We start from the raw sequence: 72,089 nt of genomic DNA on the forward strand, positions 1-72,089 counted from the left end.
TATATTCAACTAAAATACATCCAAATATTGGATAATGTTACATTGATATAGGGTGATAGACTAGTGACAAATTAAAAAAATAAAATGAAAAAGCAAAACCCTTATTAATTTCAATAGTGGGTTGTCCAAAGAGCATAAATAATTCTAGTACCTCCAAATATTAGAGAGTTTTATATTGCTTTAAGATAATATGATAGTGACAAATTAGCAAAATAAAATGAAGAAAAAAACACTCCAACCAATGTTGGTAAGAGAGGGGTGGGTTGTCCAAAGAGCATAAATAATTCTAGTATCTACAAACATTAGAGAGTTTTAGATTGACCGCCCTAAGATGATAGAATAGTGACAAATTAACAAAAAAAAATGAAAAAAAAAAGAACACTATTATCAATGTTGGTGATGAGTTGTCCAAAGAGTATATATTGTCCTAAAAGCATAAATAATTTATATATAAAATATGAAAATTGATCTTTATAAATAAATATGTAAGAAAGTCACAATCATAATCATTGGAAAAAGAACTTTTATATATATATATATGAAAGTCACAATCATTGGAAAAAGAGATTATATATATAGATACATTAATAAATAAAAAATTATTTATTATTAAATATTTATACTTATTATTATTATTAAAATAGTATTTTATATATATATATATATAATACTATTTTAATAATAATAATAAGTATAAATATTTAATAATAAATATTTTTTTATTTATTAATGTATCTATGAGATTATATAATTAGTAAAAAAAGTGATGACCAATCTATATTTATTTTAAATTTGGATCTACCAATTGATAAGAGGAATGAAGTATAAAATTAAGATGAATTGAAATTGGTGTTCTTATATTCCCTAACAATTTTTTTTAAGTCTTTAAATAGACTTTAGCATAACAAATATCATTACCTATATAATACCATGGGCTTCTAAACCTATCAAATAAATAACTCAAACTTATATATAATTATTATTTTTTAATTTTAATTTTATTTTGAATAATTTGTTCGAATCAACTTAACATTACACTACGTAATACATTACAATTTTTTTTTTATTTTTTTTCAAAAGGTGGAAAAACCTATCAAACTCAGTGGTCAAACCAACAGTGAGGATAGCCATCTCTGGCTGTTATCCGCGAATGTTGGTTGACGCATCGCTGTTATCAAGGAAAATCATGCCACCTGGATAACCCGCTAGTGGTCCGTAAGCGAGCGACTTTCACTCCTGCGAGATGCCTCTAGGTCTTGGGTCGTTAACCTGTTTCCTTACTTTCGAGGAAGATGAGCTCTTAGCCAAGCAAAAACAGTTTTAGGGCATACTCCAGGCCCACATTTCAACTTTTACAACATCACTACCCCATATATATATAATCATTTTAATATAATAAATATAAATATTTAATAATAAATAATTTTTTGTTAATGTATTTATCACATTAATCTATATTTTAAGAAATTACTATTTAGAAATATAAATGCAATTAACATCACCTAATAATTATATTTCTCAATGACAAAATAAAATTATTATTTTGGCGTTGTTTAGCTGTTAAACTTTTTCGGGTTTTTGGTTAGAATCTAACAATTTTTTTTGTCAAATCTTGATTAGTGTAGTTTAAACTGAGTTTTTGATTGCAATATAGATTCAACAAGCTGAAAAACCACTAGAGCACTCAGATTATAAAGAGTTCACAACTCAAACTTATAATTCCAACAAATATTACTAGATTCTAAGCAAATTAGACAACAACAAAAAACTTCCAAAACATCTTACAAATAAACTACAATTTTTTTTTTCTTTCCAATTTTTATAAATTTAAAAAACCTCACAAAATTGTTTAATTACAACATAATAAATATTTCTTCACACCAAAATACTTTATATATATATAACCTAAACAATTAAATAAAAATACTTAATATCAACTTAAAAACAACAATACCAATGAATTAAAAAATACTTAATATGATACAGTTAATATGATAGTCTCATATATATATATATATATATATATATATATATATATGTATTTCACCATTCAAACTTATTCCAAATTGAGATAACATTAGTATCAAAAAATTTCAACGCATCTCACTCGGTCAAACATTTCAACCTTTTCACTATGTCAAAAATTTCAACCTATCTTATTAGCATGACCAAAAGAATTATTTGAGTATCTCTATTGGCTAAAATTTTAATAGCATAGTTGAAGACCCGATCTCACCATCGTAAGTAAGAAACATGTAGATAGACAACTCCAAAGGAAAAGTGGGAAGCAAGCACTTGTATCCTCTTAGAGCAAGAGTGATAGAAACCAAAAGACACTTCATTATGGAATGTGCGGCTGTGAGGACATTGGTAATCAATTTGAAAATGATCTTCAGGTAGAAAGTTTCATTAGGGGAATTTTGAGCTCTAAAATGAGCCTCTTAAGAAAATTATAAAATAATAGTGGAAATAATAAAATAAGGTTAGATTACATCATCAAATTTTAGAGGGAAAAAAACAAAAACTATTTTTTCAACTCGTATTTTCAACTTATCTCCCTATGGGTTTACTCAAATTTCAAGTGGAAACACTAGTTGGATGTAGAATTTGATTTCTTCATCCAATGAGTACCCATCTCACATACTTTCAATGGACCCTCGTACATGAAAAATGAGAAATATATGAAAAAATGTGATTGCGAACCTTGCTACATGAAAAATGAGAAATATATTTCTTATTTTTTAAGGAGCAGGGTTCACAATCACGTGTTTTCATATATTTCTCAAATTACTTTTATTATTTTATTATCTTTTAATCTTTTTACTTTTTTACCCTAAAATAGTAAATCATGCCATGGTTGATATCATGGTAAAAATCAAATTTGGAGAATAACAGTGAAAAATTAGGCCAACTGTCAAACGCGCAACGCCATCTTCAGACCCACTTTTTCCTACCTTTCAGGGGTCCAAATTGAGCCCATGATAGTTCATTGGAAAGCTTAGCCTGTCTACTTTCCAAAACTTGATTTGGTTTTCAAAATTGGATTGATTTGACCCCCCAAAACTCCATTCCCCCAAGACTAGTCAAACGCGTAGTGCCTGGTCCAAAAAGAAGGTAGAAACATGATTTTTTGGTAGTTTTTTGCCTTTTTCACCTACCATTTTTGCATTCCAGGGCTGGAAACATGGTTTTACTAGATGTCTTGGTCCTTCTGAATCCATTGGTGCCTTCCATTCCTCTAAAACGTGTCTCAAAAAAGTGCGCAACACCTAGGGCGCTACGCATTTGACCATGCAACTGATATGAAATTGCCTCAAAAAACACAGAAAAGGCAGTATTACAAAAATGAGCCAAGAGTTTACAAAATTGGTCAAGGAGCTAATTTTTGGTGTGGTTGGGCATGGAGTGAAGCCTCTGCAAGTATATCAAGCTTTTTCTTCTCTTCTTGGTGAGTCAGGGCTTCAATTTTTTCCTTAGCAGCCTTGAGCTTTGCGCTCGCTATTTGGTTTCTTTGGAAATAATACTTTGCCATCCTTCTCTTAATGTTATTATCTCTTTTGGCCTTGTCTAGGAGATTTTCAAGATGATTGTTCACCCTCTCAAGCCAATGCTCTCGATTCTCATTGATCATTTTGGCAAATTGTTCATTTAGGGTGAGCTCATTAGCTAGTTCAGCCTCTTTCTGTTTTTCTAGCTCCAATGCTCTTTTTAGGCTTCTGGTCCTTGGCCTTCTTCTTGGCACTTGTTTCTCTAGCTGATCACCATATTCTCCATATGCTTCATCAAGTAAAGCCTTGGCCTTTTCAGCCTCCCTCTTTGCCTTGATGAGCTGAATCTCCATGACCTCATGTTTGGCCTCAAACTGCTTGTTTTCTTTCTCATAATATTAGATGATGTATTTTTCCCTTTGCAAGTTGATCTAGAGCTCCCTGATGAGTGCATCCTTTTCTTTAGTGAAAATTCTTGTGCTCTCACTATCATCATTCTCACTTAGGTCCACTAAGGCAAAATCTTGCTATGTCTCATGGAGGTCCCCCTCCTCATCTTTAATCTCTTCCTTTGTCATCTTTTCCTTGCCATTTTTTACCTGCTTTGCTAATGAATAAGGCAAGGCACCTTCCACAATATGTGGGGAAAACACCTGCCTATGGCCTCTCTGATAAGTGTGTGTCAAAGTACCCAAATCAACCCCTTTAGGCTTGATGACCTCAACTTGTTCAATGTGCTCTTTCTCCCTGATTTCATCTTTGTTAGGTGAATGAATATGCTCATGAAATGGTGATGATGGAGGTGATGGTGAGGCTGACTGATCAGATGAGGATGAATGATCTATGAGCTGAGATGGAGGAATGGAGGCGGAAGGATGAGATGATGAAGGGATACTTTGAACATTTTGAGTAGATGAATGCGTGAATATGGGATTAGCTATGAAGGTTCTCCATGCAATGTTGAGTTCCTTGAGATCATAAAGGACCATGATTTTAATGAGGGAATGATAAAAGAGAATCTTCATTTAATATTTATAACCCCTTTTTTAGGCAATGTAGGCCATCTTCTCAAGATAGTAGGGTATATTGAGCATTTTTACCCTAGTGAAATGCATTAAAAGTCGGATGTGATAGGAATAGAGCCTAGAAAATCTACCTTCACATGAAAAACATTTCATGATAATCTTCATCATTGGGGCATATCTATCAAGGAGGTGTGAAAAAGGAAAATAACCCCTTCTTTCATTTTGGTACCTTGGTTTCATGTAAGGCTCATAATAATGTCCCTCCAAATCACCTTGTTTAAACCATTTCTCCCCAACATCTGGGACTCCGGTGGTAGTTGATATAATGGCAGTAGATAAAGTAAAAGTGACACCTGCTAGAGTGACTTGGTTGTCTTAGAGTTTAGATACAAAGAGCCTAGTCAACCCAGGATGGTGTTGGACTGCCTGAACTTGCTCACAGAAATCATTACAACCTAGCCATTTGAAGGATGTCATAGCCATAGGAGATGCCAAGAGTTCCTTGAGATCTGTGGGCTCAAATCTATGTATCTTGTCTCCTTTGTGTGTTTTCTTGACGTCTGTCTCTTCTCTATTTGTTTCCTCTTCCTCACTGTGTGGTTTGTATTCGTTATCTGCCATGGTGTTTAATATCAAACCTAGGGAGGTATAAGGTAGTGGGAATGTAGTTTTTTGGGAATAGGAAATGGGGAAGGGTAAATATGAAGGAGATGGGTGAAGGGATATATGTAATGGAGGAGGATATAGGGTACTAGTATGATAGCTTTTGAGATGGGGGAAATTGTTTGCAATGTAGGGGTTTTGGGAGCCTAGGTAGTTGTGCACCTAGGACTTAGGGTTTTGGGACAAAGGTTTAAAGGGTATTTGGGATAAAGGGTTTAGGGAAAGGGAATAAAGGTGTAGGGGAGTGTATAAAAGGAATTGATAGTGCAAGGGTAGTTTTGGGGGATATCTAGGGTTTAGATATAGGATGAACAACAAATCTTCAATTAAACTTTTAAAACACTTTGAAAGTGACTTATGGAGGAAGAAACACGTTATCCTTAGTTGTTACTTACTTTTTTGGAGGTCAAATTCCCTTTGGGGGAGTTGAGGAGGTGACTGTAGCCTTTTCTGGACAAACGCACAACACCAATGGGGAGTGCGCAACGCCTCAAGCAAGCGTGCAACGCCTTCAGGGAACGCGCAATGCCTTAAGGAAACACGCAGTGCCAAGTAAACGCACAGAGCATGAAGAGAACGTGCAGTGCCAAAAGAGAACGCGCAACACTTGCTTTGTTCTGCCAATTTTCACCCAGAATTGTGAAAAGGGTCTCTTGGGGTTTGCTCAATCAATGGTAGGAAGCAAATGAATTTGAGTTTGAAGCTAAGAAGTCATTTATAGCTGAGTGAATTTGATCTTTTAACTTTAAAATCCACTTTCTAATGTTTTATTTCACCTTTTTGACATCTTTGCTAATTTCCTTTCTGACTTTTTCCTTTGCAGGTGGATGATGTTGGAGTTTTGGCAATATTTACTCTTGAATTTTGCTTGGATGAAGTTGGCACATAGAGTTTGAGTGAACAACTTAGGAATAGTAACTTATTACATATAATGGACATAGAATTACATAAATAAATAAAAAATATTACATCTGTCTTTTTGAAATAAAATTACAATCTTGAAACAAAACTCATACTTTGGAATGAAAATTAGAGCTCGGGCAACCCTAGTTACATGTTTGTGAATCCTCTTTGAATGGAAAAGGGATATTATTTCTTTCACTCTCATGCTTTTGCTGGCTTTATGCAGTGAATGGTGTTTTATTGCACCTTGGAGGAATGAAACCTAGTGACTTAATGGGATCTTGAATAACCAGACTTCATGTAGACTTGACTGACCTAAGACATGATGAAATGAGCTTTTATAATGAATGTACATAGGAAGGTGGGCCAACAAATATTGATTTTTTGAGGGAGAGTGGGATTTTGACTTAAGCTACCATCAATGAGTAAATTTTTGCATGAGGACCTAGGTGGAATGATAAAAATTTCAACATGGGACACTAATATGATATGAAAGATGCAAATACTGACTCTAACATGTCCTTTTTTGTATATAGCTGATGTTGATGGTTTTTTTTTGCAATAGCCCGTACAATTTAAGACCTTATATAAATACCTGCTCTCCTTTCATGAAAAGTATTGCTTTGAAGTTGACCATGTAATCTTTTTTTATTAATAGAAAAGGTTGACATTTTCTTTTCTGGAAAAAATCATACTCTTGAAGCCAATAAGATCTCTAATTAATCATGGTTTTGAAGTAGATTAACATCATACCCTTAGTTAAATCTCACAAGGAAGACTTTTAATTAGTTAAAATTATGAAAATAAATTAACTATATTTTGAAGCAATGGTAATACGATACTCTTTATATCATAAAAAATGATTTTTAATATTTTATAGATGGATGTTTTTCAAAATCCATATTTATATGAAAAAATTATTATACATATTTATGTGCAAAAACTATTATATATGTGATGGTGGACATAATGCTGAATTCTTTTTGTATTTTCCAATTATGATATTATCACAACATAATAATTAATTTTATAATATTTTCTAATAATGATATTATCGGAAGATATATAGTTCTTTACATTATGAGATGAAATTTCGATATTATCATATATGTGATATTATCATATATGTGATTCACTGTAATGATTATGAATGGATGATAAAAATGTGAAATCCATATATAACATGGACAAATAATGGATTTTTCAATATAAATGATGGAATTTTAAAAGAAATGATAAGTTTAAAAACATATATTTGCCTAGCTATACTAATCTGAGCAATCTATTATAAATGTGGGAGAAAATTCTCTCACCCTCTATTATATAATAATCATTCCTTCTAAATTCACCCTTTATTACATAATAATCATTCTTTTTAAATGCAACACTTATAGGAGGTAGGGTCTAATATATTCAATTAAAATACATCCAAATATTGGACAATGTTACATTGATATAGGATGATAGACTAGTGACAAATTAAAAAAATAAAATGAAAAAGCAAAACCCTTATTAATTTCAATAGTGGGTTGTCCAAAGAGCATAAATAATTCTAGTACCTCCAAATATTAGAGAGTTTTATATTGCTTTAAGATAATATGATAGTGACAAATTAACAAAATAAAATGAAGAAAAAAACACTCCAATCAACGTTGGTAAGAGAGGGGTAGGTTATCCAAAGAGCATAAATAATTATAGTACCTACAAACATTAGAGAGCTTTACATTGCTGGTCCTAGGATGATGAGAGGGGTGGCTTGTCCAAAGAGCATAAATAATTCTAGTATCTACAAACATTAGAGAGTTTTAGATTGACTTCCCTAGGATGATAGAATAGTGACAAATTAAGAAAATAAAATAAAATAAAAAACACTATTATCAATGTTGGTGATGGGTTGTCCAAAGAGTATAAATTGTCCAAAAGAATAAATTATTTATATAAAAAATATGAAAATTGATCTTTATAAATTAATATGTAAGAAAGCCACAATCAATGGAAAAAGATATATATATATATATATATATATATATATATATATATATATATATATATATATATATATATATATATATATATATATATATATATATATTTATTGATCTTTATAAATAAATATGTAAGAAAGTCACAATCATTGGAAAAGAGATTATATATATATATATATAAAATAAGTATAAATATTTAATAATAAATAATTTTTTATTTATTAAGGTATCTATGAGATTATATAATTAGTAAAAAAAGCGATGACCAATCTATATTTATTTTAAATTTGGATCTATCCAATTGATAAGAGGAATGAAGTCTAAAATTAAGATGAATTGAAATTGATGTTCTTATATTCCCTAACAATTTTTTTTAAGTCTTTAAATAGACTTTATCATAACAAATACCATGACCTATATAATACCATGGGCTTCTAAACCTATCAAATAAATAACTCAAACTTATATATAATTATTATTTTTTAATTTTAATTTTATTTTGAATAATTTGTTCGAATCAACTTAACATTACATTACATAATACATTACATTTTTTTTTTCAAAAGGTGGAAAAACCTATCAAACTCAGTGGTCAAACCAACAGTGAGGATAGCCATCTCTGGCTGTTATCCGCGAATGTTGGTTGACGCATCACTATTATCAAGGAAAACCATGCCACCTGGATAACCCGCTAGTGGTCCGTAAGGGAGCAGGCTTTCACTCCTGCCAGATGCCTCTAGGTCTTGGGCCGTTAACCTGTTTCCTTACTTCCAGGAAGACGAGCTCTTAGCCAAGCAGAAACAGTTTTAGGGCATACTCCAGGCCCACATTACAACTTTTACAACATCACTACCCCATATATATATATATATATCATTTTAATATAATAAATATAAATATTTAATAATAAATAATTTTTTGTTAATGTATTTATCACATTAATCTATATTTTAAGAAATTACTATTTAGAAATATAAATGCAATTAACATCACCTAATAATTAAATTTCTCAATGACAAAATATAATTATTATTTTGGCGTTGTTTAGCTATTAAACTTTTTCGAGTTTTTGGTTAGAATCTAACAATTTTTTTGTCAAATCTTGATTAGTGTTGTTTAAACTGAGTTTTTGATTGCAATATAGATTCAACAAGCTGAAAAACCACTAGAGCACTTAGATTATAAAGAGTTCACAACTCAAACTTATAATTCCAACAAATATTACTAGATTCTAAGCAAATTAGACAACAACAAAAAACTTCCAAAACATCTAACAAATAAACTACAATTTTTTTTTTCTTTCCAGTTTTTATAAATTTAAAAAACCTCACAAAATTGTTTAATTACAACATAATAAATATTTCTTCACACCAAAATACTTTAATTATATATATATATATATATATATATATATATATAACCTAACCAATTAAATAAAAATACATAATATCAACTTAAAAACAACAATACCAATGAATTAAAAAATACTTAATATGATCGAGTTAATATGATAATCTCATATATATATGTATTTCACCATTCAAACTTCTTCCAAATTGAGATAACATTAGTACAAAAAATTTCAACCTATCTTATTAGCATGACCAGAAGAATTATTTGAGTATCTCTATTGGCTAAAATTTTAATAGCATAGTTGAAGACCCGATCTCACCATCGTAAGAAAGAAACAGGTAGATAGACAACTCCCAAGGAAAGGTGGGAAGCAAGCACTTGTATCCTCTTAGAGCAAGAGTGATAGAAACCGAATGACACTTCATTATGGAATGTGCGGCTGTGAGGACATTGGTAATCAATTTGAAAATGATCTTCAGGTAGAAAGTTTCATTAGGGGAATTTTGAGGTCTAAAATGAGCCTCATAAGAAAATTATAAAATAATAGTGGAAATAATAAAATAATGTTAGATTACATCATCAAATTTTAGAGGGAAAAAAACAAAAACTATTTTTTCAACTCGTATTTTCAACTTATCTCCCTATGGGTTTACTCAAATTTCAAGTGGAAACACTAGTTGGATGTAGAATTTGATTTCTTCATCCAATGAGTACCCATCTCACATACTTTCGATGGACCCTAGTACATGAAAAATGAGAAATATATGAAAAAATGTGATTGGGAACCCTGCTACATGAAAAATGAGAAATATATTTCTTATTTTTCATGTAGCAGGGTTCACAATCACGTGTTTTCATATATTTCTCAAATTACTTTTATTATTTTATTATCTTTTAATCTTTTTACTTTTTTAACCTAAAATAGTAATCATGGTAAAAATCAAATTTGGAGAATAATAGTGAAAAATTAGGCCAACTGTCAAACACGCAACGCCATCTTCAGACCCACTTTTTCCTACCTTCCAGGGGTCCAAATTGAGCCCATGATAGTTCATTGGAAAGCTTAACCTGTCTAATTTCCAAAACTTGCTTTGGTTTTCAAAATGGGATTGATTTGACCCCCCAAAACTCCATTCCCCAAGACTAGTCAAACGCGCATTGCCTGGTCCAAAAAGAAGGTAGAAACATGATTTTTTGGTAGTTTTATGCATTTTTCACCTACCATTTTTGCATTCCAGGGCTGGGAACATGGTTTTATTAGATGTCTTGGTCCTTCTGAATCCATTGGTGCCTTCCATTCCTCTAAAAGGTGTCCCAAAAAAGTGTGCAGCGCCTATGGCGCTATGCATTTGACCATGCAACTGATATGAAATTGCCTCAAAAAACACAGAAAAGGCAGTATTACAAAAAAATGAGCCAAGAGTCTACAAAATTGGTCAAGGAGCTGATGTTTGGTGTGGCTAGGCATGGAGTGAAGCCTCTGCAAGTATATCAAGCTTTTTCTTCTCTTCTTGGTGAGTTAGGGCTTCAATTTTGTTCCTTAGCAGCCTTGAGCTTTGCCCTTGCTATTTGGTTTCTTTGGAAATAATACTTTGCCATCCTTCTCTAAATGTTATTATCTCTTTTGGCCTTGTCTAGGAGATTTTCAAGATGATTGTTTACCTTCTCAAGCCAATGCTCTCGATTCTCATTGATCATTTTGGCAAATTGTTCATTTAGGGTGAGCTCATTAGCTAGTTCAGCCTCTTTCTGTTTTTCTAGCTCCAATGCTCTTTTTAGGCTTCTGGTCCTTGGCCTTCTTCTTGGCACTTGTTTCTCTAGCTGATCACCATATTATTCATATGCTTCATCAAGTAAACCCTTGGCCTTTTCAGCCTCCCTCTTTGCCTTGATGAGCTTAATCTCCATGACCTCATGTTTGGCCTCAAACTGCTCGTTTTCTTGCTCATAATATGAGATGATGTATTTATCCCTTTGCAAGTTGATCTGGAGCTCCCTGATGAGTGCATACTTTTCTTTAGTGAAAATTCTTGTGCTCTCACTATCATCATTCTCACTTAGGTCGACTAAGGCAAAATCTTGATATGTCTCATGGAGGTCCTCCTCCTCATGTCTAATCTCTTCCTCTATCATCTTTTCCTTGCCCTTCTGTACCTGCTTTGCTAATGAAGAAGGCAAGGCACCTCCCGCAATATGTGGGGAAAACACCTGCCTATGGCCTCTCTGATAAGTGTGTGTCAAAGTGCCCAAATCAACCCCTTTAGGCTTGATGACCTCAACTTGTTCAATGTGCTCTTTCTCCCTGATTTCATCTTTGTTAGGTGAATGAATATGCTCATGAAATGGTGATGATGGAGGTGATGGTGAGGATGACTGATCAGATGAGGATGAATGATCTATGGGCTGAGATGGAGGAATGGAGGTGGAAGGATGAGATGATGAAGGGATATTTTGAACATTTTGAGTAAATGAATGCGTGAATATGGGATTAGCTATGAAGTTCTCCATGCAATGTTGAGTTCCTTGAGATGATGACGGACCATGATTTTAATGAGGGAATGATGAAAGAGAATCTTCATTTAATATTTATACTCCCTTTTTTGGGCAATGTAGGCCATCTTCTCAACACTTCGGAAACGATAGTAGGGTATATTGAGCATTTTTACCCTAGTGAAATGCATTAAAAGTCGGATGTGATAGGAATAGAGCCTAGAAAATCTACCTTCACATGAAAAACATTTCATGATAATCTTCCATCATTGGGGCATATATATCAAGGAGGTGTGAAAAAGGAAAATAACCCCTTCTTTCACTTTGGTACCTTGGTTTCATGTAAGGCTCATAATAATGTCCCTCCAAATCACCTTGTTTAAACCATTTCTCCCCAACATCTGGGATTCCGGTGGCAGTTGATATAATGGCAATAGATAAAGTAAAAGTGACACCTGCTAGAGTGACTTGGTTGTCTTAGAGTTTAGATACAAAGAGCCTAGTCAACTCAGGATGGTGTTGGACTGCCTGAACTTGCTCACAGAAATCATAACAACCTAGCCATTTGAAGGATGTCATAGCCATAGGAGATGCCAAGAGTTCCTTGAGATCTGTGGGCTCAAATCTATGTATCTTGTCTCCTTTGTGTGTTTTCTTGACGTCTATCTCTTCTCTATTTGTTTCCTCTTCCTCACTGTGTGGTTTGTATTCGTTATCTGCCATGGTGTTTAATATCAAACCTAGGGAGGTATAAGGTAGTGGGAATGTAGTTTTTTTGGAATAGGAAATGGGGAAGGGTAAATATGAAGGAGATGGGTGAAGGGATATATGTAATGGAGGAGGATATAGGGTACTAGTATGATAGCTTTTGAGATGGGGGAAATTGTTTGCAATGTACGGGTTTTGGGAGCCTAGGTAGTTGTGCACCTAGGACTTAGGGTTTTGGGACAAAGGTTTAAAGGGTATTTGGGATAAAAGGTTTAGGGAAAGGGAATAAAGGTGTAGGGCAATGTATAAAAGGAATTGATAGTGCAAGGGTAGTTTTGGGGGAGATCTAGGGTTTAGATATAGGATGAACACCAAATCTTCAATTAAACTTTTAAAACACTTTGAAAGTGACTTATGGAGGAAGAAACATGTTATCCTTAGTTATTACTTACTTGTTTGGAGGTCAAATTCCCTTTGGGGGAGCTGAGGAGGTGACTGTAGCCTTTTCTGGACAAACACACAACGCCAATGGGGAGTGCGCAACGCCTCAAGCAAGTGTGCAACGCCTTCAGGGAATGCGCAATGCCTTAAGGAAACACGCAGTGCCAAGTAAACACACAGAGCATGAAGAGAACGCGCAATGCCAAAAGAGAACGCGTAACACTTGCTTTGTTCTACCAATTTTGCCCTGAATTGTGAAAAGGGTCTCTTGGGGTTTGCTCAATCAATGGTAGGAAGCAAATGAATTTGAGTTTGAAGCTAAGAAGTCCTTTATAGCTGAGTGAATTTGATCTTTTAACTTTAAAATCCACATTCTAATGTTTTATTTCACATTTTTGACATCTTTGCTAATTTCCTTTTTGACTTTTTCCTTTGCAGGTGGATGATGTTGGAGTTTTGGCAATATTTACTCTTGAATTTTGCTTGGATGAAGTTGGCACATAGAGTTTGAGTGAACAACTTAGGAATAGTAACTTATTACATATAATGGACATAGAATTACATAAATAAATAGAAAATATTGCATTTGTATTTTTGAAATAAAATTACAATCATGAAACAAAACTCATACTTTGGAATGAAAATTAGAGCTCGGGCAACCTTAGTTACATGTTTGTGAATCCTCTTTGAATGGAAAAGGGATATTATTTCTTTCACTCTCATGCTTTTGCTGGCTTTATGCAGTGAATGGTGTTTTATTGGACCTTGGAGGAATGAAACCTAGTGACCTAATGGGATCTTGAATAACCAGACTTCATGTAGACTTGACTGACCTAAGACATGATGAAATGAGCTTTTATAATGAATGTACACAGGAAGGTGGGCCAACAAATATTGATTTTTTGAGGGAGAGTGGGATTTTGACTTAAGCTACCATCAATGAGTAAATTTTTGCATGAGGACCTAGGTGGAATGATAAAAATTTCAACATGGGACACTAATATGATATGAAAGATGCAAATACTGACTCTAACATGTCCTTTTTTGTATATCGCTGATGTTGATGGTTTTTTTTTGCAATAGCCCGTACAATTTAAGACCTTATATAAATACCTGCTCTCCTTTCATGAAAGGTATTGCTTTGAAGTTGACCATGTAATCTTTTTTTATTAATAGAAAAGGTTGAAATTTTCTTTTCTAGAAAAAATCATACTCTTGAAGCCAATAAGATCTCTAATTAATCATGGTTTTGAAGTAGATTAACATCATACCCTTAGTTAAATCTCACAAGGAAGAGTTTAATTAGTTAAAATTATGAAAATAAATTAACTATATTTTGAAGCAATGGTAATACGATACTCTTTATATCATAAAAATTTATTTTTAATATTATATAGATGGATGTTTTTCAAAATCCATATTTATATGCACAAATTATTATACATATTTATGTGCAAAAATTATTATATATGTGATGGTGGACATAATGCTGAATTCTTTTTCTATTTTCCAATTATGATATTATCACAACATAATAATTAATTTTATAATATTTTCTAATAATGATATTATTGGAAGATATATAGTTCTTTACATTATGAGATGAAATTTTGATATTATCATATATGTGATATTATCATATATGTGATTCACTGTAATGATTATGAATGGATGATAAAAATGTGAAATCCATATATAACATGGACAAATAATGGATTTTTCAATATAAATGATGAAATTTTAAAAGAAATGATAAGTTTAAAAACATATATTTGCCTAGCTATACTAATATGAGCAATCTATTATAAATGTGGGAGAAAATTCTCACCCTCTATTATATAATAATCATTCCTTCTAAATTCACCCTTTATTACATAATAATCATTCTTTTTAAATGCAACACTTATAGGAGGTAGGGTCTAATATATTCAATTAAAATACATCCAAATATTGGACAATGTTACATTGATATGGGATGATAGACTAGTGACAAATTAAAAAAATAAAATGAAAAAGCAAAACCCTTATTAATTTCAATAGTGGGTTGTCGAAAGAGCATAAATAATTCTAGTACCTCCAAATCTTAAAGAGTTTTATATTGCTTTAAGATAATATGATAGTGACAAATTAGTAAAATAAAATGAAGAAAAAGACACTCCAATCAATGTTGGTAAGAGAGGGGTAGGTTGTCCAAAGAGCATAAATAATTATAGTATCTACAAACATTAGAGAGCTTTACATTGCTGGTCCTAGGATGATGAGAGGGGTGGGTTGTCCAAAGAGCATAAATAATTCTAGTATCTACAAACATTAGAGAGTTTTAGATTGACCGCCCTAGGATGATAGAATAGTGACAAATTAAGAAAAAAAAATGAAAAAAAAACACTATTATCAATGTTGGTGATGGGTTGTCCAAAGAGTATATATTGTCCAAAAAGCATAAATAATTTATATAGAAAATATGAAAATTGATCTTTATAAATAAATATGTAATAAAGTCACAATCATTGGAAAAAGAGATTGTATATATATATATATATATATATATATATATATATTATTTTAAATATTTAATAATATATATATATATATATATAATACTAATTTAATAATAATAATAAGTATAAATATTTAATAATAAATAATTTTTTATTTATTAATGTATCTAAGAGATTATATAAGTAGTTAAAAAAATGATAACCAATCTATATTTATTTTAAATTTGGATCTACCGATTGATAAGAGGAATGAAGTCTAAAATTAAATGAATTGAAATTGGTGTTCTTATATTCCCTAACAATTTTTTTTAAGTCTTTAAATAGACTTTATCATAACAAATACTTATACCATGGGCTTCTAAACCTATCAAATAAATAACTCAAACTTATATATAATTATTATTTTTTAATTTTAATTTTATTTTGAATAATTTGTTCGAATCAACTTAACATTACATTACATAATACATTACAATTTTTTTTTTTTTTTAAAGGTAGAAAAGCCTATCAAACTCAGTGGTCAAACCAACAATGAGGATAGCCATCTCTGGCTGTTATCCGCGAATGTTGGTTGACGCATCACTGTTATCAAGGAAAACCATGCCACTTGGATAACCCGCTAGTGGTCCGTAAGGGAGCAGGCTTTCACTCCTGTCAGATGCCTCTAGGTCTTGGGCCGTTAACCTGTTTCCTTACTTCCGAGGAAGACGAGCTCTTAGCCAAGCAGAAACAGTTTTAGGGCATACAACAGGCCCACATTACAACTTTTAGAACATCACTACCCCATATATATATATATATATATATATATATATATATATATAATCATTTTAATATAATAAATATAAATATTTAATAATAAATAATTTTTTGTTAATGTATTTATCACATTAATCTATATTTTAAGAAATTACTATTTAGAAATATAAATCAATTAACATCACCTAATAATTATATTTCTCAATGACAAAATATAATTATTATTTTGGCGTTGTTTAGCTATTAAACTTTTTCGAGTTTTTGGTTAGAATCTAACAATTTTTTTTGTCGAATCTTGATTAGTGTTGTTTAAACTGAGTTTTTTTATTGCAATATAGATTCAACAAGTTGAAAAACCACTAGAGCACTTAGATTATAAAGAGTTCTTAACTCAAACTTATAATTCCAACAAATATTACTAGATTCTAAGCAAATTAGACAACAACAAGAAACTTCCAAAACATCTAACAAATAAACTACAATTATTTTTTTTTTTTTTCTTTCCGTTTTTATAAATTTAAAAAACCTCACAAAATTGTTTAATTACAACATAATAAATATTTCTTCACACCAAAATACTTTAATTATATATATATATATATATATAACCTAACCAATTAAATAAAAATACTTAATATGATCCAGTTAATATGATAATCTCATATATATACATATGTATTTCACCATTCAAACTTCTTCCAAATTGAGATAACATTAGTATCAAAAAATTTCAACCCATCTCACTCGTTCAAACATTTCAACCTTTTCACTATGTCAAAAATTTGAACCTATCTTATTAGCATGACCAGAAGAATTATTTGAGTATCTCTATTGGCTAAAATTTTAATAGCATAGTTGAAGATCCGATCTCACCATCGTAAGTAAGAAACAAGTAGATAGACAACTCCCAAGGAAAAGTGGGAAGCAAGCACTTGTATCCTCTTAGAGCAAGAGCGATAGAAACCGAATGACACTTCATTGGTAATCAATTTGAAAATGATCTTGAGGTAGAAAGTTTCGTTAGGGGAATTTTGAGCTCTAAAATGAGCCTCTTAAGAAAATTATAAAATAATAGTGAAAATAATAAAATAAGGTTAGATTACATCATCAAATTTTAGAGGGAAAAAAACAAAAACTATTTTTTCAAATGGTATTTTCAACTTATCTCCCTATGGGTTTATTCAAATTTCAAGTGGAAACACTAGTTGGATGTAGAATTTGGTTTCTTTCATCCAAAGAGTACCCATCTCACATACTTTCCATGGACCCTGGTACATGAAAAATGAGAAACATATGAAAAAATGTGATTGCGAACCCTGCTACATGAAAAATGAGAAATATATTTCTTATTTCACAATCACGTGTTTTCATATATTTCTCAAATTACTTTTATTATTTTATTATCTTTTAATCTTTTATTTTTTTACTCTAAAATAATAAATCATACCATAGTTGATATCATCATCTTAAATTCTATTAATTTTTATTAAAAAAAAATTAATTTACCTTTTTTTTTTTAAATTTTTAAATCCATTTTAAACCATTTTTTTTCCTAATAAAACACATTATTTGAGAAAACAAAGATTCATAAAACTACAAATTTCTTAATCAAGATTTATGACAAAAGGCTATTTTAAAAAAACTTTAAATTGTAACATCTTATTTGGTTTGGAATCTAAATCCCTTTGAACACCAGATGTTATAAGTTCATTCATTCAAACATGAAATCATGTGAACTTGTCCCTGCCACCTCGTGGCTGGAATTTATTGGAAGACCTGTTCGGAATATCTCATCAATGTCGTCACAGTCCTTCCGACCGTGATTCTGGCTACATATTAGTCTCTTCCAGCTTTTTGCATTAGAAGAATCCAGGCCATTTTGCTTGTTGGATGCTCTGATCGTCACTGGTCACTGCTTCAAAATTTTCCAAGGTAAGGCTGTATGATTTGAATTCCACCTTCACAATGTTTCAAACACAATTCTTGCTTCTTAAACTGCATATTCATATGTGCAAATTACTGATTTTGATCAGTTTGCAGAAAACCTTTTGCCAGAGTCTGCTAAAATGGGGAGTGTAGGCAGAGTTCTAGAGCTCAACACAGGCACCAAAATACCATTGGTCGGTCTTGGAACATCTGCCATGAATCAAAACCCCGAGGACATTAAGACAGCAGTGGCTACCGCAATAGAGGTAAATTCTGTTTTTATTATTCTCATTTATTACTGTACCGAGAAGTAAGGTGCATTTTACAACCAGTCCAGGAAAATATAAAGATGAGGTGGAGGTGAAGGTCTTCCATTTTGATATTTTTCCCAGATTCATCGAAATACACCTTGTAACCTTTTAATCTAACCCATGGAGTTAACCCATTAAAGTATTTGCAATCTTGCTCTGCATATCAAACTGAATTTGCAATCTTGGTCTGCATATCAAACTCAAGTTTAAAATGGGTTTGTGTTAATTTGATACTATGATCCAATTGCAGCATATTATGCAAAATCCAGCTTTCCAATCGTCCATATTAGTCAAAATGTATATATGGTAACAAAATATTATAACCAAACTTAATCTATATATGTAAAACTCGAGCTTCCTAATGTCCCAGTTTAGAATGATTCATGGCAGCTAAATTTTTAACAAAACTTACTCTGAATATCAGATCAGGCCCTGGTTTGGATGGATGGATCAATGCTAATTGGACATTATAATCAAACTACAGCTATAGATATGCAATTTAACAAGGAGACTGAAATTATTTGTACTGGCAGGTGGGTTACAGGCACTTTGACACAGCTAGCCTATACGGGTCAGAATGTCCCTTGGGAGATGCTCTAAAGGATGCCTTTTTGAAGGGCTTAGTGGTACGGGAGGAGGTTTTTGTGACCACAAAACTGTGGTGTGGAGATTTAGATGATCCTGTATCTGCATTGAGGACGAGCTTAAAGTCTGTGCATCTTGTTCCTTTCTTGAATTTATGTATTTATTTATTTATAAATTGTCCTTTCGGTAAAGAAGTTGGCTTAAGGGTATCTATGTTGGGTATACGATCAAAGTCCCACATTGACTAGAAGTGGGGAGGATCATGGGTATATAAGGATGGACAAATATCTCCATTGGTATGAGGCCTTTTGGGGTAAGTCCAAAAACAAATCCATGAGGGCTTAGGCCCAAAGTGGACAATATCATACCATTGTGGAGATATGTGGTGTCCAGAGTCCTTACAAGTGGTATCAGAGCCATGCCCCGAAGTTAGCCAAGTGGATGAATCCTCGGAATGTCGAACGAAGGTGGTGAGCCCCGGTAATATCACGATGGGATCCGTGGATGAGCTCGGTTAGACAGGCGGTGTGCTCCGGATTCTTCATGGACGTGTCCTGGTCCCAACATGATGAAGAGGAGTTGACCTGGGATAGAGCAAGCTCTCGAGGCAGGTGATGCTCCATGTAAGGCGTGTGCTTCCAACGCATTGGAGCGGAGAATCCTAGTTGGTAGAGAGTGGACGGATGGATAATCGTTTGAGGGGAGGCTCGATGGTCCTTTGTTCGAGGGGAGGATTGTTGGGTATACGACCAAAGTCCCACATTGACTAGAAGTGGGGAGGATCATGGGTATATAAGGATGGACAAATATCTCCATTGGTATGAGGCCTTTTGGGGGTAAGTCCAAAAACAAATCCATGAGGGCTTAGGCCCAAAGTGGACTATATCATTGTGGAGATATGTGGTGTCCAGAGTCCTTACAATCTATTCTGTCAGAATTACCCAAAATGACATTTGTTTTGATATCTTGCTTATCGCAAGATAACAGATAGCACACGATTGATCACATTAACACGACAACATGTTTTTAGGGATTGAACATGATCTCTAGAAAAAAATACCACTAGATTTGTCACGTGATCATAACTCACCTTGCTCCCATTCTTAAATTTATTGTTTTTATATCTTCTGTTTTATTTCTTTTGTTGATCAAGTGACCTGCATGCAGGAATTTGCAGCTGGATTATGTGGATTTGTACCTTATCCACTGGCCCGTAAGGTTGAGAAAGGAAGCCTCCTTACCAGTCTTCAAGGAGGAAGACTTTTTGCCCTTAGATCTCGAGTCTGTATGGCAAGGAATGGAACAATGTGTTCATCTGGGGCTCACAAAAGCCATTGGCGTGAGCAACTTCTCTTCTAAGAAGATTGGGGATCTGTTGAGCCATGCCAAGATTCCACCTGCTGTCAATCAGGTAAATTTCTAGTGTTTTGAGCCCACGGCTGGCAATGTTGGCATGTGATATTTGATTTTGTTTGCTCTCAAAATTGGGTTTTTCATGGGGAGACGACTTTAACAGGTGGAGATGCATCCACAATGGCAACAACAAAAGTTGAGAGATTATTGCAGCAAGGTGAAAATTCACGTGAGTGCATGGTCTCCTCTTGGAGGCCCCCCTAAAGCACAGGGTTCAAATGGTGTTATTGATAACCCTGTTATTAAAGAGATCGCTGAAAAATATGGAAAAACTACTGCTCAGGTACGTATATAGCATGCTTCTTTTTTTTAAACTGGGGAAGCTTAGGGCTCCAACATAACTCCATAACTCCATGCTTATTAAGCTTTTGCTTCATCAGAAAAACATAGCTTGATTGCTTTAAATAATTGAATTTGAAAATATTGGTTTTTCAGACATTTGCTTGCAGAGGGCCACTTCAAACGTGTAGGTTAATCAGGCTGATTCTATTTCCTGGAAATGCATAAATCTGTATTTTATTTCTGGAATCCATTAAGGAGTTCTTTTATGTCAAATACTTGAATTTGAAAATTGCATTTCCAGACAATTGCTTGCAGAGGGCCACTTCAAACATTTAGGTTAATCAAGCTAATTCAATTTCCTGGAAATACATGGACCTGTATTTTAATTCTGGAATCCATTAAGGAGTTCTTTTATGTCAAAATATGTCTTTTTGTGCTGTTCGGGAAAATGGATCTGATATTTCTTTACTAAACAATATAGAAACATGATACATCAAGATGCCTCTGGAGAAGAGGTAGAACCTACCACATCAAGATGCCTTTAGACAAGAGATAGAACCTAACACATGTTAGTAGCATGAGAGACTTGTCTCATGCTACGTGAAAGTACATGACCTCACTCTTATAGTCATCTCTGCGATAGTAGTAAGGGTTATGTACCTTTTACTTGAAAGTACATGACCCCACTCTTATAGTCATCTCTGCGATAGTAGTAAGGGTTATGTACCTTTTACTTGAAAGTACATGACCCCACTCTTCTAGCCTCTGCAATTGCTTTTTATCAGATACTATTTAGGTTGAAACTGTGTTACTATTTAGGTTGAAACTGTGTTAGTTTGAAGTATGATCTAAAACTGCTTAAACTGCTTCAGATTGCATGTTTATTAAGCTTTTGTTTCATACAAAAAGCATAGCTTGATTGGCTTAAATAATTGAATTTGAAACTTGGTTTTCCAGACAATTGCTTGCAGGGTGATGGCAGAGTGCCACAATGGAAGCTACACACAAACCAAATGATACAGCTACAAACAAAACAACTGAAACACATAATATAATATTTAGAACTCACAATTTTACTCATTAAAGAGCTTGGGATCTTTGCCCCTTCTTTCTTGGCCCAACAAATGCATTGTACTCCTATTTATACTTGGAGACTTAGCGACTTAGAGAAGGAGAGATCTAGAATTCTCGAGAGATAATTCCTCTCTTAGACTTGTGGAAGAAGTTGAGATCATTTTTTAAGAATCTATCATAACTTTTTCCTAAATAAAACAGTTTTTTTTTCTTTTTCATTTTTTTTTTCCATATCGTTTCTAGACTTCTTACATAGTTTAGTATTTTTTAAAATCTACCAAATCTAGAATTCTCTAAAACTTCTTAGATTTAAATCCGGCATCGCAGGTCCCTAAGAACATGTAGGTTAATCAGGTTAATCCAATTTCGTGGAAATACATAAACCTGTATTTTTATTCAATTTCTTGGAAATACATAAATCTGTATTTTAATTCTGAAATCCGTTAAGGAATTTTTTATGTCAAAATATGTCTTTTTGTGTTGTTTGGGAAAATTTATGTAATATTTCATTACTGAACAATATAGAAGGAAGCATGAAGCATGATCCATCAAGATGCCTCCCACTGTTATAGTCTCTGCTATAGTAGTAAGGGTTATTTGCTTTTTAGCAGATACTATTTATGTTGAAACTGCTTAAACTGCATCCGATTGCATGCTTATTAAGCTTATTAAGTTTTTTTTCATAAAAAAAGCATAGTTTGATTGCCTTAAATAATTGACTTTGAAAATTGGTTTTTCAGACAATTGCTTGCAGGGCCACTTCGAACATGTAGTTTAATGTTCAATTTTTTTGGAAAACTATAAATCTGTATTTTAATTCTGGAACACGTTAAGGAGTTCTTCTATGTCGAAATATGTCTTTTTGTGTTGTTTGGGAAAATGCATATAATATTGCTTTACTAAATAATATAGAGGCCTAAAGCATGATACACCAAGATGCCTCCTCAGTGTTAGTATCTTGTTTGTATCTTGTTTCTTCCTACTTGAAAGTACATGATCTCACTGTCATAGTCTCTATGATAGTTTTAAGGGTTATTTGCTTTTTTGCGGATACTAGGTTGACCACTAGGTTGACCGTTGAAACTGTATGTTAGGATTGAAGTATGATCTAAAGAACTGCTTAAAACTGTTTCTGATTGGTTAACAGCTTGTCATTCTCAGACATAGAGAAAGAAATAGGTAACATTTTAAAACCCAAAGGGATTTGGCAAGAGTGAAAGTCTGCATCTCAATGGGTTATTTCAGGTTCAGGTGGTCAGGTTTTGTTTGCACACAATTTTCAGGTTTAAGTGGTCAGGTTTTGTTTGCACACAATTTTCAGGTTTAAGTGGTCGGGTTTTGTTTGCACACAATAATTAGTTGCACATTGGGGACTTCAAATTGTATCAACAGAGGCTAAGCCAGTAACTTTGAATTTCAAAACCCAAAGGGATTTGGCAAGAGTGAAAGTCTGTGTCCCAATGGGTTATTTCAGGTTTGGGCTGTCAGGTTTTGTTTGCACACAATTTTCAGGTTCAAGTGATCAGGTTTTGTTTGCACACAATTTTTAAGTTCAAGTGGTCAGGTTTTGTTTGCACACAATTTTCAGGTTCAAGTGGCCAGGTTTTGTTTGCACACAATTTTCAGGTTCAAGTGGTCAGGTTTTGTTTGCACACAATGATGTAGTTGCACGTTGGGGACTTCAAATTGTATCAACGGAGGCTAAGCGGGTAAATTTGAATATTGTAACTTTAAGTATTGTAGACTTTTTCATTTTTTTGGGAAAAAAAAGGTAAGAATAATGAATGGGGTTTTGGTTGGTTGGTAAAGTGAAATGTTACCAATCTTCCACCACGTTCAACTTCCAAATTCCACTAGAGACATGTTTACCTTTTGTGGACTGATATGCCTGGTTAAAAGGACTATTTATTGCACTTGAGACTAGGCGCAAGTCCTGCCTGACGTTGGTGGACTGATATGCCTGGTTAAATGGCGTCCTGCGTGACTTTGGTTGGATAGATTCATGGGTTCTTTACAGAATTAACTCTCTCATCACATAGGCATGTAGGGAAAGCATGCCTATAGTCAATCCTCCTTTTGGCTTCAACCTCGAGAGATTCTACATCATTCATATACATATTCATCTTGACTAAGAGCCATATAATCAACTGTGGTCTGAAAGTTGTTAGTTTTCTCCCACATGGACCTGGTCAGTTGCCTCGTTAAACATTGCTTGACATCATATTTTCCATAAGAAGGAAATGCGTGACAATTTGATCAGGTCTACAACCTCCTTCCAGATCGAACCATATATATTTATCCGTCAAAAGGATTCCCTTTCTAATAAAGGGGAGGAACGAACAAATAATACTATACCCAACAGCAGTCCAGCTCCCAAAAGCTCTAGCAATACTGTAGTTTCACATGACATGCTCATCCATTTCTGCTTTGTGGCAAACGACACAATGTCCATCGGTAATGCCTGTAGTCAATCATTGACCACCACTGTCATGAAAAAGTTACTATTATGTCAAAATATGTTTTACCTAAATTGAATTCAATTTTGCTGAACTGTGAAGATGCTTACAAACTTCTTTAAGAAAATTACTAGGATGACTTGTAGTTTATTTTGACTGAAAAAGCATAATGGAAGTTAATAATTTCCACCTGTGTCAAGCGGTAGCAAGAATAATTTGTTTGAAATTGGGAAGATTTAATGTTTGGTATTAATTTGTATTTAATGTTTGAAATTTGTATTTAATGTTTCATACAGCTTGAGTGGCCCTAGCCTTATTTAATATTTGAAATTTGTTGAGTGGCCTTAGCCTTAATTTAGTGATACAGTGGTTATGAGTATGTGTCAAAGGTAAGAAGTCAAAGGTTCAAATTCAGAAGGTAGAGTATATACACCTAGATTTTGGCAATTAAATTGCGGCAGAGGCAGACTCTTTGTCTCATAAACAAGGAGTTTCACACACCAAGTTGGTGTTTGATTTCACTTTAATTTTAAAATTAGATTATTATTATTATGAGGAAGTGGTTTTCATGGTTGATTTTTATGAGTAGCAGTTTTGTTATTGCTTGATAAAATTACTCTTGGGACAGCGTGACTATTAGAATTTGAATGGGATACTGCTTTGCAGGTTATATTGAGGTGGGGTTTGGAACAGGGAGTAAGTGTGTTGCCAAAAAGCTACAACAAAGGTAGAATAACTCAGAATTTTCAGGTATTTGACTGGTCTTTAACTGCAGAAGATCATTCAAAAATCAGCAGACTGGAACAGAAGAAGGTCACTAGGGCACAGGGAATGGTTAACTCTACCACCAGCCCTTACAAATCTGTTGAAGAATTGTGGGATGGAGAGATCTAACAAGATAATTAGTATATTGAGTGTTATTTGATTCATCTGTACTATGAGGAAGATATTTTTAACCTCAAACTAAAAGATGTTAAATAAGTTAATGCGCATATAGAGGATATTATTCTGTGTGTTCCAAAACCATATGAAGGATAACTAGCATTGAACATCTGGAGATCTCAGTGTATCGCTGTTTATTTGTGTACTATTTATAACTTACGCACTCAATTGCCACTAAAGCAGGTCGTGTTTTCCATTCTTTTCCCATTCTATTACTAAAATATCTAGTGCACTGCATGCCTGATTGAATGGGATTGATGAAGAAGATGAAGAATATTTGCTTAGGTAATTAGCTATTCCCCTTCTCTGCTGATGGATTATATTAAAGCTGCGATATATCCTTTGGGATCTAATCTTGCAAGCAGTTTATCTTTGTACTATTACATGATTTTATGCTTGTCAGTGACAGACTTTATAGGTATATCATAAGTTCCTGAGATATCTCTGTTTTTTTTACTAGTTCAGAACCTATATTGTTATTTTCTCTGTGTTGCATTATATTTACCATTACATTATATAAGCCACAGACAAACTGTGTACATCACATATTTCAAATGCTTATAGTTTCTGTGTACACATATTTCAAATGCTTATAGGAAAACTATGTATCTCATACATTGAGAATCAGAGCTGGCATGGTGTATGAAAATTAATGCTTTTACACATTACTGATAAGTGTTACCCTATCTATATTGTGCTTGTTCTTGTTTGTTAGAGAAAATCTCGAAGAATTTCTTCTTAACCATAGATCCTCACTTTTTCTTCTCCTTTGCATCAGACACTCCTATTTATGATAGGAAAATGTATCCATATCTAGATGTATTATCTATCCAGAATTTCATCCACAATGGCTTTACTATAAATACTGTTGTCACTAACCATTTTGGGCATGGTTATACTCTTAATATTGCTATTTATGGTATGGAAAGATACTTTTAAATTTAAACTAGGAAGGTGTGCAGCTGTAACTTCAAACTTTCCTATTGAGCGAACTAGAAAGTGCTTTAGCATTTAATTATTATTTCTGTTACCTTGTATTTAATTGATCTCTATGATGGAAAAATTATCATTAGACACTGCCTTAGTTCTGATATTATATCACAGAATTTCAGTTCATTTTGATCCTCAACTATCTTCTCTGTGTTGAAATAATACTACTGGTTTCAGTTTGTCTTATCCTTACATGAAATCAAGGATGCCGAATATAGCTATGCAAATTTAATTGTCACAATGCAATTGAATTAGGCCTCACTGATTTTCACGCTTATTTCTAAGCAACATTTTAAGCCAGATGGCTTTCGAAGTGGCATGACATACATCATATATTTTGTTTGAGTCCTTGACAGTGGAAGGATAGGCTTGTATCTAATTAATAAATTATTCCATTCCTTACAGTGAATAGTAGCCCATAGTGTATCCTTCTTTTTCCGAAAGTGCTTCCACTGTAAGATTAAAGAAAGATTAAACAGAAGCATTAGAGTTGTCCTATTAGAGTTGTCTTGTGTCGGTTAAATCGCTGTGGAGGGGTGAACCACTGAACATTGTTGAGCTCTTGAGATCACAAGCCAAGTAGGGGATTGAATGGAACTACACAATCAACCCCCAAAACAAGTGCAATAGAGAGAAACAGAATGCCAAAGATATAATGTCTATAGGCTTAAATCACTTTGCATAAAAGAATGATGCGTATAGGTTAAAAAAAGCCTATATCACTTCGTATAAAAAATGTTGTGTATAGGTTAAGAAATGATTACAATATCATCATATGATTAAACAACATGATATTACAACTGAGATTTGAAAGATAAATGTCTATAGGTTTAAATCACTTTGTATTATAAAACAATAATGCCTATAGATTAAAGCATGATTAGAAGATGATATCGTCAAAACAGAATGATATTACAACTGATGTGTACAAGTTAAAGAATGATTACAAGATCACATGATCACACAGATGATATTACAAATACAAAACTCAAGTTGGACGGGGGTGCTTCAAATATCGTATACAAAACTCAAGTTGGAGGGTTGCTTCAAGTCAGGTTCAATGATATTACAAATACAAAATTCAACTAGGGTGTGCATGTAAAGAGTCGGGTTCAATATGATATTACAAATACAAAACACAATTGGGATGTGCATGTAAAGAGAGGTTATGTTAGATAAGTAGGATGTGCCCCCAAGAGGGACTAGGACGCTCTTAACAAGAAACTCTAAACTCTAAAGAGAGGTTATGAGGTCACATAAGTAGGATGTGCTCCCAAGAGGGACTAGGTCGATCTTAACAAGAATCTCTAAACTCTAAAGAGAGGTTATGAAGTCACATAAGCAGGATGTGTCCCCAAGAGGGACTAGGTCGATCTTAACAAGAAACTCTAAACTCTAAAGAGAGGTTACGAGGTCACATAAGTAGTATGTGCCCTCAAGAGGGTTATCAATCCTACATATCAAAGTTGACTAGGTTGATCTTAACAATAATCTAGGTCACTTGGTTTGAATTCTAGCATGAGGACTTTGGTTCATAAAAAAAATCAATATTGACGAATTTCCATCATAAAATGTGGCATTAAATTTGACACTACAAAATTTAAAATTTTATGTTCGTATATGGTGGACTCAAAGGTTGTTGTGGGAGGAAACTCGTAGGGAAAAGGAGTTTGGAATTGGGTTGGATGCACTTGCAAAGGAATGTATGCACTTTTAGGGAGGAAACTCTTCAGGTAGAGGAAGTTGGAACTAGGTTGAGTTGACTTGTGGAAAAGTATGTAGTTGCAATGTATGCACTTTTAGGGAGGAAACTCTTCAAGTAGAGGAAGTTGGAACTAGGTTGAGTTGACTTGTGGAAAAGTATGTAGTTGCAGGAGGGGTTTTCATGCCAAATCCATGTTGAATCGGTGGTGGCTAAGTTTTGTTTTTTTCTTTGTTGAAATTTAGGGCCAAAAATGAGGAAACCCTCGATTTTTTACCCATTTTATTAATTTGAAGTTCAAATTCGAGCTTGAGTTTGCATTCCAATTGAGATTCATCGAATTTGAGTCAAAATAATTTGAGTTGTCGTCATATTTGGAGACTTTTGAATTTTGAGGGGAAAATTCATTGAATGTGGTGACATTGACATTAATCTAGTATGACAATAAATAATGACCTTAGCTTCATTTCCTAACAAATTACATTAATAACACAATATGAGATGGTTGAGGCCACATGTGAAGATTTCACTATTCTCAACACCACCCTTTAGTTTGAATAGGAGGCTACAAACAGAATTGGTGAATATAGATATGAGTGAGTTTATAGATATCAACTCAATATAGGGTTAGCAAAGGTCGAAATACAGATAAGGGTGGGTTTATAGGTTGGTCATGACAAAATACAAGTTACAAACTTCATTTGGTTTATAGATGCACAACTCAAAATAGAGATTAGGCATATAAATACACAACTCAAAATACGGTTGGCCCTATTCACAACCCCTTCCCACTTAGTTTGGGCAAGATGCTTTGGAGAGAAGGCATTACATTAAAATTTTCCTTCTTAATGTTGAACACACACCATATAACTCCCCCCAAATCTTTGGGGAAAAAACTCCCCCGCAAATGTCACATCTCCAACACCAACTTTGTTCCACAATTTGTTGAAAGTGGCATTTGGTAGAGGTATAGAACAAGGATCCATTGGAGTGTGATGGCAAATTCAAGATATAAAGGGTGGCATAATTTGTATAGGATTACAAAAGATGTTAGAGTGTAGGGCATCTAAAAAGGATAGCCATCATAGTGTGTAAGGAAGAGGTTCAGTGAGATGTGCTCAGAATCATTTGTAAAAATTAGTAGGAAATGTCTTACAAACAAGTGATTGGAGACTATAACAAATGAGGTGAGAAAGTACTTATCTCCCTGACAAGAACAAGCAATGATAGGTCAAAAAATGTCACTTTGAACCAACTTCAATAATTGAGAAGTATCCCTTGCACTGTAACAAAACAATGTATCCATCAGAAATCCACCAACTCTTAAAACATAAAGGCACTATCCAAAGATAGGCCTTGTATCACAATAAAACAATTTATCCATTAGAAATCCACTAACTCCCAAAACATAAAGGTACTCTCCAAATGTGGTGGGGTTAATAATAAAATCATTACATCCTTGAATAGGTAAGGCTATATATGAAAAATGTAGTTTAATCCATTAGAAATCCACCCACTTCTAAAACATAAAGGCACTCTCCAAATGTGGTGGGGTCAATAATAAAATTGCTTTATAGGAAAAATGCACTTTTGAATGTGCACTGTAAAGAGAATCCATCGAGTTTAACAAAATTGTAGAATAAATCTTTGTAGAGGGTACATTAATAAGAGGAGGTAAGGTATGCCCAACTACAATACATGTCTATCCATTATAATAGGAAAAAAAAAACATTTGTACTCAGATAGAGGTAGTGGAAATTATCCTAGCATACCAAACAAACTCCATAAGTATACTGTCTCTATTAGAATAATCATATAGACAATAAACTGGAATCTAGGCCCATGTACTTTATCAAAAAGACTCAAACAAAAAAGGAAGAAGTTATACCTTTTCTCAAGGATTTGGCACAATAAATCGAACCTATATGTAGAGTGCACAACTAGATGTGCATTGTGAAATGTGTTAAAATATCATCTAGAAGATCCCTATCACAAATTGTTACTCTTGCAAGCTCTTCGATACCTTGAACACATGTCAAATGAGATCCAAAGACATAACTCATTATATGACAACTATTGCATATAGGATTTTTCTAAAGAGTTATGCCAAACTATAATATAGAAGTATCCACTATGATAGGAAAAAAATCATCTAGATTTAGATAAAGTTAGTAGAAATTATCCTAGCATACTATAGATAAATACTTCAAGTATAACATCTCTTACTAATATATTCATATAGACGATATATCTTTCTTTAATTCACTATCTGATGGAGCCTGAGTGGTATTTGGTACCTGCTGTGGCGCCTACAATTTTCGCTTGTCTTCCAGTATTACTTTCACCACGGACTCCTCATATGATGTGTTAGTACCTGCAACGTTTTCTGCCTCTGCCTCTTTGGACTCTACTTGTTTACTAATGGAAATATTTTGCAATGTAATTTTCTTCTTTTTATACGAGAGCTTTAGGAATTTTTTTTGCACAATAATATTCACTGTACCAATGGATTCCATCCAAGGGTATCTCAAAATAATATCCACATCAGCGATATCTAAAGCATAAAAATCAAAATGAAAGACATACTTATCTAGGGAAATCTTCAAACCTTTATAAACTTGCACATCTTCATTATCAACCCGTGTGTACTCCATTTGTTTTGTTGGGACTTGCAATATTTTAGTCAAATGAACATTAATAAAATTATGCTTGCAACTATGATTGATAGACATAATGATCTTCTATTTTTGAATAGATCCGTGAACCTGTAATAAGGATATACCAGTAGAAAATAACCCCTTATGTTTCTCATTATCCCGTTTTCTAGCGTTAGACCATTTGTCCAAAAGGATTTTTTCAAATTCTTCATCGGGAAGACTTACCAACTTCTTTTTGTCAAGTGATTCCCACCATATGGCAGTCTCATCTCTAAAATTAGGCCATGATATCTCTTTCCAAACTTTCAGATATATTGACTTTCCATTTTTAGGACTTCTTCAATGGTAGGGCCATCATGTTTTCCTGTAAACTTCCTCTTAGTAGAAGCCATGAAGAAGAATGAGGGTTTTGAAAAAAATTACTTATTTTATGTAGAAAATCTAAGATGGCCACAAATTGGTCACTATGGTGCAAAATCTTTATTATAGCCCGTTTTTAGAAATGGAACAACCATTATGTATCTTCTCATGCTATTGAAATCTTGATCTGGGCACTCCAGAACTTAGATTCGAGCTGCAACTGTCTTGTTGTCACAATTTTTTTTTGAAAAAAAGGTTGATTTTAAATCAACAATATTTCCCTCATCTGGTCTTCGATTCGACCAGTGTTGTTTTTGAAATTAGGTAATTTTTCAAGAGAAGCTCAGATCTGCAATCTCTTTTCTAAAATTTTGCAACACAACTGATTTTAAATCAGTGATATCTCTCTCATCTGGACTCCCATTCGGCGAATTGTTTTTTGAATCTGGATATTTTTCGGCAAGGAATCCAGATATACTATTTGTTTTTGCAAAATTTGCACCAAAAATTTCATATCTGATCTGCAAACTCATCGCCCAAAAAAACCTGCAAAAAATGAAAAACAAAATTGCTTCCCCTCTTCGCCCAAGAAAGCGCTCTGATACCATTTGTAGTAGATTTGACTTGCAAATATATAAAAATACCAAATATGCCCAATACAAGAAAAAAAAAGAATCTTTAGATCTTTATTGATAAAACCCTTGAGGTAGGGAAACACCATATAATCACTCCTTAAGGAAGGATATCACTCCATAGGCCATATGCTTGTCAATACAATAATCCTTGACATCCCTCAATGAAGAGTTTTTAGCCTCTATATAAGTTTGATACATACAATACCATGAGTAATTACCATGAGTCTCTCAATACCATACATATAATACAATGGACTTATCACATTATTCCTAACTACTTGTGGTCCCTTACATTATGCGGGTTAACCACTTTATTTATTAACTATGATTCATTACATTATTACATTATTCCCTTGGGTACCTCCCTTTGTACCCCATAATATCCCTCCTAAGTATACTGCAGGGCTCATGTATTGGATAAAAAATACAAACAAAAAAAGTGACCAAGTTATACCATTGATAAAGGAATTGGCATAATAAGTCAAACCCATATGCAAAATGCACAACTAGATGTGCATTGTAAAACATGTCAACATCACCATCTAGAAGATCCCTGTCACAAATTGTTACTCCTACAAGCTCTTCAATACCCTGAAGACAAATCAAGTGAGACTCAAAGACATAAATATTTGTATAATAACCATTTCAGATATTGTTGTTGTTGTTGTTGTTGTTTTTTTTGTTTTTGTTTTTGTTTTTGTTTTTTTATTTTTTATTTTTATTTTTATGTTAAGCCTACCCAAATATAAGTAGCCTTGTTGAATTGGGAATTTGAGGTCATTACGTTCTCATAAAATCTTCAAGGAATCCTTTATATAAACCACAGAAGCAAATGATACTCATGCTTCTAAGAAACCTACAATGTCTTGTTTTTGCATTTAGGTTGAAAGAAAGCTTATCAAAAAACACAACCTAGAGAAATATTATTGCAAAAGAATGATCCAAGAAAACCCCATGTTTGCACTGTAAGATATGATGCCAATAGCCAATATTTTTTAGATAATATGGTTTAATTGAGTTGTGAAGAAAGATTTGAACCCCGGGAAACCCTAAGAGATGATCATGAAACTTTAGGCTTGGAACATGTTATCACTCAGGTTGTCCCCCAGGTTGGAGTAAAGGGATACGACTGAGGTAACCACAAACCAATCTTTAGACTGCAATTTCTAGCCCACTTGCAGTCATAGAGGGCTCTCTTTTTATGATTTAACTTTGTTGAAGATGATTTTAGGCTAGTTATTGAGTTCAAGGGGTTTTGTTTTGTTTTTGGTGGGAAGATTGATGTTTTCAGGTAAAGAGGCAGGTATAGTGTGAAAGTTTCGAACCATTGGGCATGGAGTCAAGGAGTAGGACTGCTGGTGCGTTTTCTTGGTCTCAAGAGAAATGAGGAGCAAGGTAGCTGCACATGGAACAATTTTTTAGGTTTAAAGGATGGAAAGAATGTCAAGGAAGGAGAGGCAATTAAGAATCTCTCAATCGGCTTAACAGAGAGGCGAATGAGCTCTATCTAGGAGCAGTAAAGAATCCCTAGATAACTGTCAAACACAGGTGAATTAGGGTAAATATGAGCCACAGGGAATTCATACTCATGTCCAATTCAGTTCAAATGAAAAACATAAAGAAACAACAGAAATTGAGCCTAGAGTGCAGTTTAAACAAGTTCTAAGCTAATCTTTCTTTCTGCTATTTAGATGGTGAAACGATGAAAACAGAGGTAAGAGGTACTTATTGAGTCATGTTGCAGCACAAGAATTCCACATTCACTTCCTTAGATCATTAGACACAGAGCAGACAGTCATTTCTCCAATCTTTTCAGCAATATTTGATTAAGTAAAACATATCAGGTATACAGTGCGAGTCTCTAGTGAAAATTATCAACCGACCAACCCTTGAAACAATGCAGAGGGCGATATATATAGGAAAAATTTCCAAAATTGTCTATTATAGTTTGACCTAACAGGTCTGAAAGAAAAATGATTACTTTAACCTAATCTTATCCAGAAATGAATGCAAGAAAATATCTTGAGTTGCTCTGAGGGCAGCCGTATCAAAACTGAGTCTATGTGTTGTCCTCGGTGGCTTGGTGCAGTGCTTCTGTAATAACTGTGCATGGGCTTCTGCTCCATTGTAGTTCGGTGGCTTTAAATGCTTTAACTGTGATTTGAGAGCTGGGATGGGCTCACAACACCTGATTTGACTTTGCTGGAGGCCATTCAATGTTGACCTGCCTTGGGAACTGAAGCTTTCCATTAAAAAATTAAACTGATACTCTTTGCCGCTTCATCTTTCTTCTGGTACTCTTTGACAAATGAATCGGGCCGGTTCTCTCCTTCGCTGTGGGTCAAATCAAAACTTAAGGGCCGCTGTTCGGCCCTCTGTTTCCTTTAGAACTGTCTTTCGCTCCTTTCTGAATGCTTCGCGAAGAAAAACGGGTCATTCTGCACCTTTCGGGCTTGCTGGGGGCTGCGCGATGCGGGGCTTTCCACTTTGGCTCATTTCCCGTAGCCATGCGTGCTAATCGCGCATGAAAAACTGCCTCAGAATTTGAATCCGGGCTTCCTAAGCACGATTTTCTCCTTTCGCGCCAAAAACTGATGACGTCAGCATGATGTCAGCGGGTGGGACCATGGTACAGAGGATGACGTGGTAGGATGACGTCACCAGGGTGACGTCAACATGTACGGTGGATGACGTGGCAGGGACACGGTGGCAGTGACGTGGCAAGGGTGACTCGACAGGAGGTCGACGTGTGCAGATGACGTGGTAGTGTCCTGGTGCAGTCGTCAGGGAAAAGGATAGAAGGCGGTTTGTGGTTTTCATCGCACTGCCTTCTGTACGAGGGCGGTAACTGTCAGAGCGGCTCCGATGCAATCACAGGTGGACACGCGTCCTCCTGTACGACGGAAAAACCGCCAAGCCATCGGGCGCTAAAGGTCGGGCGACGGGATGGCTCCGAAATCGCCAAGAGCCGTCGGATCTAGGAGGGGCGGATCGGAGGGCTGACGGAGCGCGGAGCTGGCGGCGGGTTTAAACGGGGGATCTGCGCGAATATTCAGATCTTCATAAAATGCCGCGGGGAGGGTTAAACTTTGATTTCGTGGGTTTTATGGGTTTATACAAGCGGGGAAGAACAAAACTTAATGTTTATTAAAACTTTTAAACATTATCTTTGTGCAAACGATTGCGAAGGGGTAAAGTTACAAGGTTTTGAGGACAGAGAGATGGGTAAAGATTCTTGGTCTAACAGAGGTTTAGACCAATCCCGGTTTCATGACATGGATGGGTTCACAATAGTCCCAGGTGGACTACTATGTCCCAGGACTGAAAAATACATAGCTATAGTGCTATAAGGTGGGATATGTACATAGGGGATTTATTAACATAGATTTAGTAGGGGAAGGGGAAAACAGATAGGGATTTACATAATAGATTCAGTAGTTAATATGAAGATGATGAGAAAGCGCTAAGGTAAGGAACCTTGGACTATTTTGGGGGGAAAAGTGATTTGTAGAGGAGGAATGAACAATCCTTAAATGAAGCAGATTTTCACCAAGGCAACTGATATGGAGAATGATGAAATTAAGAGGAATCAAACAAATCTTGACCTCTTCGGGGAAATTAGTAAATGATTTGGGGAAAAGGGAGAATGGGGAAGTTAGAGATATCCAGCTTGAGCTCCTCCAAATGGAAAACTGCATCATGACTGTGATCTGAAAATATATCACATTGAAACACAAAATTGATCATAAATCATCTTTCTGCAACCTCAAAACTACCTACCCAGCCTACTTTCCTAACATTTTTTCCTTCTTTTTGGTTTGGGTGCACTTAGACTTGCAGACCCAGCTTTACAATTTTTCTTTTTTATTTCTTTCCTCCTATCTAAGTCTACACTTATTTCTGCCAAGGGCCCAGATTAAGCAGTTGGGCTCCTTTGATTCTCTACCTATCTATAACTCTGCCAAGATTAAGCTGTTTGGACAAATATCATTCTCTATATTCTAAAACAGGAAATTGAAACCTAGGGAGGCCAAGATTAAGCTGTTTGGCCCTCCCTTTTATAGAACATTCTTAAAAAATGGTTAAGTCATCAAAATTGGAATTCAGCAGTGGCACTTGGACTAGCACACTTTCATGACTTCTTCTTTGGCCTCTTTAAGGAAATATGGAACCTTGCAGCATGAAAGATGACATATTTGGCATGTAAAAATGCCAATCATGAAATATGAACACCTGTTGCAATAGGAGGCTAACAATGGCTCCACTTGGGAATGGCTTTTCCTTGTGAAAAGCCAAGAACAGCAGGTCAGAATCCCTGATCTTCTGTTGTTGCTGTAAATTGAAGAAACTTCTTTTATGCTGGCTGTTAGATAATTGAAACTTTGTAATATGAACAACCTTCTCCTCAACTGAAATATTGTGAAATGCATAGCACTGCCTGCTTTCTTCTGCGTGCTTGTTATTATGTAGAATGTTGTTTGAGCATTGTACCTTTGAAACATTCTCAAAACATGGATCAAAACTGATGTGTTTGTTTTACTTTTGCTTTGACCAAGGGTGCTGATATGAAACTAAAACACTCCTCTGTTTTGATATTTTTTACTGAAGACTACAAACAACTTCCCTTCACCATGAATTGCTATGATGCGACTGTGCTACTCTTGCTATTTTGTTGAGATTAGTGTAGAGACAGAGCTTTTTAAAATCAGAATACTTGCATTGGCCGTTGTTATCACTCAGGTTGTCCTTAAGCTCCGGAAAGGATACGGCCGAGGTAACCACAAACTAACTTTGGACTGCAGGTTCTAGCCCACCTGCAGTCAGAGAGGGCTCTCTCTTTGTGATTTATCTTTGTTGATGATGATTTTAGGCTAGCTATTGAGTTCAAGGATTTTTGTTTGTGTTTTGGTGGGAAGGATGATGCTTCAAGTAGAGAGGCAATGCATATTGTGGTAAGTTTCAAACCATTGGGCATGGAGTCATGGAGTAAGACTGCTGGTGCGTTTTCTTGGTCACAAGAAAAATGAGGGGCAAGGTAGCTGCTCATGAGACAACCTTTGAGTTTTAAAAGGATGAAAAAGGGCCAAGGAATGAGAGGCAACAGAGAATCCCTCAAACAGTTTAGCAGAAAGAAGATGAATAAACACTATTTGGGAGCAGCGAAGAATTCCTAGATGACGGTCATTTATATGTGAAATAGATCAAACATGAGCCATAACAGAATTCATATTTATGTCTAGATCAAGAGGAAAACATTGAGAAACCATAGAACCTGGGCATAGAGTGCAGCAAAGCAAATTCTAAACCAATCCTTTGTTATGTGACTTGAGCATATATGAAAATGAAATAACAGAGGTAAGGAACACTTATTGTTTCATATTGCAGCACAAGAATTCCTCATTTAATTCTTCAGAAACATTAACAACACATCAAACAGTCCATTCTCCAAGCTTGTAAGCAGTCTTTGATTATAGAAAAATATCAGAAATACAGTGCGAGTCTCTCCTGGATACATTAGCCGACCAACCCCTTTTACAATGTAGGAGGTCATATATATACAAAAAGAAGTCACAAAATATCTAGGTGATGACTCTTCAGGCAATAAATTACATCACCAACTCCTGTCAGGGAGTAAATGAAACATTAAACGCTGCAGTTAATATTGGCTTGCTAGCTGTCTATTTTTGTCAGAAAACTTTTGACTTTGTGGGCTGAGTGAGTGGGCTGCCTGCTGTGCATTTATTTAGCGCGTGTCGCCCTGATGTTGGTACGTTGCCTGCTGCTGTCTGGGTCTTCATCCTGCGTGCTTGGCTTTTTAGCATTTGATGAGCTGTAATTATCATTTCAATTTTTCTCTATGCCGATTTACCTTTGACAGGTGTATCTTGCCATCTGTATATGCTGACCTGTAACTTGATCAAAAAATAATTAATAAACAAAATCACCTGAGCAATATCTCTTTTATCCCTTTCCACCAGTCCTCCGTAGGCAACTGATGCCTTTGTATCTTTATCAATGTTTCCTCAGCTTCTGTGTACCTATGGAAGGTGGGTTGGAATTCGAACAGGTGATTTATCTCATGTGCAATGTAGAATAGATTTTCTAATTTATTAAAAACACTCTGTCCTGATGGAGGCCCTGTTCCTTCTGAAGTGCTGGAGGAAGCTGTGATTTGGTTGGCAGCAAAATTATTGACTCTGTTAGCATAAAGGTCATGTGACAGCAGTCTTCCGGCACTGGTTAACAAACTTGGCAGTCCTCTGCTATGTAATGCCATGATCTTTGCCTTGAACTCATCCACCTCAGCTTGCATCTCTTGGCATTTTCTGTCCAATGCCTGCACAAAGTTCCTAAGGGTTAACACCTTTTTTATTAGCAAGATAGTTTCAGTCCTGCTACTGATTCCTAATGCTGCCAGCTGCCCCTTGGTGCGAGTATTCAAGAATTGGATCATTCTATTTGCTTCCTCGGGCATATTTCTCAAAGATGCTCTGGCCTTTTGGTTTTCGAACTGAGCCAAATTTATCAACTCCATTTGCTCGTGAATGGTTTCAATGGATTGCCATTGGTCTGTAATGGATTGGCCGATTTTGGCCCATAGAATTTTCTTTATATCAGCTAGAGTTCTATCAAAAGTGAGCTCTTTCTCTAGCTCCTTTATTCTTTTTTCTAAGGCTTTGACCTCTCTTGTCTTCTCAGCTACCTCCTACTTTGATTTGTCATATTTTGTCTCAATTGTAGCCAGCTTTTCCTTGGTTTGTCTCAACTCTGTCATTTGCAATTCCAGAGCTTCTATTTCCTTCATCATATTGTCCATTTTCAAGCTGGTGTCTTTCTCTGTAGGTGTTGAGGTAGTTGCTGTAGTTGGTGCTGAACTTAAGGTACCTGCTTCTGCTGCTGGAGTAATAGGGGGGACTGTTGTGCTGGCCATGGGAGGAGCGGCTGTGAGAATCTGAGCTGTTTGAATAGGCCGAGAGGCCAACTCTCCCTGTCTTCCCTGTAATGCTGCCTCCAAGGCACTCTCTGTTTCTACCAACCTTTTATGCAAGGTCATGAGTAAAGCTACTACATCCTTTTCCTCTTTTTGTTGAGCTACCTCTGTAGTCTGAGGATGCAACGTAGATGACAGCTTGATTTGTTTCCTAAGGGCAGCTATGTCTTCATCCCTCTTTTTTAATAGAGCTTGCACGCCCTTGGGATTAGAGGGATCATGTCCCATCTCTATGATAATCTCCTCCAAGGACTTGATTCTATTGTCCTTGGCCTGTGAAGAAGCCTTCTCCAACTCAAGTTGGGCAGCAGTGTTGTGCAAAGAGTTTTGCAATTTGTGGGCTAACAATGTCTTATCTGCTAGAGTAGAATATAGCATTTCCCCTGTCTGCTTGTGCAATTCAATCTGGTCCATTGGATGTATATCCTTGGCAAACACCTCCAGATTGGTTCTAATGTAATCAACAGCTGATTGGGGTTGTTGAGTTGTAGGCCTGAAGTGACCAAGGGTCATCTTGCCTTCTTGGATGTCATAGGCCGCCATTAGTCTTTGCTGATTGGTGGGAGCCATCCTTATTAACTGATTATACAGTTGGATTCTCACTGGCTCATTCCTAGCCTTGATATCAGTAAATGCTTTTTTGATATCAGAGGGCTGTCGGCCATGTTGTATTGTGGATGTTATCTCCACGCCACGCTGTCTCTCATGCTCCTGCTAAAATGAGCTGGCCGACGTCTCCATGCTAGGAGGAACCTGCTGCTCTGTGGGCGCCTCTGGCATTTCTTGTTCTGAAAAAGGATTTAACCTTTGTCTTTTCTCTCCTTGCTGCTCTGTGGATGTGCCTGGAGGTGTTTCTTGCTGTCTGTCCCTTTTCTTTGATCTTTCTTCATTGAGAGGTGTCTGCAACACTGGAATTTCTGTTACCTTTGTTTGTGTAGACAAGTCTTGCCCTTGACTTTGTTCATCAGTAGAAACCGGTTGATCCGCCATTTTTTCTTGCTGTCCCAAATTGTGTACCTGCTCTTCTAAATGCTGCACTTCTTTACCTTTGTCTGTTGCTGCTGGTGGGACAGTCTGTTGGGCTGGTTGCTGGGGGGTCGTGGCAGATGAGGTGCCTACTCCAAGGTGCTGAGGAGCTGTAAAAAACACCTGTCCAAAAGATTCCAAGTCAACCGCTTTTTCAAGGTTTTTGATTGCTTTTTCTGTTATTTCTTCCTCAGACAGTTCTTCAACTAGTGTGCCTTCTACCCATTCTTGTTGGTTGGAAAATTGTTCAATTTGGGGGATATCACAATGTTCATACGCTGCAAGCCTGTACTTGACTCTTCTAAGGCTTATAAAGTGATTGGGGTCATATGGCACCTAATAAAAACTTGTTTTAAAAAACAGAAAGTCTTTCAACATCTTGTCTGCCTCCTTCCAGGCTTCTTCTCTTTTATTGAAAATAAATGGGCCCAATTGATGTATGATTTTCAGCTGTGCCTTTTTGCTTCTGCCATAGAAGTGAAGCATGTCTGCATTACCAAATTGTCGGAAATATTCCAAGGAAAATAGTCTCATGGGGACATATTTGGGCAGTCTATAAGGGGCCAACTCACACCCATAAATCCTAATTACTGTGTGGTGTTGATAAAAATACCAGTTTCCGATATTGTAGGTCTTGGAAAGTTGCAAGATCTTTTGCATTTCATCAGTGAGTCTAGGGAGAGGAGTGCTCACCAGTAAGGAGGAAGCTGGGTATATAAATAGGTCAATGAACTCATAGTAGGTGTATGGAGAGTAATAAACATGGTGGCAGACTGATGACCAAAATATTACAGACCTTCGCTTCCCCTTAGCATCCAACTTTTTGAGGAAGACCGGGAAACTATCAGGCTGATAGTACAACAACAAGTGATATATGTAGGAGGTATATTTAAACACCCTTTCTCTCTCCAGGTTCATGAATTGCTCATGAATTTTGTCAGCTATGAAGGTAGCATAATCATACTGGACAACGGGGGGCTGCCCTGGAGTAAACATGGATAGCATCACCAAGATTACCTCATCAACATACTCACTGGTATTGAATCCTAAGATGCAGGATATCATGTCTACTAGCAGTCTCCCTGTTTCATTGAACCAGACATGTAGATAAGGAGGAGGTTGCCGGGGCTGGTAATCTGGGAGCATGAATAATTGGCCAATCCTCGTGACCTCTGAGCTGGGCAGTTTGGTACCTTGGTTAAGTAGAAAATTCATAGAAAGGGGCACCAGAGGCTTAGTTGGCTCAAAGCTTAGCATCTCATTTATGGATTGAGGAGTGATGTGAAACAAAACAGTTCCAGATGGAGCCAAAACTGCTCTTTGAGTGGGTTCATAATGTTCACAACACTGATGGATGAAGTCTGGGAATACATTCACTTGTGGAAGATAATAGATGGGCAAGTTGGACTCCCAGATACCCATGTCATCAGTACCGCTTCTGTGTTTTCTCCTTATCTCACAGAAGGTTTCAATGTGATATTTGTTGCTTATTTCAACTGTTTCCTTCATTTGATAATCCCTGTCAGCAAGGGGCAGCCATTCCAAGTCCCTATGTGGAGCATTCAGTGGTGCAATATTGAGGGCAACTGGGGTCTCCATGTTTCGACAATAATTACAGCTGGATTAGGCCAGTTCTTCAGCAGAAACCGGAATTCTGATAATGGCTTTCCGGGCCAGGAACTCAGAGTTTTAAGCTCTGTGCAGATATGTTTTGATGAGCAGAATTCAATGAAATGAAGAGTGTGCAAGGTTCTGCAATAACTACACTGAAAGGGAGGAAAATAGAGGGCTTTAGTAGACTGTCTTCAGCGGTTCTGCGGACAAATTGGAGCTGGATTTTGAGCTAAATGGAAACTTTATCAGGGGACGACAGAGTTGCCAGGATTCAGACGTATAACAGGTTACACAGTGGAGCAGAGAGGAGAGTGTCGTGGGTGCCAATGGGTTTCAAGTGAGTTTTTAGGTGTAATGGCAATTTTTGCAGAGAAAATATAAAAAACAGGGTTACGGGCGTTTTTTCGGGTAAATACCTGGATTTAGGGTGCCGGTAGCGAGTGAGCAGGTGTAATGGAGACAAATTTGCAGGCGGCAGCGCCTCGTTTGATCGAATTTTGCACTTGGGTGGAAAAACAACGTAAAAATAGCATGCAAAGAGCTCCCACAACTGAGCAGTGAAAATGACATAAAACGGTCGATTTGCGCGTTCTTATGATAATTTGACACTTTTGGCGCTTTTTTACTATGACGTCAGCATGACGTCATTGGCGGGCTGGGTACGGAGGGTGACATGGCGGTCGACTGGGCCGATGACATGGCGCGGTGATGAGGCAGACACGTAGAACAGGATAGGTGACATGGGGCGTGCGTACAGAAGGTTGAAAGCGGTTTCATCGGACCGCTTTCTGTACAGGAGCGGTATCCGTTAGAGCCCTTCCGATGCAATAGAAAGTGGACAGGTGTCTTTTGTACGACGGAGAAACTGCCTCGCCATCGGAAGCTAACGGCCGAGCAGCGGGGCGCCTCCGAAATCGCCGAGAGCCGTCGGATGGGGAGGGCCCGATCCGACGGTGGACGAAACAACAATTTGACGGGATGTTAACGCACTGGGCCCGCCCGAATGTTAAATCTTTATACAGTGCTACGGGGGTTTAACTTTGGGTTATATGGGTTTAGTGGGTTTGCAAATGGGCGTGGGTGGCTATTAATTTGATCGAATATCAAATTAATTCCAAAGGGAATGTATGCGCGGAAGAACTTAGTGTAAAGTTTATGTGTGGGGGGGAACAATGGTTGTTAATTTAACCAAATGTCATATTAACCCGGGTTAGGACGCGGAAGGGTTAATGCCAGGCCCCAAATGAGCTTAGCATTCCCCGGACTTAGGAAATATGGCTATAGTGCCAAGGGGAGGGGTTACTTAATATCTTTTTTTGGGGATTTCATATAGTTTTAGTAGTGAATAGGGATAGGGAAGAAATTAGGGAGCTACATAGTAGAATTAGGAGTTAATATGATAATGGTGGAGTGGAAAAGGAAAGAGAACAATGGTAAGTCTATGAAGTGAAGATAGACATAGAGATTATGTAGAAGATGAAAACATGATTTTTACACAAGAAATGTGGCCTCTTTTCATGAAGAAAGCCAAAAACCTTGACTTAATGTTTTACAAAAATGAAGTAAGACTAGGACTTGTTGGGCAGATCCCAAGGTCCTTTAAGGGGATGTTAGTAAGGAACTTTGAGGGGGAGGTGAGGAGGAGTTAGACATGCTTTTCAACATTTTTCCAGTAAGACACTGCTTTGATACCTCTGCCACTGATGAGATGAGCCTTCTTTGACAATGCCCAAAAACTGAAAATGATCTTGCTTCTGCAACCCCAGGCTACTTACCCAATTTACAACACCTAGCATTTTTTGTTTCTTCCGGAAAGGTGCACTTAGACTTGCAAACCCTGATTGCCCTTTTTCTTTTAAACTGCCTTTCCATCCGAAAACTAGCCTTATTTCTTCCAAGGGCCCAGATTAAGCTGTTGGGCTCCTTCGTTCTCTACCTAGCTACTAATCTGTCAAGCTTAAACTGTTTGGACAGATAAACTCTCTATATTCTCAAGCAAGAAATTTAAACCTAGGGAAACCAAGTTTAGACTTTTTGGTTTTCCCTTTAATTGAGAAATTTTTCAAAAATGGAACCTTTGCAGTAAGAAAAGATGAACATTTTTGGCACTTCCACTATCAATCATGAAATATGAACCCTGTTGCAACAGGAGGCTAACAGCCGTGTCTTCACAAGATTCACTGCTGCTCCTCTAACATTCGGAAAAATAAAACAGAATGTTGATATATACAAATATTACTGTACAAAAGATATGTACAAAGTTGCACTGTATCCCTTAAAAGGGATCATGGTAATGTTTCAGCATACGGTCATTAACAGGGCCTTCTTCAGCAGAACTATCCTCTACAGATTTGAGAAAATAAGTGTTATTTCCCTGAACAACAAAAATAACGAATGGTCCTTTCCATAAAAAATCGAACTTGGCATGCTTGCCCTTGTCTTCGCTTCGTGAGTCCCACCTTAGAACTTTGTCACCAATGTAGAAATCCTCAGCCTTGACTCTCTTATCAAACATCTTTTTGAGTTTTTCTTGCAAAATTTGAGCTTTGTCATAAACTTTCTCTCTGGTTTGCTGAAGATGAATGGTCTGATTAATCCTTTTTTGAATGTCATTTGGTTCAGCCTGAATTTCCTATAACAGTATGATAGTAGGGATGCTCAAGGATGAAGGAAATCTGGACTCCATGCCATATACTAGCTCATAAGGGCTCATCCCAATGGATCTCTTTGTTGAAAGTTTGTCTGCCCATAGGGCATTCACCAGCTTTTTATGCCAGTTCTTCTTGTTCTCTTCTAGCACTTTCTTTATGATGTTGATGAGGCTCTTGTTGGATGATTCGGCCAAGCCATTACCTTGAGGGTAATAGGTTGTAGAGTGGCCCAAGGTAATATGAAATTGGTGGCAAAAATTGATCATTTTTTTAGATTTAAAGGCAGCGACATTGTCAGTGATGATTTTCTCAGGGCAGCCAAATCTAGAAAGGATATTGCACTCAAGGAATTGGATAATGGTGGTGTCATTGGCTTGCCTACAGGGGATGGCTTCAACCCACTTGGTGAAATAGTCAGTGGCTGTTAAAATCCATTTGTGCTAGCCTGAGGAAGAAGGATGGATCTCTCCAATGAAGTCAAGACCCCATTGTTGAAAAGGTCTCTCGGTTGATATGGGTTTCAGGGGTAGGGGCAACAACTTTCTTTTGCCCTCAAAGATTTGGCATTTGTGACAAGATATGGAAAACTTCTTTACATCTGCAAAAAGAGAGGGCCAGTAGAAACCAACGCTTAAGACTTTATCAGTAGTGGACTTCCAATATAGATGTCCTCCACAGTCACCTGCATGGAATTCTTTCATGACCTTGTTAGTTTCACTCATGGTTAAACAATTAAGCAATATACCTTCATGATTTCTCCAAAATAATGCACCATATATGACAAAACTTTAAAGCCTTTATTTTCAAAAATCTTTTCTTGGTTCTGGACAATCCTGGGGGAGCAAACAAGTTTAACAATACAAAACATATATCAGTATACCATGGAGATTGCAAAAAGATTTCACTAATCTGTGGAGTCGCCAGCTCCTGTTCATTGTCCAGTTGGTTAATGTCCAAGGCTTGAAAGTTTGTTTCGAACATCAGTTTGGCTAAACCTTGTCCCTTTATCAGTTTGGTTGGTTTTATTTCTATGTCATACTCAAGGATGTTTGCAATCCACTTGCCGTTTTTTCCCTCTAATCCATCTTGAGTTAGTATGTCTTTTACAGCAGCGTGTGGGACATAGGCAATCACATGTGAATATAAAATGTACACTCGGAAATCATTGATAGCCTTAACAAGCGCGTAGGCCTGCTTCTCCATTATTGGGTACTTCAAAGGGGCGTCTCTTAATGCTCGACTGAAAAAAGAAATTGGATTTTCAGCTCCCTGTTCATCCTTTTGCAAAAGGACAACAGCTATAGTATGATCAGATGTAAAAGAAAAAATGATAAAATCTTTGTCAAATTGTGGGCTGGTGAGGACAGGGGTTTGGGTTAAGGCAGATTTTATACTCTCAAAGGCCTGCTTGGTTTCAAGAGACCATTTTACATTGGCATCCTTTTTTAACATGTTGCTTAATAATCTTATCAGCTCGGTTAGATTTGGAATAAATCTCCTTAGGAAATTGATCTTTCCAAGGAATGCTTGCAACTCTTTTATGTTTCTTGGATATGGGATTTGGAGGATGGCTTGGATTCTTTCAGGATCAATTCTAATCCCATCTTTTGATATGATGTGGCCAAGTAACTTGCCTTCTTCAAGGCCAAAGAGAGACTTCTTGGGATTTAGGGAGATCCCATATTTTCTACATGTCATGAATATTTTCCTTAAGTGCCTGAGGTGCTCTTGATCAGATTTGGAAAATGGAGTCAAGTCATCAAGGTAGACAACTAAGAAATCATGTATTTCTTTGGCAAATGCAATATCCATTGCTCTTTGAAAGGTAGCACCAGCGTTTTTAAGTCCGAATGGCATTTTAACATACTTAAATGTTCCCCACGGTGTGGTAAAGGCTGTCTTATCTTGGTCATCCGGGTGAACAAGTATTTGATTGAAACCTGAAAAGCCATCTAGCAAAGAGATTCTAGATGACCCCACTACTCTTTGTAGGATGTGATCCATCTTGGGCAAAGGATAGTGGTCTTTTAGGGAGACTTGGTTTAAATTTCTCATATCTACACAAAATCTAATCTCACCTGTCTTCTTTCTTGTGGGAACAAGATTGGATATCCATTCGGAAAATATGATGGGTGCCATGATACCTGCTTCAAACATTCTTTTCAGTTCCTTTTCAATCAAAGGGAGAAGCACAGGATTGATTCTCCTCAGTTTCTTTTTGAAGGGTTTTGGTTTGGTTTTAAGGGAATGGTGTGTTGAATTACTGAGGTGTCATAGGACTTCAAGTCCTCATAACTCCAAGCAAATATATCTTGGAACTCTTTAAATAAATCAATATACTTGGGCTTTTGATCAGGTGGTAAATTTTTGGATAGTTTGATCATTTTTGGCTTCTATGCTATCCCAATGTTGTGTTCTTCTATAGCAGCATTCAATGGTTGTAATTTTGGCTTTCTGGGAACATCATTGGCATCAAACATGTCCTTTAAGTCAATGATCTTTGTCTCTGTTTTGGCTATTTCGTCCAAATGCATTTGTTTCAGCTGTTCTATGTTTGTTTTGTTAAAAACAGTTGGGTTTAGGATTTGTTTGGCTGTTACAGCTGTTACAACTTGCTGATTTTTAGTTATTTGCTGTTGGGAGTCGTTCATAGCATCCATGTCAATGTTAATATTTGCAAACTCATGCTCAAGAGTAAGGAAATTATTAATCTGGGCATCATTTTCGAACACTTGCCAATCTTTAACATTATTTGGGACAGCGGGCCTATGTTTTATTTCAGCTGTGAAGTGATGGTTTTGGTCAAAAGGAAGCTTACATGTACTAGCAAAGGTGGCTAGGCTGTGTGCATGAATGTTATGCTCTCTTGAAATCTTGGCCAGCTTGAATTCCGTGAATGCATTGAGTATATTAGTGGCAGCAGTCCTATAGGCCCTCATTCTATTGTCGTTGGTAACAAAGTTACCTTTCATCTGTTGTATGATTAAATCAGAGTCACCTAAAATGGACACTCTTGCAGCTCCTAAAGCTTTGAGCAGTTTAAGGCCTAGAAGCAGAGCCTCATACTCTGCCATGTTGTTGGTGCATTTAAAATTCAGTCTGTAAGCATGGCCTTCTGCATGGTTGTTATATGTATTGTGAATCCATACACCTGCCCCTGCTCCTAACTTGTTGACAGAGCCATCAAACTCTAAATACCATGTGATTTCTTGCTTGTGGTTAGTACTAAGAGTTTCAGTCATTCTTGCAGTAGGCAGATTTGAAATTTCTGTTTGGGGAGTTTCTTCTTGTATGGTAGTAGCATTATCTGTTTTGATAATTTCATCAGTATGTGCAACCTATTCTTCATTGATGTGTGCTTGTTGTTCTAGATCTAAAGGCTCATCATCAGTTGGGGAATTTGTATTGTCATTAAACAAAATAAAAGAATCCATATCAGAATGGATTGAGTAAATGGGAAAATTTTCAGGCTTTCTCTCACTACTTACCACATATTTCATGAGTGTTTCTCTGTACAGCCTCTTTGGTTGCCCAAAGACTGAAATGGTGGCATAGGAGAGGTCTAACTGAAGGGATCCTTGGAGCTTTGCCCCCCATGATCTTGATAGGAGCATACCGTACTTTGGTGGGATGTCAGCCACCACCACATCCATGAGGATGGTCTTGTTGGGATATTGGACTAAGGAGACACACAAGTCTTTGATGAGGCCTAAACATTTGACTTGACTTGAGTCAAAGGAAAATAGATCTTTGTAGGGTCTTGTGATATCAAGGTTCAGCTTTTCCATAACTGCTTTGGGCATAAGATTGTGCGATGCTCCGGAATCAAACATGGCATTGTGCAGGATTTTGTCATGTATATGTAAACTGACATAAAAAGGCAAGACAGATCCATATGTTGACTTTCCATTAACTTCTGGACCAAACAACAGTTCAGGGTTATCATCCAAAACATTTACATCGTCCTTATTCTCTGGGATTTGAAGTGATCTTTGAATTTTTTGCCTATATACGTCATGTTTGGCTAGTTCTGAGCGGGGGATAGGTATCTTAAGTTTTCCAATCTCTGCCTCTAAATTGAATGGCTTTTCCAATGGAGTCTTGGTGTTGATAATGACAGATTTTTCTGTTTCATTTAAATTATCAGCGATTTTCTCTTGATTATCGGCATTATGGGGATTGACTGCTTGCGGTTCTTCAGCTTTAGGAGGGCTTTTCGAAATACTGGTAGAATTTGTCTCAGAGGAAGAAGGTGGCAGAGGCTGATCAATAGAAGGCTGCATTTATGTTATGTATTCTACAGTTACATGATGCGAGTTTGGGACAGGTATATCAGCTGGTTCTGTTACAATAGCCTTGCCTTTAATCTTGTTGGGCTGTTTGCCATCCTTTGGTTTGCTGGGTTCAGAAATATCAATGGTCCTAGTTCTCAGCTTATATTGTTTGTGGACCTCATATACAGCAGTATCATAACCTTGTTTAAAATCAAAAGACTCACCAGAATTAGTTTGAAATTGACTAAAGTTGTGCTCATCTTGGTCTTCTTGGCTCAGAAAAGTTTGATGCTCACCCTTTAGATCCATCAGATTCACGTGAGTGTCTTCTATGGGTTCACTAGAAGTGGATGCTTCTACATAATTTTCTTGGAAAGGGGGTCTTATGTCATGATCTGGGCTTGACCTGCCAACATTTGTGTTCTGCGTTTTCCTAAAATTTGGGTTCCTTATGGTATTGGATTGTTGTCCTTCCCATGATGACTTCCTCTCACTACTTTCTACTCTGTCTCCCAGCCTTTGCATGCCACTGATAATAGCATCAAGATTTTGTTCTAAGGCTGAGGGTTCTTCCTTAAAGGTGGTTCTTCTTTCCATTCTATCTCTGTTTCTTTTGGCAATTAGGTTGGCCTCTACGCTAACAGCAACATTTTGCATGTCTGCAAGGGTCTGAGGAGCTCTTTCTTTTAACTGGTATGCCATATCTGGGTCGAATCCATCAGGGAATTTATACAAGGCAAGGTCAGGCGGGGGTCTTAAGTTCTGTGGTATTGCATTATAGACATTATTGAACCTTGCACAGTACTCCAAAACAGTCTCCTGAGGACCTCTTTTAATTGTATCGTATTCAGCTAGTATGTGCAAGGGGTCTTTCTTTTTTTCCCATCTGTTGGTAAAGGATTGATAAAGCTCGTCAGGAGTGGTTATAGAATTCGCTGCAAGTGATCTGAACCAAGTTCTCACATCACCTGTTAGACTTTGAACAAAAATTTTCATTCTCACGCTATCATCATCTATTTCATAGTTTTCAAAATAGTCCTGCATCTTCTTGGTATGTTGTAGTGCAGTGAAAGGATCAATACTATCAAAATATGTAATTTTGGATTGGTAATCTTGAGGCAAGGCCCCAGGATTAGCAGGAAATTGCAGGGGTGCATATCTATTAGCCATATTCACAGGGATAAGTGGAACAATAGGAACAACTGGGACAATAGGAGTAACTGGAACAACAGTAGTGGTAGTTGTAGTATGTGCAGTGAATGGAGGTGTGGGTGGAGTGCTTTGAGATGTGGATGATGAACAAGGGGAAGTAGGGGTTGAACGAAATAAAACTTTAATAGGGGTTTGAACACAGCTTGGGTGAGCTGTTTCAGGACTCAACTCAGCAAAATCTTCTTGTCTTTCTTGCTTCCTAAGGATCTTTGGGATTAAGTTCGGATTTTCAAGAGCAGCTGGGGGATTTGGGTCTGGGTTTGACCTCGTGTATCGTGGATTTTTCTTGGGAGCCAGCTTCCGAATTGTTTTTGGTATTTTTCTGGGAATGCTTTTAGAATCAGCAAGGGACTGATCAGATTTTGGAATAGCTATGTATAGCCTAAAACTAGCATGAAGATTGACTGAGGCAGCTTTTATTTACTTCTGTTAATGCAAAGCAAAAAACAATTTCAAAGGCTTCCTGGCTGATATTCAGGCTTCATCTGAAGTTTTAAGGAATATACAGCAATTAGAAAATCGATTTTTCCAACCTGCTTTATAAAGTTAACTGAGGATGTTCCCCAGCGGAGTCGCCATTATGTTATCACTCAGGTTGTCCCTCAGGTTGGAGTAAAGGGATACGGCCGAGGTAACCACAAACCAATCTTTAGACTGCAGTTTCTAGCCCACTTGCAGTCAGAGAGGGCTCTCTCTTTATGATTTAACTTTGTTGAAGATTATTTTAGGCTAGTTATTGAGTTCAAGGGGTTTTGTTTTGTTTTTGGTGGGAAGATTGATGTTTTCAGGTAAAGAGGCAGGTATAGTGTGAAAGTTTCGAACCATTGGGCATGGAGTCAAGGAGTAGGACTGCTGGTGCGTTTTCTTGGTCTCAAGAGAAATGAGGAGCAAGGTAGCTGCACATGGAATAATTTTTTAGGTTTAAAGGATGGAAAGAATGTCAAGGAAGGAGAGGCAATTAAGAATCTCTCAATCGTCTTAACAGAGAGGCGAATGAGCTCTATCTAGGAGCAGTAAAGAATCCCTAGATAACTGTCAAACACAGGTGAATTAGGGTAAATATGAGCCACAGGGAATTCATACCCATGTATAATTCAGTTCAAATTAAAAACATAAAGAAACAACAGAAATTGAGCCTAGAGTGCAGTTTAAACAAGTTCTAAGCTAATCTTTCTTTCTGCTATTTAGATGGTGAAACGATGAAAACAGAGGTAAGAGGTACTTATTGAGTCATGTTGCAGCACAAGAATTCCACATTCACTTCCTTAGATCATTAGAAACAGAGCAGAAAGTCATTTCTCCAATCTTTTCAGCAATCTTTGATTAAGTAAAACATATCAGGTATACAGTGCGAGTCTCTAGTGAAAATTATCAACCGACCAACCCTTGAAACAATGCAGAGGGCGGTATATATAGGAAAACTTTCCAAAATTGTCTATTATAGTTTGACCTAACAGGTCTGAAAGAAAAATGATTACTTTAACCTAATCTTATCCAGAAATGAATGCAAGAAAATATCTTGAGCTGCTCTGAGGGCAGCCGTATCAAAACAGAGTCTATGTGTTGTCCTCGGTGGCTTGGTGCAGTGCTTCTGTAATAACTGTGCATGGGCTTTTGCTCCATTGTAGTTCGGTGGCTTTAAATGCTTTAACTGTGATTTGAGAGCTGGGATGGGCTCACAACACCTGATTTGACTTTGCTGGAGGCCATTCAATGTTGACCTGCCTTGGGAACTAAAGCCTTCCATTAAAAAATTAAACTAATATTCTTTGTCGCTTCATCTTTCTTCTGGTACTCTTTGACAAATGAATCGGGCTGGTTCTCTCCTTCGCTGTGGGTCAAATCAAAACTTAAGGGCCGCTGTTCGACCCTCTGTTTCCTTTAGAACTGTCTTTTGCTCCTTTCTGAATGCTTCCGAAGAAAAACGGGTCATTCTGCACCTTTCGGGCTTGCTCGGGTCTGCGCGATGCGGGGCTTTCCACTTTGGCTCATTTTAGGCGCTAATCGCGCATGAAAAACTGTCTCAGAATTTGAATCCGGGCTTCCTAAGCACGATTTTCGCCTTTCGCGCCAAACACTGATGATGACTTCAGCATGACGTCAGCAGGTGGGACCATGGTATGGCGGATGACGTGGTAGGATGACATCAATAGGGTGACATCAGCATGTACGGTGGATGACGTGGCAGGGACATGGCAAGGGTGACTCGGCAGGAGGCCGACGTGTGCAGATGACGTGGTAGTGTCCTGGTGCAGTCGTCAGGGGAAAGGACAGAAGGCGGTTTGTGGTTTTCATCGGACCGCCTTCTGTACGAGGGCGGTAACTGTCAGAGCGGCTCCGATGCAATCACAGGCGGACGCGCGTCCTCCTGTACGACGGAAAAACCGCCAAGCCATCGGGCGCTAAAGGTCGGGTGATGGGATGGCTCCGAAATCGCCGAGAGCCGTCGGATCTAGGAGGGGCGGATCGGAGGGCTGACGGAGCGCGGAGCTGGCGGCGGGTTTAAACGGGGGATCTGCGCGAATATTCGGATCTTCATAAAATGCCGCGGGGAGGGTTAAACTTTGGTTTTGTGGGTTTTATGGGTTTATACAAGCGGGGAAGAACAAAACTTAATGTTTATTAAAACTTTTAAACATTATCTTTGTGCAAACGATTGCGGAGGGGTAAAGTTACAAGGTTTTGAGGACAGAGAGATGGGTAAAGGTTCTTGGTCTAACAGAGGTTTAGACCAATCCCGGTTTCATGACACGGATGGGTTCACAATAGTCCCAGGTGGACTACTATGTCCCAGGACTGAAAAATACATAGCTATAGTGCTATAAGGTGGGATATGTACATAGGGGATTTATTAACATAGATTTAGTAGGGGAAGGGGAAAACAGATAGGGATTTACATAATAGAGTCAGTAGTTAATATGAAGATGATGAGAAAGCGCTAAGGTAAGGAACCTTGGGCTATTTTGGGGGGAAAAGTGACTTGTAGAGGAGGAATGAACAATCCTTGAATGAAGCAGATTTTCACCAAGGCAACTGATATGGAGAATGATGAAATTAAGAGGAATCAAGCAGATCTTGACCTCTTCGGGGAAATTAGTAAATGATTTGGGGAAAAGGGAGAATGGGGAAGTTAGAGATATCCAGCTTGAGCTCCTCCAAATGGAAAACTGCATCATTGATCCGGATTTTAAACAGGAACGCAACAAATTACAGAGATAACCATAAATACAGAGATGCGATAACCATAAAAATAGAGATGCAGCGGAAATAATACTTCATTTCATTACTGTAAAATATTGAAATATGCTTACAAACAGAAATGGAAAGAAACCAGCTAGGGCGATGGTAGCTTATCTCTGAGAAGAGATGTGGCGGCTACATGCCTCTGAACTGTATTACAATGAGGCTCGAAGGCCTATTTATTGTTGAGAAACAATGGAAAACCCTTCACATACCGAAACCTAACCCTAGAAGATGAAACGCCAAATTGTGGGCCCCGTTTGGGTAAATTGGTACATCAATTTCCCGGGGTCGTAACTTTGGCATACGATCTCCGTTTGACGCGTACGATAGCTCGTTAGAAAGATCTATCCGAGTACTACCACTTTGGGGGGCCAACATGGGGCTCGGTCGCCCCAGAATTCCAAAAAAACGTCGTTTAGGGCCTCAAAACGGCTCCGGAAGTTCAGGACCCGAAAAACTGCTAAAAATAGTAAACTGTGCTACAATTAAGGAAACTGAAAATGCTGAGAAAGACAATGGTGGGGGTCCAGGTGGGCCTGGCAGGTGGCCACCAATATCCACCTGGATCATTCCTCCCCCCTTAGGAAGCAATGGTCCCCATTGCGTTGAGTTCCTCCATCTGCTGAACTTGTCCTGCAATCTCTGATGTGTCCAGTGATGGTGGGAAGCATGGTCGACGATGGTCCACATTGAACATTTGGTGCAGGCGAATGAATGGAGGAATGATGTGCTCCAAAGCATTGTTCCCCATAGCCTTGGTACTGCTGTAAGGACCATGTCGGTGTGGTCTGAGCTTCTGATGGGTTCTGGTAAGGCGTTCTTTCTGTCGATGCCACCAGACATTGTTGCCCACCTGAAACTTGTGTGGTACCCCTTTGGGTGAGGAGAAGCTGTTCCTGTGTTCTGTCATGACCGTATCCCTTTTCTGCTGCTGCTGCGTGGAGGAACCCTTTGCAGGGGTCATGGATGTAGCAACGATCTTCCCCTTATTTTGGGAGTGAACCAGACAAATGAATTTCCTGGTCTGTGATATGAGCTTGCTGCCTTTCTTGGTAGTGATCAAGGATGTGGCAGTAGGTGGGGCTACCTCTGGTATCCTGTATAATGAATTATTCAAAGAAATAATGACAGCACGAGGCCTTGACTCATACACAGCATGTCGCCTCCATAAGTATGGCTGGCCTAATAGTACATCACAAACATCCAGAGGTGTAACATCACACAATACCTCGTCTGTGAAGGGTTTGATGCTGTAGGGAAGGCGGCACTGCTGGCGAACTTTCAGATCTCGTCCTTCATGAAGCCACCCGATACTGTATGGTTGTGGGTGTGGTGTAGTCGGTAGGCCCAACCGCTTCACGACCTCTGCTGAAACCAGGTTCTTTTGGCTACCACTGTCGACAATGAATTGCAGTGGTGAACCCTTCACCCACATCTGTGAGTGGAAAAGACGCTCCCCCTCCTCTGGATCTTCGGGCTCATTTTTCTTGATCTTGGCAGTGGCAACAGTGGCGCTGGGATCCGCATCAATGATCTGCTTCCCTTTGCCATTCCCCTTGTCGGGTTCTGGCTCAGGGTCAGAACATGCATATGATTCGGAAGCCTTCAACTCGGCCACCAACGACTGCTTGGTCCGACACTCACTTGTGTTATGAGTGGGACTCTTGTGGAACTCACACCACTTTCCTGTGTCCTTCTTCGGTTTCGTGGTGTTGTTCTTTTCTTGTGGCTTCGACGGGTTATCTTGGGTCACCCCGCCTTGGCTTTGTCCTTTGGGCTTCGGATTTGTAGATCCAAAGTCTCGCTTCTTCTGTTTGAACTTTTGCTCGATTTTGACAGCGTATCGGTATGCTGTGCCGAGTGAGGAGATGTTCAAGAACACCATCTCTTCTTGGATGTATTTGTGCAGGCAGCCGCGGTATTTGAGTACCAGATGCAGCTCAGAATCTTTGATACCCAACTGTGTGCGAAGGGTATGAAAAATGTTTGTGAACTCTGGCACATCTTGGTCTCGTCCCTGTCGCAGTGTGGTCCATTTGATGTATTTGTCCTCATAGCTTCCGACAGGGTAGTACTGCTCTTTGATGGCATCCCGGAAGTCATTCCAAGTGGGTGCGGCTGAAAATAGTGAGCCTGTATTTTCATCCTTCTGTTCGCAGTAGGTTTCCCACCAGTCCTTGACGTGGGGGGCTGCTTTGAGAAGAGCAAAAACAATCTTTTCCCGACTTGAAAATTCATGAACAGAAAAATACCCATCTAGCAGATTTAACCATTTATCTACGGCATCTGCGTCTATTTGACCCTCGAATATGGGGATTTCAAAATTAACTTGTACCTTGAAGGGCGTGGCATTTCCAGAGTCGCTGTTGGAAGCCGATGCGTCGCCTCTGGGTAGCCGCTGAAGGATCTGCGCAAAGCTATCCATCATCGCGTTCCGTTGTCGCTCGAGGGCTTCTTCGAGCAAGATTTTGATAGGATCTCCTGCCCCCTCGTCTTTCTTCTCATCCGCCATGGGAGGCCGTCGGGATTTTCGAGGCCGGTCTTGCAAAGGTTCGACCAGTTCAAGCCCTAACTCCTTATATCCCGACCTCGTTGGGGACATGCAAAGAAAAACAGAGAAAAAGCAGACCGCTCTGATACCACTGATCCGGATTTTAAACAGGAACGCAACAAATTACAGAGATAACCATAAATACAGAGATGCGATAACCATAAAAATAGAGATGCAGCGGAAATAATACTTCATTTCATTACTGTAAAATATTGAAATATGCTTACAAACAGAAATGGAAAGAAACCAGCTAGGGCGATGGTAGCTTATCTCTGAGAAGAGATGTGGCGGCTACATGCCTCTGAACTGTATTACAATGAGGCTCGAAGGCCTATTTATTGTTGAGAAACAATGGAAAACCCTTCACATACCGAAACCTAACCCTAGAAGATGAAATGCCAAATTGTGGGCCCCGTTTGGGTAAATTGGTACATCAATTTCCCGGGGTCGTAACTTTGGCATACGATCTCCGTTTGACGCGTACGATAGCTCGTTAGAAAGATCTATCCGAGTACTACCACTTTGGGGGGCCAACATGGGGCTCGGTTGCCCCAGAATTCCAAAAAAACGTCGTTTAGGGCCTCAAAACGGCTCCGGAAGTTCAGGACCCGAAAAACTGCTAAAAATAGTAAACTGTGCTACAATTAAGGAAACTGAAAATGCTGAGAAAGACAATGGTGGGGGTCCAGGTGGGCCTGGCAGGTGGCCACCAATATCCACCTGGATCAATCATGACTGTGATCTGAAAATATATCACATTGAAACACAAAATTGATCATAAATCATCTTTCTGCAACCTCAAAACTACCTACCTAGCCTACTTTCCTAACATTTTTTCCTTCTTTTTTGGTTTGGGTGCACTTAGACTTGCAGACCCAGCTTTACAATTTTTCTTTTTTATTTCTTTCCTCATATCTAAGTCTACACTTATTTCTGCCAAGGGCCCAGATTAAGCAGTTGGGCTCCTTTGATTCTCTACCTATCTATAACTCTGCCAAGATTAAGCTGTTTGGACAGATATCATTCTCTATATTCTAAAACAGGAAATTGAAACCTAGGGAGGCCAAGATTAAGCTGTTTGGCCCTCCCTTTTATAGAACATTCTTCAAAAACGGTTAAGTAATCAAAATTGGAATTCAGCAGTGGCACTTGGACTAGCACACTTTCATGACTTCTTCTTTGGCCTCTTTAAGGAAATATGGAACCTTGCAGCATGAAAGATGACATATTTGGCATGTAAAAATGCCAATCATGAAATATGAACACCTGTTGCAACAGGAGGCTAACAGAACACTTGGGGCAATGTTTATAGAAATTAATCATCATATCACTTGTAAAGAAAAGATAGGTTTGGAAACCCTAGTCGCATAGTTCTTAGAATGATGCCACTAGATGAAAACATATAAAAATTTAGGCTAAAAATATCTTTTAAAATAAATCAACAAATGGGCGATATGAAACCCTAGTTTCAAAATAAAAAATAATACTATTGCCATTAACTAATAGCCTTGGATTTGCTACTAAAAATTATAGAAATAAAAGTTAACATAGAAACCCTAATTTTGGTCAAATCAATTTACGGACAAGATCTCCATAAAGCTGCACAAAACAAACAAACAAAATGCCACCAATTAGGTTTGGAACCCTTAGGAAAATGCTTCTAGAAATAAATCTTCATATCACTTGTAGGGAAAAGATAGGTTTGGGAACCCTAGTCCTATAGACCTTAGAACAATGCCACTAGATGAAAATGTATACACATTTAGACTTATTTTTTTTAAAATATATTCACAAAAGGGTGATATGAAACCTTGGTTTCGAAATCATAAATAATAGTGATGCCACTAATTGTTAGCCTTGGATTTTCTACTAGAAATTATAGAAATAAAAATTAACATAGAAGCCCTAGTGTTGGTCACATGAATTTATGGACAAGATCTCCATAAAGGTACATAAAACAACTAACCAAAATGGCACCAACCAATAGCGTTGGAGTTGCTACTAAAAGTTATTGAAATAAAAATTAACATAGAAACCCTAATGTTGGTCACACAAATTTATGGACAAGATCTTCATAAGGGTGCACAAAACAACCAAACAAACACAAACAAAGTGCCTTTCTTAAGCCATTAATAATTCCATGAAAATTAATAACCCCAAAACTCCTTGATTTAGAGCTTTTGGTATCGCAAAGTATTATTTTAGACACAAACCATACCAACATGAAGAACCTAGAAGAAAACTTTAACCAGTAGTGAAATAGATAGAAAAAGGTTCAATTTTTTTCTAATGCCATGTTGGGATTGTTATCCACCCACATGTTTGGGTAACCTTGGGAGATTATTTTTTTTCTTAAATTTAAGATGCATTTTTCAGCCCAACAACCTTATTGTGATCCATAGTTAGCTAGCCTTATATTCCTCTGAGTCACTTCCTAGCTAGTGCATTCATTCATCTAGCTTGCTCATCCAATGAAGGTGGGTCATTTATTGTGAATTACATTAACATTTTATATATTCAAGTGCTTTCGTTTAATAATTAAAAACATTTGATTACAGATCACAAGTTGAATTAAATGATAGATCACTCTTGGTTGTACACTTGTTTCCTTGCTTCGACTTGGTGGTTATCAGTTTCCCCTAGTCCACTACGACCTTCCTTAAGGCCCTTTCTTTCACTTGTTAGGAGCACAAATAGGAGGCTTTGATGATAATATCATCCCATGTTATCTATATTTAACATTTGACATCATTCCCTTGCTCCATTGTCCTACCTTTTGGTTGGTTCTTGTCAATCGCTTGTGTTGGTTCACTATTTCTTTTGTCTAGTGAGAAGAAGGGGTTGCATACACTTGAGACTGATGTAGTTGTAAGAAAAGAAAGAACATGAATCAAATGTTAAAATGCAAAAGAATCGAAACATATTTAAAGCATGTAAAAGCTAATTTATAACATGAGCTCTACTCCCTCTTATTGCCACTTGTCCTTGAGAATATCCATGTATATCAAAGTAAAAGGAACTCTCTATGAATATCTCGGCCTTGATGAAGCAATAAACTTCTCATCACTCAAAGGGGTTATTCCATATTACTGTTGGAAACTAGATCACTACTGAGAAGGGGGGGGGGGCAGGGTGAATCAGTAATGTTGGTCTTTATATCAATTTTTATTCTTTTACCACAATGTCAAATAACCATGCACATTCATAATATTAACTTAACTGAATATGAAAGAAACAATAAATTCAAAACATAATAACCATGAGAAAAATAAGCACAAGCATGCACACATAAGAACCCAAGTATTTCTGGTGGAAACTCTTTCGGAAGAAAACCACCATGTTGTTGTGGCGCTGCCCAATTTTTCTATTAATCTACTAAACAAATTTTACATGGATTAGCTTACACCCATAAGCTAGAAGACTCGGCTTCCTTTACAGTATGCTAGAACCTACCAAGCAGGAAAAATTGTTTCTCTCACAGATCTAAGGAAACCTATCTGCTGGAAGCGCCCACGATCAATGATCCTCTTCCAATTACCATTGGACTATCCAACTCCTATTAAATAGAGAAATATCTTCTACTGAATCGGCCAAATCATTGTCTACTCTGAAGCCTTCATGCCTTCACTTCCTCCATGTGAACAACATTTCATAAATATTTCATATTGGGTTCTCAATTCACTCAACATGGCAACCCAACAACACCATCGTTCTGTACATAAAATCTGGATCAAAAACTTTTCCCTGGAGAGGGTTATTTCTTCTCTTCTACTCACAATCATCTCTCCTCTCTAACACACCACAAGCTACCCATTTTCTAACACAATCAACATATAAAATATGAATCTTCTTCTCAACTCTATCTCCAATTTCTACACACAATACACTGATAAAACACTGCGAAACAATGTGAGCAGCTGCTGAAATTTATACGCACTCTCAAGGCCCTCACTATGGTATACTCAAACACTCTCAAGACCACAAAATAAATAGACTTAAAGCCTTCCTCTATTTATCAATTTTTTGTGATGATTAACTCAGTAAATGATACAGGTTATGAATCAAACGACAACTCTTTTCACACACTTCAAATTTAGTTGAGATAGGATTCTTGACCAAATCAAGCACTAACTCCACTATCCTTTTGATATCTATGACCTTGATTAGATTCTGGAGACCCCATGACTTGATTCGACCTTTTTCTGGAAAATTCCAATCATAAACTTTGTCAAAATACCCAAATTAGTTGAGTTGTGGGAATACGGAGAAATTCTCGTGAAAAACCTCAGTCGCACGCACAACACATGGTAGATTCGACTAGAGATCCTCAGTCGCTCCCAGAGGCATGTCTACCAACGACTTGAGATTTTCAGTCGCTCCCATGACCCATCATCCACGCAATTGGGGCAAAGGATGGTCATAACTCAGTCAAATCATCTTAGATCCTACTTAAACATTCTTCCAAATCTTGACAAGCTTTTGTAGTACCTCTAGAAGTCACTGACACCTCTGCAACACTTCACCAAGTCACTTCCATATCACCAACATGATCACAAGTCAAAACAGGTTGACTAGGATGTCAACCAACTATCATACTAAGTAGCTGGGCCATCAAAATTCTCCACAACATCTCTACCATCAGTATGCAACTCTAGTACCTTGTCAGACATCCTCTAACATATGTACAACCATCTCAAGCATTCACTAAGACTTGTAGATCCTTTCCAAGCCCAATATACAACATCATCAAAATGAGAGACCTAAATTGGGACATGGAGACCTAATCAACAAGGGTCCTCAACTCTAACTCTTATAGCAGCGACCAACACATGTATGTAGCAATATGATCAAGGATATAATCAAATATCCAAGCTAATCCATGTTAGTAGACATGCCAATGACCATCTACACATCATCCATACGCAAGCCACCCGCAGTCACACATACACATATATAACCAACTCATCTGCAACCCACCCAACCAGGTTGACATCAATGCCAACAAACAACACATCTGCAACACACATTAATGTTAACAATCTCCCCCTTTGGCATTGATGACAACCCCAACTGAAACAATCATATGAAACTGTCATTTGAAAATTGATTAATATCGTCACATTCTCCCCTTTTAACATCAATGGAAAAGGGCTAAACATGTCAAGGATGAATGTTATATACTTCTCTACATGCAATGGGCTCCATCAACGAAAACATATACTCCACTCAATATCATATGGAAGTGATGAACAATGGGGTGCAATAATGAAAGGAAACAACACTTCTCCACATAAATGAAAGATATGTGCAATAAACTCCCCCTGGACACAAGCTATGTCCAAAAAACAACACACTAGAGCGACAATATACATCTACCAAAAACAACAATAAACTCTCTCACTTAGCAACAACAATGTCTGAAACACATGTTCTCTCCCCTGAAACAACAACAACATAATCCCCGTCATAATAGCAACAACATATCAAATCACCTACATATAAGGGCAACAACATAATGTGACCAACTAGCAGCAACAACTCTGATCAACTCCATAGTAGCAACAACATATATCCAACCAACTCTGAAACAACAACATCAAATACATCATCTCCACAATGTACTCTCCAACAGTAGAAAACTCATTTATCAACAACAACAATGACTATCCAGAAACAATATCTCTCTGAAGTAGACATGGTAGCAACAAATATATGATCACAGGTCACAACTGTATGACCAACCATACTCCACTAAATGCAAACATCTCTGTGGCTGAATGTACACTGATATATATATATATATATATATATATATATATATATATATATAAAATTGTCAGTGCCTCCTTTCCATATGCAAGAGGCTACTCCACATGGACCAATGATTATGACAAAATGATATGCAACAAAGTACAGGATTCACAGGCCTATTACATGGCTTCCCAAATGATAATACATGATTGTACAATGAAAACATAAGCCTATACATATGGTCGATCCATGAATCACATGACTCTCTTAATGCATGCACGATTCCATCTGTATCTACATGTATAATAGAGAAACATGTTAGGACAATGAAAATACATGACTCTAGACTATCTCGCCATAATAAGTATGAGAGTGTAAAAAGATAATACATGAAATACATGGTTGTACCAACACTACTAAAATCCCATACATAGTTGCACCAACTCTCATGAATCACTATACAACACATGTCATTTATGGTTTATGACTTTATGTTTGAAACATACAAGAATGAAACTATCTCATACATGGCTATTATAAAAATATTCTCATCAATGCATGTCTAATACAATGTCATAATGCAAGTACATAGAGCATATGATCCACAATATGCCATTTTCATAGCAAGAAGCTAATGTCAACAAAATGTTGGCATTATGACTAATGAGTTGTCCTTAATTGGAACTTACTTGATAAATATGTCAACATGATGGTAACAGAATGAGTATACAAGCTAGTACATATGTAAGAGAGAGATTGGACAAAGGAATATCAGTTCAGAGACAGAGGAAGGATAAAGGTGATGTTTTAAGAATTATACATAGATCCAGTGAAGAAAGGTCACGTACATACCTGGATATGGTTAAGCATGGTTAGGCAAAGTCGGGTATGGTTAAGCAAAGTTGGGAAGAATAAGTATTTTCAAAATCACAAACTTTTTATTTTATATTCTGATTTCTATATGCTACTTTATTGAAAGGAACACAAGTGTGTACGCGACTGTTCTTAAGACAACTAGCGTACATCCAATAAATTTATGATTCAGTTAATTCTTCATTTCTTTATCTTCAATGAGTGTATTTGTACTTTATTATACATTAGATAGAAAATAACCATGTGCAGTAGGAACAAAATAAATCATCACACGTAAGAAACACACATGAACACCAAGATTTAAGGTGGAAGCCAAATGCGGGGAAAAACCACCTGTTGTTGTCGTCTTTGTTTTCTTTTTAATATAAATAAAATATTTTACAATCTTGTATTAGCATAGACTCATACCCGTACGTAGACACCCACCTGCAGAAGGCTACAACCTTCGATCGTTTTCCAACTCCTACTGGAAGGGAGCTTCAACCCCTTGGCTCTTGTACTGGCATAAACTTGTACCAGTACATAGAAACCAACTTGCTGAAGGCTACAACCTTCACTCATTCTCCAGCTGCTACTGGAAGGAAGTTCCAACCCCCTAATCTGATTTAACAACTACTACTGGAATGAAGCGCCAACTACCTCAACTCTGGGGATCACGTTTCATAAATTTTCATACTGGATCCACCTACTACACATCATCACAACTTGTAGGCCACATTTCATCAAAATTTAGATTGGACCCACTACCAACATTTAAGCTCAATATTATTCATCAAATTGTAACTCATCACTGTAACTGAATCAACCAATATTTGTCACAACTGACTCAACCAATCAATGAAACCCAATCAACTGTAACTCAATCAAAACTCAACCAATCAACTGAATAGTTAGATCACTATAACCAAAACATCAAACATCGTAGTGCATATCATAGAAACCAAATTATGTTACTGCAAACCCTCATCAACCTATCTATCAAAATGTATACACTACTTCTCAGTAGCAATCCTGCATGTGTACACGCCTTTCATGAAGCATACTCGCGTATAGATCTTAAACTTCTGCAAACTACAAATTGGACCACTATCATTCTGAAATAAATACTAAATCATACTCATATCTACTGCAACATTATGAACCAATCACATCACAGTCTTTGATCTTCAATCACAATCAACAAATAATCTGAACATTCTTCAATGAATCATTCCACAATCAAAACGTCACTGTTTAAATCCATATGAACAAGAAGATTTCATTGACAAACAACAAAAATACGTGAGAATTGATAAAACGGATCAAACATCCTTTCATCAAAAGTCCTACTTATGTATGCACTTTCCTCAAAGCATAGCCACGTGTGTATGTGCTTTTCAAGAACCAAACCCACGTGTATGTGGCTTACCATAAACACATCCGCCTGTGTATGTTCCTTGCAGGCTATAAAACCCACGTACATATCTCCAAATTCAGAATCACTTCTTCGTTGGAACACAAAACTTTAGTCATACCCAGATCTCGACATACACAGACAAGTCATGCGTTAAGACACCATCAACACAAATCAATTCATCATAATTGTCATCTTAGATTTATTGGATCTGATCAATCATCAAATTCTCTAGTGCATACTTTGTTTAGATCAAGAAAAGCATCAATAGCCCATAACATGCATACTTGCATTATATCTAACTATTCATAAGATTTCCATCACTTGCACACATTTCATACTTTGATCTTCATCACTTTATATAGTTTAGCCTTTTTCAATGCCACAGGTCAAAACCATACTCCAGCCGTGTTATAGACATTTTTGTGCCTTACAGCTCTAAGCATGAAATGTCCATAAACCAAGGGATCCTAAGTCCCTAAAAGTGTTGTTCCTACCCCTAGAGGAACAAGGTCAACCAATTACAACTTCTCCCAGAAGTTCTCCACCAGAAACTGCTCAGAATCAGTCAAATCAGGATCATTTTAGCTGCTCCACTAGCTAGCTGCGTTGCATAGCACCCCAGTACACTAGCTAGGTACGTTGCAACACACCTAAATGCACTAAAAGGGTGCGCTGAGCGGGAAATGACAAATGGTAGTGTCATTCCGCGAGGTGGACAGACAATGGAAGCTTCCAGAATCTTCCCCAATGACTCTTGCCTCACTGAGTTCGACCAAGGATGAGTAAGAGGCTCTCAGTCTCCAAGTGGAAGCAAGAACTGACAGAGAGAGGCCACTAGTCAAATCATGAGCTGACTCATCCTCTTTGCATACATCTATAAATGGATCCCTCATCCTAGAGATCCAGAGGCTGGAATTTTGTACATTGCAGAGAATTGCTGTTGGTTTTGAGATAGAGATCAGTGTATTGGGTGATTTATGCTTCGTTGGAGGTGAAGAGGGGATTCCTTTGCTGGGGGGTTGATGCTGGATCAGGAATCATTGGTTGTAACTCCTCCTGGACCTTCTTGTTATATCAATAAAACTATTTGAGTTTCTCCTACATGCTTGTGTATCAATGATGTTTTGTTATATTTGCATGTTTAGCTTAAATCTGATCCTAAGCTATTTATGAATGTAAATCCATGTCTTTGTGTAGTTTTCCTCTTCTGTGATCTTGCAGGAACTTGGTGAAGCTGGGCAAGTAAGGGAGCAGGTAGCTGGAAGCTGTCAAAGAGGAGAGAGATTGGATCAAAGGACTAGCGCAAGACACAGGTTGGTTCATCCTATTCCTCTTCGTTTATAGTTCATAAAGAAGAATACGAAAGTAGTTTTCCTTGTTTGTTTCTAAGGTACTGTCACACCTTAGTGGGATAGGGGCGTTCTGAGTAGACACTTTTCCCGTTAACAAAATGGTGACTCCACTGGGGAACGTGTCTAGTTAGTTTGTTTGTGTTTCTCTTGTTGTTTGTTTCATAAACACAGAAGTAGCAATCGAACTGCATTTGCCATTATCAAATGCAAAGTAGACACCTACTACTTCAATCCTTTCACTGGATTTGTTTATGATTTGAACAGCTGATTCACAAATGATCTGATTACCCTTTGTGATAGCTCTTAGACCTCCTTTAAATCCACCCTCTGATTGTGCATTACTGATTGCTTTTACTCGGCCAAAATCCATAGATTAAACTGCAAACCGTGACCCAGAACCCGGATAGAAGTCTCGTTTCTGCCCCAGCGCAGGCATAGTGAAGAGATTTTGCATTTCAACACAGTTCCCGAGAGGGCTACCTGCGCTGCAATTCAGTTTCTCTGTGTAACAGGTGCGCTGATCAGCCTAGCCCTGTGCAGCTGAGGTTCTTTGCTTCATTTTTTCAGTTTTGTCTCTGATTTTGTAGCCTGTGATCAGTGTGTGTCTGTTTAAAAACCCCTTTTCTTTGCCTTAATTCCGCCTCCTTTGTACAAAAAGACTGTAGATGTTCTTTGTGTGTTTGTTACATCATTTACAGTTTTCCATTGAAAGAGTAGAATAGTCATACTGTCGTCCTTGGATTTAGATCTGTCGTAAGTGTCGATTTTGATCTTAGGAGAAAGTTTATTTGCTGTTGACAGTCGATTATGCTTTTACTTTTGTCTTTGGTTTGAATTTGTCACTTTCTAGTGTCAAAACGAGTGTTTATTTCAAAATCATAAAGTGTCGTAATCTTCTCTACCTTTTGATTTCGAAAAGAAGCTTGTTTGTGTTTTTCACTTGAAAGCAAATTCAGATTTGTACATCAACTTTCTTTTTAGGCATCAATATTAAGAAAGTGAAAACAAATACATGCATATGTGCATTTGCATATTGATAGTCTGTTTGGCTTGATTTAGGAAAAGTGCATCTACAGTGTGCTCTTTGCTCTTTGAGAAAAGATTGTGTCTTTCTTTTCCCCTTGTAGCTAGGATTTTCATTGCTGAAAAGAGATAAAAGCTTGCTTATCATCTTTAGATTGCATTTTAGGAATTACATCTACATCTCGTGGTGATCCCAAAAGGCAAACTTCTAAGAAATATCAACTTAAAATAAATTGAATGAATCTAACAACGCTTTGGAACTTAACGCACAACATTTAGAGGTCTAGGCTAGAGACGTATTCCGGCGTCGTAAAGCCTGGTAACTGTTGTCCTCACTGATGGTTGGGTGATTCCTCCACTTTGAGACGATAAGTGCCAGTACGGACTTGTGCTCCCACGTACCGTCGAGTATATATTGGGAGACCCCTATAGGATTAAAACCTTTTATCCATAGGAAGCCGTGTCGGCCGCCCTACTGATCACAATGCACCGAACACAGCATTTGGGAAGATTGAATGCCGTACTGTAAAAAGTATTCTGCAGTTTTGCGATTGGTTTGGTACTCCCTCTACCTAGATCTCCAGAGCAGTCCCTTTCATTCCTTTTCAGACTCCTTAATAGAAAAGGTCCATCTGAGCACTTGTCACTTCAGGCTCATTAAAAATCGAAGGAGACTAGAGTCATCTTTTGTTTTTTCTCGACTCTTTAAAACTGAAAAAACAAGTTGTGTCAAAGCGTCTTAAAATTTATTTTAAACGGAATATTCATACCCTTTTCCTACGTTGATCTTAGGTTGAGAAAATGGAGTCTACCAACCAAGGTATTCCCCTTGGTGGAAATCCTAGTCCCTTCTCCTCCTGGGGAGATGTTGGTGCACCCCATATGGCCACATTGTCGCTTCCAGGACTGACAATTGGCTTGCTAGTCTGGCTCTTCTCAACCAATTTCGTTCAGAACACCACTATTCCTGAATAATCGAATCAGCAATTAGACGAGTCCAGAGTTGCCCACCAACCTTCTACTTCCTCTAATTCTTCCTCTCCTCCTTCCTCTTCGCTTGATAGGGCTGGCAAAGCCAAAAGCCAAGTTCCTAAAGAGAAGAAGGAGAAGAAGAAGAAAGAGAAGAAGAAGAAGGAGCCAAAGGCGAATGGGGGAAAACGAGTGTCATCTAACGAAAATCCACACACTGCACCGACCAGGTCTAAATCGCCATGTGTCATTTGCAAAGGAGACCACTTTCACAGAGATTGTCCTTGCATCCCTCGGATACTAAGGGACTGGTCTCCTCGTTTGCACAATCCGGTGTCATCAACCTCTGATGATCATGTTGAAAGCACACCGTCAACTAGAGAAAGTGAAGCCCCAGGACAAAAAGGGAAAGCTAGATTTCCCTGTAAACTGTGCGAAGGAAATCATTCCGTCCACCGTTGTCCCTTCTTAGACGAAGCGAAAAGAGTTTTGGATGATCGTCCGGTTTCACCGTTACGACTTCCTCCTGGATATAAAAAACTCTTGCCGAGTCCGTCGCTAGTTGAGAATCCAGCCGGCCCTCTCAAGTGGTCGGCTGAAGCGCCTATCATCGAAGATAAACCATCTGAATCCATACCAGACGAAAGTCAAAAGGTCGAGGTGGCAGTTGACCCGGTCTTGCCTTCAGAGGCTTTATCTTTGGATGATACAGTCACTGAAGAGAACAAGGATGACACCGTCCAAATTCTCTTCATCAACACAGACTCCGACAAACATGGGGGCAATCTGTTGGCATTATGATTCAAGTGTTGTCCTTGATGGCAACTCACTCAGAGGTTGGTACAGGTGCTCAGAGGTTGGTACAGGTGATGGCAACTTAATCAGAAGACAGATCTTAGTACAGCATGCCAAGGAAGTTCATATACGCAGGTTCGTTAAGCCCAAGTCGCGTGTACACGCTAGTTGGATTCAGAAAAAGCGCGTGTATGTGGAAAAGTACCTTTGGTCCATGGTGGTTAGTCCTTGGAAGTTGTGCCTATGATTTCGGACCATTATGTCTCGACGGGCGTGTCGATCCCTAGTTTTGAAGTTGATGGTATTGTGTTACTATGGTTTTGGCTCTTGGTATTGAGCAAGGCCTAAGGCTATATAAGGAGAAGAAGATCATTATGCAAAATTATCTTTCGACAAGGCTTGAATATCTAAGAGAGAAAGAGATCTGATATGCAGGGTCTGGGTTGCTTGATATGAGCTAAGGAGAAATCACATCGGTGGATGGAAGACTAGATCTAAGGATAAATCGGGATCTAATGGTTTGAAATGCACTATTATGATATGGTTGATTATGCGTATTTCTAGATCTGCATACTGTCGCAATATTATGTTCTGGATCTAACTGATGTCTGGTACAGCTGCAAGTTGAGAGAATCTATTTTTAGATCTGTACGCAGGTTGGCTTAGGTAAAAGCGCGTGTATACGCGGGTTTCGCTCATTGAAGTAGCATATATCTCTTAAAGCTTGATTTTTGGGTTTGCAGTTGGATCTGACTGTTATTACAGAGTTCTGTAGACTGCTCTGTGTTCTGGTATCTGGTGATTGACAGGGTTCAGTGGTTCAGTGATTCAAAGTTTGATTATACTAGTATTGGTTGTTTTATGCTTCAATGATCTGTTGTGAAAGTTGAATGAATTGGGGTCTACAGATTGTAATGTTGTGCTTCAGGAATATCCAGTCTGAAAATGTATGAAAGGTGGTACCTGAAGGAAAGAAGATTGTAGGTCAGCACCTACGTACTAGTATCTTGGCTAGTACAAGAGCAAAGGGGGTTGGAGCTCCCTTCCAAGGAAGTTTGGAGAACGAGAGAAGGTTGTAGCCTTCTGCAGGTTGTAGCCTGCGTACTGGTATAAGGCTGCACCAGTACAAAAGATTGTAAACTGAAGTTTCATATTAAAGAAAGATAGAGACAACTTGCAGCAGGTGGTTTTCACCCACATTGGGTTTCCACCTTACATCTTGGTGTTCATGTGTGTGGCTTTTGATCTGTTCTGTTATACTGCACCTGTTTACTGTTAATGAGGTGAATAATGTCCTGATGAACTTAACTGAAGAATAAGCTAACTAAATTATGAGTTTTCTTCTTATACGCTGTTTTATTTAGTCACAGTAGCGTGTACACGCTGGTTCTCCTAACTGAAGTAGCGTATATGTTTCTGAGCATTGAAAAAGTTTGATTGATCTGATAATACTGATTCACCCCCCCTCTCAGTATTATTTCCAACAATTGGTATCAGAGCAGGTCCTTCAGAGAAGCTTGATCACTTGAAGGTAGATCATTCATCATGAGCAACTACGAGAAAGAAGCATCAATCAGGCCACCGATTTTTGATGGGACAAATTTCAATTATTGGAAGGTAAGAGTTACTGCATATCTTCAATCTCTTGGTACAGAAGTTTGGAACATTGTAGAAACAGGCTATGCTTTTCCTTCAGCTACTCCTATAGATCCAGCTGAGAAAAAGCAGTATGAAACAAATGCAAAAGCAGTCAGTACTCTATTAGGAAGTATATCCCAAACAGAATTCATGAAGGTCATGCACTTCAAATCAGCAAAAGAGATATGGGACAAAATGATCACTAGCTATGAAGGAGATGAACAGGTAAAGCAAGCTAAACTTCAAACTCTCAGGATTCAATATGAGACTCTCAAGATGTATAATGATGAAAGTGTGGCTAATTATTTTCTTCGGGTAGATGAGATTGTTAATTGCATGAAAAATTTGGGTGAAGAAATAAAAGAGACTATAGTAGTTCAAAAGATTCTAAGATCATTATCCCCCAAGTTTGAATCTAAAGTATCTGCAATAGAAGAAAAAGAAAATCTCCATGTTCTCACTATGTCTCAGCTACATGGAATTCTAACTGCTTATGAAATGAGAAAGGGAGGTCCATCTGACAGAAGGGAAGCTGCTTTTAAGGCATCAGGAAAAGAAGATTACTATGAAGCAAGCCATGTTCCAGAAGAAGAGGAAGAAGAATCAAATTTTGTCAGAAATCTTCAAAGGGGTTCTGGAAGGTTCAGAGGTAAGCTACCTTTCAAATGCTTTGCTTGTGGAAGAGTAGGTCATTATGCTGAAAAATGTCCTTATAAGGATAAAGGAAAAGAACCTGCTAGATGGAACAAGAAACAAAGTGCAAATAAGAAAAGCTACTACACCCATGAAGATAGTGATGGCTTATCAAACAGTGATGAAGATGAACAAGGTAATAAATATAAGCTGTTAATGGCATTTGAAGATGATGATTATGAGGATGCTGTAGATGTGGATAATCTCTATAATGAAATTACTAGACTCAAGAGATGCATAGAAGAAAAGAGTGTGATCATTGATACTTTGCAATTTCAAATTGATGAAAAGGAAAAACATCTTGAAAAACTAGAAGGTGAAATTGTTGGTCTCAGAAAAGAAATTGAGAAAACAAAAGCTATTAATCTTAAGTTTGTCAAAGGATCTGAAACTTTGGATGAGATTATCAATGTGCAGCGGTCTCCTCTAAACAAGACAGGTTTGGGCTATAATGGAGAAACCTCTCAAGCATCCACCTCAAAAAGTTATCTTGATGCAGCAAGAAGAAATGAGCAGAAGAACAATGAAGATAATCAGGTAAAGCAGGGACGAATTACAAACAGAAACTATCAGGGACAATCCTTCTTAAGGGTGAACAAAAGCTACAACCAACCACAGGTAAAATCTTCTCAGTTTGGCTCAAGAATAGATGAAAATAGAAATTACAATCAGTTGGCTGGTAGATTCAATAACCGCAGAAGCTTCTTCAATGGACAATGCTTTTCTTGCCATAACTTTGGTCACAAAGCAGCTCAATGTGTTGCATATAAAACAATCATGACTAGGGAAGCTCAAAAACAAAGAAGTATGACAGGGATTACAAAAAGGACCTATAACAACTTTTCGGTTCTTGAAAATGAAGTTGAATGTTCTATTTGCAATAATTTTGGTCATAAAGACTCTGAATGCAGGAGCAGGTTTCAGGAGAAAAAGGAACAAGCCACGAGCACCAAAAAATGGAGAATAAAGGAACCTCAAACAGAAAGATGTGGGATAGCTTTTTATGCAGAAGGACAGGAAAATCTATGGTACATTGACAGTGGATGTTCGAAACATATGACAGGTGATAAAGAAAAACTTGAATCTTATTCTACTTTAGAAAAGGGAAAGAAAGTTTCTTTTGGAAATGATACTCCTGCAACTATAAAAGGAAAAGGTATTGCTCCTTTGAAAGAAAAGGTCAAGGCTGGAAATGTTTTGTATGTTGATGGATTGAAGCATAATCTACTAAGTGTCAGCCAGATGTGTGATCAAAAAACCGAGGTTATTTTCAGATCGAATGGATGTCTTGTTCGTGATCTTGATACAGGTAAAACAGTTCTCAAAGGCAAAAGAACTCCAAATAATCTGTACATATTTGAAGAAGGACAACAACAATGCTATCTTAGCAAGGATGAAGAGCACTGGTTATGGCATCGAAGGTTGGGACATCTAAGCTTCTCACAAATAAGGAAAGCATGCAAATATCAGGCAGTTCGCGATCTTCCAGATATCAAAATTCCAGACAACACCATATGCAAATCTTGTCAGTTTGGAAAGCAAACCAGAACTAACTTTCCAGAGAAGGAAGGATCAGCTAGCTTGCCTCTTGAGCTAGTCCATACAGATGTATGTGGTCCATTTAGGAAAAGGACACCTCGAGGAGAAGAATATCTGATATTATTCATTGATGATTTCTCAAGGTTTGTTTGGTTAGGGCTTATGAAGCACAAAGATGAAGCATTCGAAAAATTCAAATCCTTCAAAGCATTGGCTGAAAATGAATCAGGACACAAAATTAAGTGCCTCAGATCTGACAGAGGTGGGGAGTTCACATCAAATGAATTTTTCGATTTCTGCGATGAACATGGGATAAGAAGAGAATTCTCTACAGCTAGAACTCCTCAGCAAAATGGGGTTGTGGAAAGAATGAACAGAACTATCCAACAAATGGCTCGTGCTATGCTCGATGAATCAGGTACTCCTGCAACCTTCTGGGGTGAAGCTGCACATGCTGCTGTTATTATTCTTAACAAAACAAATGTCCGAGTAAACAGCACTCAAACACCTCATGAGCTTTGGAGTGGTAAAACTCCTTCCGTGAAGCACTTCAAAATCTTTGGGAGCAAATGTTATATTAAGAATACTGATGAGCAACTTGGCAAACTTGAACCTAGAGCAGATGAGGGCATTCTTCTTGGTTATTCTCCACATAGCAAAGCATACAAGTGCTACAATAAAAGACTTGGCAGAATTGTTGACAGTATTGATATAGTGGTTGATGAGAAGGGATATATTCCTAGGCAAGTTCATCATGAAGACATTGAAGAAGATGAAGGTTACTCTCAAAGGCGAAATGATGAAGAAGAAGAACCTCAAGAAGAAGAAGAATCTCAAGAAGAACCAGAGGAG

General features: G+C 37.4%; 1 protein-coding gene across 3 annotated transcripts; it reads left to right on the plus strand.

Annotated features, from left to right (window-relative positions):
- Window positions 1-18,060: 18,060 nt before the first annotated feature.
- LOC149184750 (NADPH-dependent aldo-keto reductase, chloroplastic-like) lies at window positions 18,061-25,507 on the plus strand. Of its 3 annotated transcripts, none has more exons than XM_089417685.1 (6): window positions 18,064-18,245; window positions 18,347-18,505; window positions 19,084-19,259; window positions 20,303-20,546; window positions 20,652-20,831; window positions 25,027-25,507. In XM_089417685.1, exons 2-6 carry the CDS (start codon window positions 18,380-18,382, stop codon window positions 25,252-25,254), a joined length of 954 nt encoding a protein of 317 aa, XP_089273811.1. In that variant the 5' UTR covers window positions 18,064-18,245; window positions 18,347-18,379; the 3' UTR covers window positions 25,255-25,507. The 3 variants fall into 3 exon arrangements, with proteins under 3 accessions (XP_089273812.1, XP_089273811.1, XP_089273810.1); XM_089417684.1 differs by having other exon boundaries at window positions 18,066-18,245; window positions 18,354-18,505; XM_089417686.1 differs by lacking the exon at window positions 19,084-19,259 and having other exon boundaries at window positions 18,061-18,245; window positions 18,354-18,505; window positions 20,313-20,546.
- The last annotated feature ends 46,582 nt before the right edge of the window (window positions 25,508-72,089 follow it).

The sequence above is a fragment of the Pinus tabuliformis genome, chromosome 3_2 (genome assembly GCF_031772625.1).
Source record: "Pinus tabuliformis cultivar Carrire ecotype Pingquan chromosome 3_2, CPIR1, whole genome shotgun sequence".
NCBI lineage: Eukaryota > Viridiplantae > Streptophyta > Pinopsida > Pinales > Pinaceae > Pinus > Pinus tabuliformis.

Bases quoted from the DNA above. Each gene is read 5' to 3' on its own strand.
- LOC149184750 (XM_089417685.1), top strand. From the start codon at position 18,380: ATGGGGAGTGTAGGCAGAGTTCTAGAGCTCAACACAGGCACCAAAATA. The intron at 18,506-19,083 runs GTAAATTCTGTT...TTGTACTGGCAG, and splicing joins CAGTGGCTACCGCAATAGAG to GTGGGTTACAGGCACTTTGA. The intron at 19,260-20,302 runs GTCTGTGCATCT...ACCTGCATGCAG, and splicing joins GCATTGAGGACGAGCTTAAA to GAATTTGCAGCTGGATTATG.